The sequence below is a fragment of the Bubalus bubalis genome, chromosome 3, assembly GCF_019923935.1.
Source record: "Bubalus bubalis isolate 160015118507 breed Murrah chromosome 3, NDDB_SH_1, whole genome shotgun sequence".
Taxonomy (NCBI): Eukaryota; Metazoa; Chordata; class Mammalia; order Artiodactyla; family Bovidae; genus Bubalus; species Bubalus bubalis.
This window is the reverse complement of record NC_059159.1, coordinates 30,092,433-30,163,787: the sequence shown is the minus strand read 5'-3', so window position 1 is coordinate 30,163,787 and position 71,355 is coordinate 30,092,433. Positions and strand designations below refer to the sequence as shown.

Here is a 71,355-nt window from a genome sequence, read left to right as displayed (position 1 = left end):
TCTGATACAGTTAAATAAGCTTTGTATCAGACCTAACTCACAGAAGGACAAGGAAGACGCAAAGACTTGGAGAGTGACATCATCAGTGGTCCTTTAGAGCACTGATTCTCAAACCACAGTGAGCACCAGCACCCCTGGACCATCTGTTGAACACAGACCTTCTCTGCCCATCCTCAGAGAATGGGGGTAGGATCCCAGACATACCTTTGCCCTGATGTCTCTAAGTCAGGTTGTAGGTGCACCCTGGCATTCCCCACCGGTGGGCTAGACAGCATGCGATTTAAGGTTTTTCTTTAAAGACCATGTTCTGTCTGTCTACCTGGAAGGGACTTTTCCTGATGTGGCTCAGAGAAACCAAGGCTCCAGGGAGAATTCTCCAGCATTGGTAACCATGACAGCCCACACAACCCCTGCAATGCTCAGGGGCTCATAAGAAAAAAAAAAAACAAAAAACTAGAATATGTTGTCCCAACTGTCAGTACCCAGCCCCCGAGAGGGAAGTGATCTATGTCACTAAAATCGGAAACTGCTGGGAGCATTCCCTCTCTGCTGCATATTGATTATTAGATAAACATTATAGATGATAGACAGACATGGGGCTTCCCAGGTGGCGCTAGTAGTAAAGAATCTGCCTGCCAATGCAGGAGATGCAAGAGTCACAGGTTCGATCCCTGGGTCAGGAAGATTCCCTGGAGTAGCAAACGACAACCCACTCCAGTATTCTTGCCTGGAAAATTCCTTGGAGAGAGGAGCCTAGCAGGCTGTAGTCCTGTGCTGTGCTGTGCTTATCACTCAGTTGTGTCTGACTCTTTGCAATCCCATGGACTGTAGCCCACCAGTTTCCGCTATCCATGGGATTCTCCAGGCAAGAATACTGCCATTTCTTTCTCCAGGGGATCTTCCTAACCCAGGGATCAAATCCAGGTTCTATTGCAGACAGATTCTTTACCATCTGAGCCACCAGCGAAGTCACAGAGCTAAAGTCCATGGGGTCACAAAGAGTCAGACACAACTGAGCACAAGCACAAGACAAGCCCTAGATAGATAAATAGATAGATAGATAGACGGATAGATAGGTGAATAGATGGATAGATGAACAGATAGATAGGTGAATAGATGGATAGATAGATAGATGGATAGATAGATAGGTGAGTAGATGGATAGATAGATAGATGGATAGATGAACAGATAGATAGGTGAATAGATGGATAGACAGATAGATGGATAGATAGGTGAATAGATGGATAGATGAACAGATAAATAGGTGAATAGATGGATAGACAGATAGATGGATAGATGAATAGATAGATTGTACCACACTCTTTGTTGCAGTGGCTTGTCCTGTTGGCGGAGCTCAGGCTCTAGAGCACCCGGGCTCAGTAGTTGCAGTACCTGGACTCTAGAGCACAGGCTCAATGGTTGTGGCTCACTGGCTTAGTTCTCCATGGCATGTGGGATCCTTCCTGACCAGGGATTGAACCTGTGTCCCCTGCACGGGCAGTCAGATTCTTTACCACTGAGCCATCAGGGAAGCCTGAGATAGTTTTATTAATGCAACATAGTTCAGATTTGGAAATAGTGTCACACTCTGTCTTATCACCTCCTAAAGCATCCATGTGTGTCAAGCAAACCACCGTTACCACCATAACCAAACCTAACTGCACCAAAGGAAGGCACTCCACTGAATCAAGGGGGAGCCAGCACACCCACTCCCCTCTCAGGTGGCCAAAGGGAAGGAAGTAAGCAGGCAGCAGGCGGTCTGGACAAGTGCCTGGCCATCCCCGGGCTCTCGTTTCTTCCTCTGCAAAGTGAGGGTGCTGACCTGCACTAGCTCCGGAGCCCTGGCGGCTCTGGCTGCCGTGAACACAGTAGACTTCTGTTCCTTCTCATGCCACCATAGGCCCCCTTTACTCTGTGCTATGCCCGGAACTTGCTCTGTCATCAGATTTGAGTTGGGGGTGTTGGATGCTCAGATACATCCCCTAGGAAACCAAGGCCGACTTCAGGCTGTACGAGCAGACTGAAATGGTAAGGAGCTCAGACAATGTTACATTGTGGAGTTTAAAAACACGCATTTTTAAGAGCCTGGGCTTACTGAGTCAGCGATCTGGAACATTCTCAAGATGCTAAAAATATCCCAAGAGTGGACTGAATTTTAAATTGGGCTTTAAGAAACATTCTATGTGAAAACAATCAGGCATTTCTTCTTTAAAACAGTTATGCATTTTCTTTATTTAGATTTTTCACTACTGGAAATAATAAGAAATAGGGTGTTCAAGCCTCCGATGGGGGACCGAACATCAAGGCCCAAAAGGTCATCCAGTCCTAAGAGTCTATCCAAACAGTCAAGATTCTACCCAGAGGACCTTGACGTATAATCTTCAATCTCTCAATTTACATTTTCAAAGTAAAAAAGGGTGAAAGGCTTCTCTCCCTTTTGACTAATAGTTTGATGACTCACAGGTCCTGGCCTTAGAGAGCTCCCAGCTGTAGGAGTTTTGACCCCCCCCCCCAGGGACCCCATCACTGTACGGGGGCACCCTTTACCCAGCTTCAGGGGGCTTTTTGCTTTCAACAGCTCACAAATGCAAGTCTTTTTGGAACAGCTGCCTTTGGGCTACTGGAAGCAATCAGAAATGGTGGGGTGAACCCCTTCCTCACTGGTGGGGGGGGGCATGGCCAGTGACTGATGGGAAGGAGCCAAGAGAACCCAGCCCCCCATCCTTTGCTCATGGGCACTTACAAACCCCTTGTTTACAAACCCCTGCAGAAACGGGCTAAAGTCACTTCCTCGGAACTTAGTCTGAAGTCACACCCTCTCCCACCCAGCTTCTCCTGCCTCTCCGGGAACCAGGAATATGGGGCTTGCAGAACTGTCATCTCAGTGTCCCTCCTGGGGGACCTGACCCAGGAAGACCAGCTGGGTGAAGGGGGCCTGGAGCCAGGCTCCATGGAGGACTTGCCACCCAGCCTTGCAGCGTCTCTCCACCCAGGAGGCCTCCTCAGGGCCTGAGCAGTGAGATGCCAGCTATGTGGAATGTGACTTATTTATTTTTAATTGGAAGATAATTGCTCCACAGGGCTTCCCTGATGGCTCAGATGGTAAAGAGTCCGCCTGCGGTACGGAGGACCAGGGTTCGATCTCTGGGTCAGGAAGATCCCCTGGAGAAGGAAATGGCAACCCACTCCAGTATTCTTGCCTGGAAAATCCCATGGTTGGAGGACCCTAGCAGGCTACAGTCCATGGGGTCACAAAGAGTCGGACACGACTGAGTGACTTCACTTCACTTTTGCTCTACAATATTGTGTTGGTCTCTGCCATACATTAATATATGTACACATGTGTCCCCCTCCCCCTTGAATTTCCCTCCCTAGATGTGACTTTCATGACGAAATGTTACCAGGGTCACTTGGATTCAGAGGAGAGAAAGAATGGGATTTTTTTTTCACACTCGTTTTTGTTTGTGGAGAAGCAGAATCCAGAAAGGCCAGGTCATAAAGACACGAGCCTCTGAACACCACTCCAACGGGTCGAGACCACAATTATCCTAAAATCCATCTTTCTTCAGCCTCTCCCTTGCTCTGGGGTCTCCAGGCACACGGAGGCTCAGGGACACCCACAGCAGGTCATCAGTGCAGAGGCAACAGCAAGAAGAGAGAAGATGGAGAAGGGCATGGCAACCCACTCCAGTATCCTTGCCTGGAGAACCCCATGGACAGAGGAGCCTGGCGGGCTGCAGTCCATGGACTCACAAAGAGTCAGACACGAATGAGCAACTGAGCACATCTAATAATCTACCCGTGGAGATTTCTGTAAGGACACTGAGTTTGCCAGTCATTTCCGTAGGACCCTTCTTTCCTGCTGTTTGAGTTTCTCTCCCCAATCTCATCACCCCACATCAATTACAAGCTTTCTATGACCCCAAAACCATATGCCACTCAACTTCATGTCCCCATTCATTCATTCCCAAATATAACTTATTAATATTTGTATTTCCCCAGCACCTAACACAGATGCTGGCACAAAGCTGGTGGCCAATGAATACGAGTTGCTGGCCATGCTGTGGCGAAGGGGACTGGTCTCCATGGGGAGAACAGCAGCTGAGAGTGCAGGCCGGAGGTCAGAATGCTCGGGTCTCTAGCAGGGACCAGCTGCGTGACCCTGACCAGAACCAACCGCTCTGAGCTCCCCTCACCTTATCAAGTTAGGATGATACTTATAGAACCTCACGGCATGAGCAATGTCATGAATGTTAACTGAATTAGTCTAGCAGTAGTAGTAGTTTGGTCGCTAAGTTGTGTCCAACTCTTGCAATCCCATGGACTATAGCCCACCAGGCTCCTCTGTCCACGGGATTCTCCAGGCAAGAATACTGGAGTGGGTTGCAATTTCCTTTTTCAGGGGATCTTCCTGACCCAGGAGTCAAACCCAGGTCTCCTGCATTGCAGGCCGATTAGCTATGAGGGAAGACACCTCACAGTGCTGCTGCTGCTGCTGCTGAGTCACTTCAGTCATGTCCGACTCTGTGCGACCCCAGAGACGGCAGCCCACCAGGCTCCCCAGTCCCTGGGATTCTCACAGTAAACAGTACGTCAGTGCTGCTCATTTATTCATTTATTCGGCTGTGGCAGGTCTTCAGTGCGGCACTAGAGGTCCAAAGGTAAGTTGCCCCACGGCAGGTGGGATCTTAGTTCCCTAACTAGGGATGGAACCTGCATCCCCTGTATTGCAAGGCAGATTCTTAACCACTGGACCACCAGGCAAGTCACAGTGCTGATTATTTTTAATATAGACTATGTGCTTGACATATTACCTACTTTGTCTCGTTAAATCTCCAAACAACTTCCTGAGTTGATGTCACCAACCCCTCCTTAAAGATTCATGTTATGGTTTGACAGAAAACAACAAAATTCTGCAAAGCAATTATCCTTCAATTAAAAAAATAAGTAAATTAAAAAAAAAAAAAAAACAGAGGTGGAAGCTGGACTGCTTGGCTGGTAAGCGGCAGAGACAGAACATGAGTCCAGAGCCAGGTCTCACACCCAGTCTCTTTCTGTTCCGTCTGCAAATTAGGCCGAGATAATCCTCAGCCGAGAAGAACAACTGCAGGTGCTCACAGAGGACCCCTCAGGCACTAAGAGTCCAAAGCAGGGGCCAACATCACATCAGGCTCCACCCCCAAAACAAGGGGTTCAGAGCTGTGATCAAGTCCCAACTTCCACCCGCCGTGGTTGCAACCCTGGACACTGTCAGCAACCCAGCCAAGCTCAAAAGCCTCTTCATTCCATCAGCCCCAAGGCATCCCAAGCCTTCAGTCCCCCTAGAATGTCTCCCCCCAACCCGGCTCTCAGCCAGACCGCCAGCATGCCAGCCATGCCCACGTACTGGAAAGCAGACGACAGCTGGCAGAAAACTTAGACCATGTCCGGGACAGGATGTTACTGTGCCTTTCTGAATCCTAAGCATTCCTTCAGGCCCAGGACGCCAAACAGTTAAACACTGTCAGCACTAATGCTAGTGAATTGGAAGCAACCATCTATTAATATAACCTATTAATAGAACCCTGGCTACAACCAAGCTCAGTGGGGAAGTGCTCCAGGCTTGACTAGTGATGTCTGTCAGGGCCCAGGAAGGTGGGCAGCACATAGGTGCACATTTGCCAGCCCTTCTTCAGGCCAAGGGTCTACGCGTGAGGACAGTCAGATATTGAGAAGACACGTGGTACACACGGGGTTTGTCATGGGGGATGGGAGGAGACGCGTGACAGTGGTCTCTGCCTCCAACAAGGAATGCACAGAGGTGAGAAATCAAATAAAAATATAAGTGCCAATGACGTGTAGGGGAAACTGCTCTGTTCCTTTGTACTTGAATTTTTTACCGTGTGGGTTTTTCAGAGACTTTTTTCTAGTTTTCTCAATATGCGCTTTTTTTTCTCTTGGTTGCATCGGGTCTTAGTTGCAGCATGTGGGATAGAGAGCTCAGGTTCCAGAGCATGCAGGCTTAGCTGCCCTGAAGCATGTGGGATCTTGGTCCCCCTACCAGGGATGGAAACTGTCCCCTGCATTAAAAGGTGGATTCTTAACCACTGGACTACCAGGAAAGTCTGGGAGGGATTGCCTGCCTCTCTCTGGGTTCCTCCTCCCCATCTCAGCATCAGAAACTGCCTGCAGGTGGAAATCCAAGGCAACTAAAAGGCTCACTTCATTTTTATCCCTTTTCTCAGGCACCACCATTGTGCACCACTGTGGTACAATGCCAAAGTAGCGGAGGAAGTTACTTTATGTATCCTGTTCAGCTTTCCCATTGTTTACAATGGGAGGTTCAGTCCAATCCTTGCTACCACATCACAGAAGTTCCCCACAACATGTATTTGTAGTTCAGTCTGTGTTTAGATCAGCACAGTCAATCCTAAAGGAAACCAACCAACCCTGAATATTAACTGAAAGGACTGATGCTTAAGCTCTAGTACTTTGGCCACCTGATGCAAAGAACTGACTAATTGGAAAAGACCCTGATGCTGGCAAAGAGTGGGCAGGAGAAGGGGGTGACAGAAGATGAGATGGTTGGATGGCATCACCAACTCAATGGACATGAGTCTGAGCAAACTCTGGGAGATAGTGAAGGACAGGGAAGCCTGATGTGCTGCATGCAGTCCATGGGGTCACGGGCAGTCAGACACAACTTAGCAACTGAACTACAAAACAACACTAGTTATTTCTGAGCATTTTTAGAGATTCATCCAGTTGAGAGTCCCACCAGTGATGTGTGAGAATGCCTGGTCCAGGAGCATGTCTAAATCAATCCTATGTATGACCGGTTGCTGGCACATAAGTTATCATTTAATTCCCACAATTCTGTGAGGTGGGTTTTATTATCCAAGTTTTTCAGACAAGGAAACCAGGCTTGAAAGGATTGTTGTTGTTGTTTAGTCACAAAGTTGTGTCCGCCTCTTTGCAAACCCAGAGACTGTATAGCCTACCAGGCTCCTCTGCCAATGGGTTTCTCAGGCAAGAATACTGGAGTGTATTGCCATTTCCTTCTCCAGGGGATCTTCCCGACCCAGGAATCAAGCCCACGTCTCCTGCATTGGCAGGTGGATTCTTTACCACTAAGCCACCTGGGAAGCCCTTGAAGGGATTAGCAAGGTTAAAAGTGATGGAGATATAAAAAGGGGAAATAATTAACTTATTGTTCATGACTTTTTAAAAATAAAGTGAATTTCAACAACAAAAAGTGATGAGGCCCCACACCACAAGGTAGGAATTTGGACACTGAGAGGGTGGGACCCAATTAGATGCAGAAAGAGCTTCTATTTTGTTCCTAGAGCTGGAAAAGCCTTCATGAAAATTAGTGTTTCCTTCCTTTATGCTTGTCTGGCTCATTTCACATCCTCTATGAGACAAGCTTTAAAATACTACAGTTCATTCCGGTTAGGACTGTAGCAGTCAGCTTGGGCTGCCGTAACAAAACAGCATAGACAAGGTGGCTTAAGCTAACAGAAGTTCACCTCTCACAGTTCCGGGAGGATGGAAGTCCAAGATCAGAGTGCCAATGGATTCAGCTTCTGAGAGCAGCTCTCTTCTGGACCTGCAGACAGCCACTTTCCCTGTGTCCTCACATGGCCTTTCCTTGGTGTGGGCACAGAGAGTGATCTCTCTTCCTGTTATTATAAGGCCACCTATAAGGACCCATCCTGCCTCATTTAACCTTAGTTACCTCCTAAAAGCTCTGCCTCCAAACAGTCATAGTGGTTAGGTCTTCAGCATAGAATGTGTGTGTGAGCTTAGTCACTCAAGTCATTTCTGACTCTTTGTGACCCCAAAGACAGTAGCCCACCAAGCTCCTCTGTCCATGGGATTCTCCAGGCAAGAATACAGGAGTGGGTTGCCATCTCCTCCTCCAGGGGATCTTCCCAACCCAGAGATGGAAACTGCGTCTCTTATCTCTTCTGCATTGGCAGACAGGTTCTTTACCACTAGTGCCACCTGGGAAGCTCACGTTTATATCTCCTACTGGTCTGTTTCTCTGACTGATACAAGGAGATGCACACATACACAAGGAATTACCAGGCAGTGTCCTATGCACTATGATTGGGGAAGCATCATACACGGTACCTGGCAGTGTAAGTTAAGCCTCAGTCAGACTTGCCAGATCCGAGTCTTGGCACCATCATGTACCAGATGCACCATGAACTTGGGTGAATTCCTACATTCTGCAGGCCTCAGTTTCCTTATCTGTAAAATGGTGAGAGTATCTCCCTCTGGAGGTTATTGCAAGGGGTCAAAGAGGTTCTTACCTTGCTTGAGAACACACCACCAGTAAGGACAAAACCAGTCTTAACACTCAGGACTGTCTGCCTCCAGTGCGTGTTCCCTTAGCCCTCTGCTGAATCACCTTCTCCTTGGGAATTACACTTCAGCTGTTCTTTCTTTTCATATTTATTTATCCGGCTGTGTCAGGTCTTAGTTGTGACACACGGGGTCTTCACTGCAGTGTGCAGGCTTCTCTCTAGCTGTGGCTTCAAGGCTCCAGAGTGCGTGGGCTCAGTACCTGAAGCTCTGGGCTTATTTGCCCCACATGTGGAATCTCAGTTCCCTGACCAGGGATCAAACCCGCATCCCCTGCATTGGAAGGCAGATTCTTAGCCACCCAATGGCCAGGAAGTCCCACAGCTGTTTGTCCTTCAACAGGCACGTTTGCCAAAGGCAGCCCATACATTGTTATGGCTTCAACTCTGCTCTGCAGAGAGGCCTCATAAATTCATAGCTTTTGCCCAGTCCTAATGGAAATCCATCATTCCATTGCATTCTGGTACCTGGATATAAACACTGGCTTCAAACCAAACATATCTTAGATTCAAACTCATCACCTTCCCCTGACACTGACCAGTCCTGGCTTCACCTGTCTCTAGTTGTATGACCCAGGGAAAGCTGCTGACCTTTTAATCCTCAGAGTTCCATTGTTCAACTGGGGGAAAGGGGATTGGTGATGTGAGGAAAGCAGACATATATCATGTATGTAGTACCTAACTCGGTGTCTGGTACACTGTAAGTACTAAATAATTGTACTTATTCATTCAGCATCTACTCATTCATAGGCACTGGTTTTAATTAATTTCACAACAGGAAACATGGATTTAGTCCTAACTCACTACTTGCAGGCTAATTTTCCAGGAAAACTATTATTTCCCACCAAACCAAGTAAACAAGATGCTCCAGTCTGGCTCTTTTCTTTGCATTTTACGTTGATGTACTGCCATCTAGTGGACCCTGCAAAAGTTACAAGCAAAAGAGGAAAAGAGCGTGAAGAGAAAGGCAATACCCTAAAAGAAATGTTCACCATGAACACGGTCCATAGCATTGCTGGATTTCAATGACTATCTGAAAAACATAAATAATAAGATGTGTTCTAAATATAAGGTGTAAATAAACACTATAGTAAGTTACCAGCTTATCTTACAATCTCTAACTTGGTCTAAGCAAAATGAAAAATAGAAGAATCAGCCTGCAAAAGAATCTTTCCTTGAAAGCTTGTTTGAAGGTTCTCACAGGGAAGCGCAGCCACTCATACACCCTTGACCGAAGACCAGTCCTCCTCTATGGGGGACGGTCATCCTCTTCGACCAAGTGCACAGCTTCGGGAGGGACGCACATGGAGCGGTGAGGGAGAAAGGGTACACCCGCCTAGCCAGCCAGATCAGCCAAATCAACCCTGGCGATCAATGGGGTGACAGATGTCACAACCAAGTCGCCCTCACATTCAAAACACTCTAACACCATACACAAAAATAAACTTAAAATGGATTAAAGATCTAAATATAAGACCGGAAACCATAAAACTCCTAGAGGAAAACATAGGCAAAACATTCTCTGACACAAATCATAGCAGGATTCTCTATGACCCACCTCCCAGAGTAATGGAAATAAAAGCAAAAATAAACAAATGGGACCTAATTAAACTTAAAAGCTTTTGGACAACGAAGGAAACTATAAGCAAGGTGAAAAGACAGCCTTCAGATGGGAGAAAATAATAGCAAATGAAGCAACTGACAAAGAATTAATCTCAAAAAATATACAAGCAACTCCTACAGCTCAATTCCAGAAAAATAAGTGACCCAATCAAAAAATGGGCCAAAGAACTAAACAGACATTTCTCAAAAAAAGACATATAAATGGCTAACAAACACATGAAAAGATGCTCAACAACACTCATTATCAGAGAAATGCAAATCAAAACCACAATGAGGTACCATCTCACGCCAGTCAGAATGGCTGCGATCCAAAAGTCTACAAGCAATAAATATTGGAGAAGGTGTGGAGAAAAAGGAACCCTCTTACACTGTTGGTGGGAATGCAAACTAGTACAGCCATTATGGAGAACAGTGTGGAGATTCCTTTAAAAGCTGGAAATAGAACTGCCATATGACCCAGCAATCCCACTGCTGGGCATACACACCAAGGAAACCAGAATTGAAAGAGACACATGTACCCCGATGTTCATCGCAGCACTGTTTATAATAGCCAGGACATGGAAGCAACCTAGATGTCCATCGGCAGACAAATGGATAAGAAAGCTGTGGTACATATACACAATGGAGTATTACTCAGCCATTAAAAAGAATACATTTGAATCAGTTCTAATGAGGTGGATGAAACTGGAGCCTATTATACAGAGTGAAGTAAGCCAGAAAGAAAAACACCAATACAGTATACTAATGCATATATACGGAATTTAGAAAGATGGTAACGATGACCCTATATGCGAGACAGTGAAAGAGACACAGATGTAAGGAACAAACCGTTGGACTCTGTGGGAGAAGGTGAAGGTGGGATGATTTGAGAGAATAGCATTGAAACTTGTATATTATCATGTATATTATATGTAAAATAGATCGCCAGTCCATGTTCGATGCATGAGGCAGGGTGCTCAGGGCTGATGCACTGGGGTGACCCTGAGGGATGGGATGGGGAGGGAGGTGGGAGAGAGGGTCAGGATGGGAAACACATGTACACCATGGCTGATTCATATGAATGTATGGCAAAAACCACCACAATACTGTAAAGTAATTAGCCTCCAATTAAAATTTTTTTTAAAAATTTGGATATATACAGTACAGTTCTAGTACAATATCTTCCCTATAATATGGAATCATGTATCAATAGTATAATAAATTACAGAATATAGAAAAAAAAAGAATCTTCCCTGCAACTGATGGCTTTTCTCCATTTGAATTCACCATGCTGCATCCTGAATGGGAATCCAAACCATATAGAAGTCACTCAACTAGGGGTTAGGCCTCCTGACTGCTCTACTTTCAACTAGCTAAGCAACTCTGTTTTCCTTTCTGAGTCTCCATTATGGAGAGCTGACTGAATATTTGGGACTATGCTGAATATTTTACATGGATCATCTCACTTGATCATTAAATTATTAATAGTGAATCATCAGTAATAATGATTATTGAGTTTTCTATTCCTCCCTTCAATCCTCTCAGCTTTCGCTTCATGCATTTTGGAGCTCTGATACCAACTGCATATATGTTCATAATTGTCACGTCTTTCTGATGGATTGACCCTTTTTTTTCAATATGTAATGTCCTTGTCTCTTGTAGCAATTCATTTTGTCTTAAAGTCTGTTTTGAAAGTGTCATCTGACCTCATGGTTTTAATAAGAAGCAAGCTTTTAAGTTCATTGAGCATCCTTCACATGTGGTGTATTGTTTTCCCTTGCTGCTTTTAATATTCTCTGGCATTGGCTTTTGACAATTCAACTCTGAATATATTTAGATGTAGGCCTCTTTAAATTTATCCTACTTAGAATTCATGGCACTTCTTGGAAGTACAGATTAATGTGGATTGGTTTTTTTTTTTCCAAAATCTTTCATGAAATTTGAGAAGTTTGCAGCCATTAATTCCTCAAATAGTCACCTTTCTCCTGGAACTCCCCTAGGGTGTATGTTTGAGGTCCACAGGCTGTGTTCACTGTTCTTCACTCTTCTTTCTGCTCCTCTAACTTCAATATTTCAATTGTCCTGTTTTCAATTGTTCTTTCATCTGTTTAACTTCTCCACTGAATTTCTCATGTCAGTTACCATACTTTCAGTTCCAGAAGTTTCTGTTTGGTTCCTTTTTATAATTTTTATCTTTACTGATACTTGCATTTTGTTCATAGATCATTTCCCTAATTTCTTTCAGTCCTTTGCCCACAGCCTCTTTTAGCTCTTTGAACATACACGACAGCTGATTTCAAGTCTGGACAAGGTGTCTGTTGAATTTTTTTCCTGTGTATGAGCCATACTGTCTTTGTTTCTTTGTGTGTCTTACCATTTTTTTTGTTGTTGAAAACTGGACAATTTCAGCAATATAAGGAGACAACTCTGGAAATCAAATTTGTTGCCTCTTTCCTTTAATGCTTGTTGTGGTGGAGGTTGCAGGTTCTTTCAGTGACTTTTCAGAACTAACTCTGAACATGTGTAGTATTCTTTGTCATGTGTAGTCACTGAAATCTCTACTCAGCTAGGTTCATCTTCAGCTAATAATCAGAGATTTCCTTAAGCATCTGAAGTAAGCCTTTTGCTGAAGGGCTCATGTGTACGGGGGCACGCAACACTAGTAATTTACAACTCTACCTAAGCTCTTATTTCCTGTTTGTGTAGAACCTCACGACAGTCTAGAGGCGCGAGATTAGCGCCTTTTCAGGTCTTTCCTGGACATGCAGACCCTGCACATGCATGTGGCACAGTCAGGTGCTTGCAAATACACATGTAATTCCTGTGAATGTGGCCACAACAAAGCAGACTAATGCTGCGGCAGTGACTCTAACTTGCAATTCAAAAGGTTGTTTCTATGCTCCAACACAATTACACAGGGTCCACATTTTTGTCTTGCTCTCTTAGGGCCACAGAATGACCCTGTCAAATGTCAGCATCATAGAGGACTACCTATGTTCAAGGAGAACCCCAGAGCCTAGTGGTCAGGGCCAGGTCAGCCTCCAACTGACAGCTGTCAGGGGTTGCTTTTCCCTTCTTTTTAAAGGAGGACTTGCATGTACATAATTTTCCTGGGACATATGGAAGCTAGAGAGATGTCAGACAACTTGGGGTTGTACAGAACTGTTCTCTATCCATGAAATAACCCATCATTGTGCAAACCAATGGTTAATGTATTTACAAAAACACCCTCCCCTGGGGATGGCACCACCTGGAGAGAACTCTTGAGGAAGTAGGCTCTGAATCCAACCCCCAAATCACACTGAAGTAAGAATACGTATGTAAGAGCACACCAGCCTACGCCCTCACAGACCTCACCAAGTTGTGCTTCAATAGCTTTGCAGCAAAAGCTGGCATTTAAAAAGCTGTCCAGATTCAACGGAGCAACATGCCCACCTACTTATCTATTGTAGAAGCAATGCTGACAGCAGAAGTGTCCCCTACATAAAGCCCCCATGAGAAGTGTGAGGTGGGCACTGCCAGTTCCCTACCCAATGTCCCTTTCTCCTTTGAAAGTGTTAGTCGCTCAATCGTGTCCAATTCTTTGCAACCCCATGGACTGTAGCCCACCAGGTTCCTCTGTCCATGGACTTCTCCAGGCAAGAATACTGGAGTGGGTCTCCATTTCCTTCTCCAGGGGAATATTCCTGACCCAGGAATTGAACCTGAGTCTCCTGCATTGCAAGCAGATTCTTTACTGTCTGAGCCACCAGGAAAGCCCTTACTTTTACTCAAGGCAGCAATGTCCACCTACCTACCTGCTTTTCCAGACTTCACACACCTGAGTGACACCACTCTGGGCAATGAGATGTAAGCAGAGGCAAAACCCTACTGTGATTGCTGAGAAAGCTTTTGATTTTCTGATAGAAGAGGACAGACAGGACCGGAACCTCCCTTCTCCTTCCTTGCTCATAAACAGATGAGTCATCTTCAGCTGTGACAGCCGTCTTGTGACCCTGAGACAATGAGCATGGGGACAAAAACCAGCTTTCTGAGAACTGTTTAGTAAGTGCATCAACACCACCATGTGCCCACTTTTAAACCTCTTTTGTAGAAAGCCATACACTTTTTTTTTTAGCCACTATTATTTATAATATATAAATATTTACTTATAATAAGCCACTATTATTTCTGTTATTTGCAGTTGAACAAATTACTAACAAAGAGAGAAAACTAACTTTACCTTCGGACAACTGAAGGAGTTAACAAATGGAGGTTTACGTTAAGCCTGTGATTTTATAAACAACTGGGGGAAAAGTGCTCCAACTATGAGGGGGAGGTGCAGACTGTGTGCTAAGTCACTTGAGTAGCGTCTGACTCTGTGTGACCCTATGTCCACGGGATTCTCCAGGCAAGAATGCTGGAGTGGGCTGCCATGACCTCCTCCAGGGACTGTGGCAGGCAGGCTCTTTACCACTAGCACCACCTGAGGGGTTTGAGTTAAATCTTCATTTTTCATAGTAGGAAGCCAAAAGCTAATAGAGACAGTTGGTAAGTCAAGGAACACTGTAAAAACAATAAGCATTTTATTCAGTGTGGAGGTAAATACCCCCAAATACAAAAACTGCCACAGTTAAAGATGTCTACACTTGATAGCAGAACTGAGAGTGGGCAAGACTTGCATTTCTTTGTAGCCCTTCGGTACTATTTGATTTTCTGACCATAGTACTTTAATTATTATTTCTTCATGAATTAAAAGTGGGTAAAGGTTAGATTACCCTTTTCCTTGGTACATTTAACTTCTTCAGGAAACGATAGGCTTGCTCTTTTCCTTCTAGAATAACAATAAAAAGGATAGAAAGAATGCTTCCTGCTTCTCACAAGAACTTATTATTTTGACTTTGTTTTTAATTGAAAATGTATCTGACACATGATTTGAGAACGTGTTCCTCAAAACCACGCAGACTTTGGCTTCACGTTCCTAGCAGGGGTTTGCAAACAGTGGCTTGGGGGCTCCTCAGAAATCGGTGCTTAGGGCCGAGTGGGTGATGGCCGAACAGCTGTGCTCATTACAGACACTCAGCTTTGACTCAAGACTCAGAAGAGAGAGTCCCACTAGTGTGAATACGATCACACAACAGCAAAAGTTAGCACAGCCGAACTTGACCTGCAAACAAACTGTTTGGCTTCATGTGTTCTCTTTTTTCCTTTTAACATTTAATTTACAAGCATTAAAAGACTAGATTTGGACAAGCATCCAAATTTTCCATTTCTCTTGAAAAACTGAAAACCCTAGCCACACAGGGACCACACGCCTAAGGGGGCAAGCAATGCTGGAAATGAGGCGCTTCCGGTTCATTCAGATGCAGGTGGACTCTCCTGCTTGAGTTTTCACCTGGCTGACTTCACCTGTCTGCTATGACCAGAACTGGCAACCCTGCACCAAGGGACCAGAATCCAACAGCAAACTGGGACTTAAAAGTTTTCTGAGTATTACTTGTCAGTTGTGTACCTGTATTCATCAGAACAGGCTACTGTGTTGTGTTGTCATGGAAACAAATTCACCAGGAGATCAAGTGGCTCCACCAGGAGTTTACTCCTCACTCACACCATTCTTCTGATGGCAGCAGGTGGGAGAGTCTGCTCCACAAGCCCCCCAGGAACCTGGCTGGCCGAAGTACAACTTCGAGCACCCCTGGCTGCCTCGGAAGGGAAGAAGATTGGAGAAGCCCACATGCGCTGTACGTTCCTCACCCAGAAGTGACACAGGTCACACCTTCACTTGCATCACATGGGCCACAACTGACCTCCTGGCTTCTGTTAAATAGGGGGCTGCTGAGAAGCAGAGGAGAACAAAAGGAATAGCAGGGGAACATCGTTTGTCTCTACTACATGCAACTGTCAGTAACACGAGGTTTTCACGGTCTCACCTCCCTCTCGAGGTTACAGAGGGAGAATCAAATGAGGTTAACAGACATAAAAGAACTCTGAATGAGCTCTAAAGAGTTTTACTAATTTGATGGATGATAGTATTGACACCTCGGTGGACTTACTGTGCCATAAGCTCTGCACAACACACAGCTTTCAAAGGTGTGAGTCAGGGAACAGGTAAATGGGGGCTGGGGAATGCAACGGTGCTTTCATGTTAACTGCACCAGTCAGCCAATTCACCTGTGCTCAAGGTTGACCAAGCAAGACAAAAGGGAAAGTAATATTTGCACCCCATAGTCTCTTCCAACTAGCTTTCAGTCTTGAAACGATTAAAGTGTGTGTGGGGAGGGGGGGGCAGATTTTTACCTTCCAAAGATGGTTGCTATGTCCCCTCTCCATGAACATGGGGGGACTTTGTGGCTGCTTCAACCAGAGTGTGGCAGAAGAGACGCTACGTGAATCCCGAGGCTAGTCATAGAACGTCACGCACTTCTCTGGCTCCCTAGGGAAGCCTGTCTGAGACCCCAGCTACCAGGCTGTGGAGACGACTCCAGATGAGCCTCCATGGAAAGACAACCCAGAGGTTACAAATTTAGGTGTTCTAACCAGTAACCTGGCTGTGGTCCAGCTGACAGCCATCATCAGCTTCCAGACCCACAAAGACACCCATAGATGCTTCCTGCCTCCTGGAGAGCATGCAAACCCCGGCCTTCAAACCTCTCAGCTGAGCCTAGACTGTGCAGCAGAGAAAAGCTGTCTCTGACGGGCTTCACCCAGACCCCTGATCCCCAGCTTGTGTAAGTGCCATGAAATGATGCTCTGCAAGGCTTGGTTTCAGGGCAAATTTTTATGCAACAACAGCATCTGGAAGGGCTGGACTTGTTAGCTTAAATACCTCACAGTGGAAAGAGCAAACGTGTGTCTGCTGAACTCCTACATCTCAAATTCCACACTAACAGAAACTGTGGGGGAAGCTAAAAATACGGACTGATAAGAATTCAGTTAGGCTGCAGCAACAGGAAAACAGTAGTAACACTTAAAAAAGAGAGAAGTCTGTTTCTCGCTTAAAAATTCAGACGGGCACTTCAGGGCTACTGTCCCCACCAGAGGGAACTCACCCTCTACTTCTCCGCTGTTCACAAGACGAGGCTTCCACCCCACTGACCACAACAACTATTCAAGCACCATCTGTTCCATGTACGTTTCAGCTAACAGGGGTGGAAAGGAGAAGAGACAGGCATGACATCCTTCTAAGGACACTTCCTGGAAGTGCAGCCACACAATGGCAGAAAAATCTGGGAAACACTGTCCTTGTTGCCATGTTCTGGCTAATGGGAAATGAGTAGAAGGGAAAAGCTAATAGTGGGGGATAAACAGCAGCGAACAGCAGGTGCTGCCACATTCGCGTTCCCAAATTCGGTCTGGTTTAGGATCGCAGCCTCAAATAACAACAGCTGCCTCGAGAACGACACCACTGGGTCTCCTGCTAGACTCCCAGCTCAACAGACTGACGTCGGATCTTTCAGGTTCAATAAAAACATATCTCTACACAGCGTTCACTTTCCTCACCAGATGAGTGTAAATTAATGACTTAGTAAGTTAATGATTCATAAGAAAGGAAAGGACCTTTAGAGACAAAGATTTCCTCAAAAATCAGAGACGTGTCCTGATGGGTCTTCCTGCAATGAGTGGCTCCTTGGACAAGTCACTCAGTGACCTGAGGTCTCCCTCTGTCACCAATACACTGGTGTCACACAGAACAGGTTTACCATGAGGATCAAATGAGATCACAAACGTCACAGTGCTTTGTAAACAGTAGAGTTTTATACAAATATAAAGTTATGCACCTTCAAAGCTCTCACTCCAATAAAGACACGCATTCAATTAAACAAAACATCTTCAAAAAATTTTTAACAATGTATAAATAGTCACAAAATAATCCATTGATTAAAACAAAGTTTACAGTACCTACGACAGAATTCACAGATGCCTACAGTATTTTGCAGACTGTTACATATGTTGTTTTAAGAAATACCGTTAATACAAATGCATGATTTACAATATCCCCATTACAGCAAGACAAAAAAATAGATTCGTAAAATAAAACGTCTTTTAGGCATTTACAATGCCAAGTATCGAAATAATTATTCTCACTATTACATAAGAATAATACTCTTTTAGTGGAGAAAGACTTCATTAGGCCGAGGACCACTGAAGAGCTTCTGGGGGCTTCAAAGTAAAATCTGGCTATTCTCCCCCAAAAATAAATAGAAAAGCAGCAATCCCTAGGAATTCCATGAAAATACACTATGAATGTTCCTGTTATGTTAACTGGGTCTTAAGTACAAGACTCATCAATAAACCAAATTTTAGAAACTAGTTAACATCAACAGCCCAAGTGTGGTTTTTACCTGCCTGTGAATGCCTAGGATAAGAAGTTTCACCATGAAAGTATATATTAAGTGTAAAATTAACCATTATTTCTAACGTATACATTAGTCAAAGTGCTCACTCTTACCATGGAAGCAAAAACTTCTAAAGTAATCTACAGAAACAGTACGTAAGCACAGAGAGTTTTGAGATCGACTAAGAACATCCTTCTGTGTTCTATGGACCAAGATGCAAAGGTCTCCATTTACGTGGACGTGAACACAGACACTTTAACTTAACACACAGGGATCTCACAAGACTACGGACAGACACCTATGTATACCATAAACCAAATGCTGACAATGTTTCTAGCCATACCACACCTTCAAGGCCCAAGTGCTAGAAAGAAGACAATATGAAAACTACTTTTCCTTTTTCTTAAAGTAAATTTTTAAATGGAAAAACAAAGCCCACACTCCTCTTTGCAATAGCTTCTGAGTTCTGAAGGTTCAGTCAAGACCCCGCTGGGCGGTTCCCCTTGAAAAAAGCACGCAGGCTTTCACTCTCCTGAGGAGGTCTGAGTGTCGCCAGTGGTCTGCAAGAGAGAAACAATTCCTTAATGCCAAAAGTGATTTACAAAATAAAGAAAAGCTATTTTACATAAACCACCAGATTCAAAGCACTAGGAAAACATTTCGTATTTGTCAGCAGATGCAGTTACTACATGGCCCGATTATGTTAAAAATTACTGTCATGCTGGAGAAGTAAAGCAGTGAGTCCACCCAGATGTCCAGCAAGCAGTCTCACAGGACCACAGCGTCACTGGCTGCCATGTAAGTCTACTGACCCTGTCCATGTACGTCAGGCTCAAGGTTCAAAATCTGAAGGGAAAAACCTATTGAGCGCACACTTGAAAACTACCATAAGGTGGACTTCACCCAGCAAAAGTATACTAGGACTCTGCCAAAGCCCTCAAGATGAGTCATGGCCCTGCAAGAGTCCTTGCTTTCTCCACTTCTTAACTTTTCTACAAGAGAAACCATACAGGAAAGAGCAACGAATTTCAAGAGAGGAGAGCTGGGTTAAACCCTCACTTTGAACCACTTAGCCTCTCAGGGCCTAGGTCACAAAGGTAATCTCTGGACCAGCAACATCAGCACCACCTGGGAACCTGTAAACATGCAACTGGTGAGACTGGCCTCAGGTTATCAAGTAAGTAAGAAACTTCGGGGTGGGACCCTGAGACCTGTGTTCTAGCCCTCCAGGCTATCCTGATGCAGGGCCAAGGTTGAAAACTCGTTAACTGTCCCGTGCATCATTACCTGCCCAACCTACTGCACAAATGCAAATGTGAGGCGTCACTCACACAAAGACTTAATCAATTTCCTAAAGATTTTACCAGAAACTATTTTTACCTAAGAATACTACTGATCCCACTGAAAACTCTAACTGAAACCTTCACATCCAGAAACTACAGTAATAAAATAATCTTTAATGATACGGTCTTATGTTTCTAACCTGCTCTTACTATAAACCCTAAAACCATTTAAGATACATTCTTCAAGACTGCCACCAGAAGTAATGGAAAGCAACTGAACTTCAGCTAATTTTTCTAAAAAAAAATTATTGTCAATGAACATTTTAGTCCTCTGGTTTTAAAATAACTTCAGGACACCGACATTTTTGGAATGTTCTAAAAGCTTCCAAAGACAAAATAACTTGACCATCATCATTTCATACTTAAATATATCCCTTTAAAAACTTCAAGTATTTCACAGAAATTAAACTCTTAAAAGAGTTAGAAATCATCACTGCATTAGTCACTGACCACATCAAAATGATCCATAGAACACTTACTTGTCTTAAAAACTGCCTCCCAAGGTACGTGGTGGCCATGCTGGTTAGGTTCTTCCTGCTGCCCACTTTGCACCTGATGTAGCCATACAGGTTGGCTCCTTGCAGCACCACGCCCATGATAACCACCGCCTGGGGGAGGGCAACAATCAACAGTTATGGGCCTGACGGTGACTGACCATTCTCTCTGCCATCAATGAGACATGGAGCCCAGCTCGCAAAAGAGAAGGAGGAAGCTTTGTGAAAGGTGGCAGAGACTCCTCCCGTCTCCCTTCCAGAACAGACTCATCCACCATGAGCTCTGCACTGTCCAACAAGCAGCCATCAACATGCGTGCTCTGTGTCAGACCCCAGGGTGCAGTGGCAGGACCATTCCCTCCCTACTGTTTTCCATGGTTCTGTGAGTAGACATATAAAAGCAACTGAGACCCAGAAGGAGTGCAAATATCAATTATTTCCTTGAGAAATCCCAAAGAATGGTCAAGAGAAAGATCAACAAGACCCTAATCCCACATGACTGACGTCCTTATAAGCAGAGGAGATTAGGACACTGACAAGAACAGAGGGAAGACCACGTAAAGACACAAGGAGAAGATGGCCAATAATCCAGAGAGACAGAGACCATCAGGATTGGGAGAAAACACAGTTCTGCCGTGTCAGCCCCCGGTCTGTGGGACTTTGTCAGGGCAGCCGGAGCAGACAGGTACAGCTGCACCAGGTACCTCAGCATGTGAACTCCAGCACTCTCACCTTGAGCTGCGAGCCTCGAGTGCAGTCTTACTGCCACAAGGCCACCAGGCTGTGAGGAAGCCCCAACTACCGTGTGCAAAGTCCATGTGGGAGGCCATGGGACCTCATAGAGAGGGGCCATACCAGCCCCCAGCCACTGTCCGATCAAAAAAACAAAAGATCCCAAGCCAGAACTTCCCAGACAAGCCCCTTCCAACCTCCTGAACCGGAGAAACTGAGAGAGATGGTACAAGGACTGTTGCAGTAGATGACCAGGACAGGTCACCACCAGCATTTTCAGGAAGGACCACTGTTAGTTCCAAACGAAGCTAAGCATGTCTGGAGTATGCGGACCACCCACACCCGACAAGGTCATGGGATCAATGTGGTAATCACTGCACTGTGATTACCAATGTGGTAATCACTGCACTGTGATTACCAATGTGGTAATCACTGCACTGTGATTACCAATGTGGTAATCACTTAGATGGGCTAAGTCAACACACTGCTGGGCACCTGGAGAACTGGTGAGACGGGGTCTTTCACAGGACTCTGTTTTCTGGTGCTCAGAGGAAAGCCGAGTTGAGAACCCAAACTCGGGACATACAGGATGAAGCTGCCTGTTTGAGACGGGACCCTAATGTTATTGATAAGACTGGTGGTCACCTATTGCGATTACCCACTGGCCACCTGGGTGGGTCACCGACACTCACCAACCACTTTACTCTGAAAGAGAAGAGGGCACTGAAGGCAAAGACCACCCACAGCACGGGACAGGCAACGAGTCCCAACCAGAAGATCCTTGATTCAGCCTCGGAGACGGTTTTACCCTCTTGAGCAGAGGCCTACAAAACAACACAGATTTAATAACCGAGGTTCTGTGCTATTTATTGGCAAAAAGTTAAAACATTTTTAGTGAAAAACTCCTTACCCTTAAATTTAAATAAATTAATACAGACAACCCAAGTCCCAACTTTGAACCCCTACTCCCTGCCCCGTTCAAACAGCAGATGTACCATCACTGTGATTTTTAGAACTGGTCTTAACATGCTTTGTTTTAAATCAAGAATGTTTCATTTTCAAGGCAGAGTGGACAGTCATCATCCAACACAGTAAGGGTGGCCTCTGATAGGCTTCTAGTCATGCCTCTTGCACTTACACTGGTTATTCATAATCAGCCCCTGAACAACACCTTCATGGTAAGGATTCAGTAAATCAAGGCTATGGTCATCCTGGAGACTCAAAGGTCAAGTCAGGGTCCAGGGGTCAGGACCCTGAAAATGACCACCACGTCTTAGCAATACCCAGGAATGTAAAAGGTTGTGTGCTGTTTCCCAGGTGGGTTTTATAACATAAAGGTCTAGGGCTCACTGAGCACAACACTGCTTTCTGAGGAGCACTAGTCAGGGCCCTTCCAAGCAGAGGGCGAGAGATTTAACCCGTGCTGTCTCCAAGAATGTTGTCCTCTGCTGCCCAAGCTGATTCTACTACAGGGAAGCAGGCTAAAAACCCCAAACAGACCAGTGTCCCCCAGGGCTTCTGAAGGCAAAGCCTGAAGAGCAAACTGCTTCCATCAACTCAGATTTTCTATGCAGTTGCAATCCTCTTTCTTCCTTGCCCACGAACAGAGGAGGACCATGGGGGCAAGAGGGAGCCATTGGAGGCAGTTACCCCTGGCATAGCCCAGAGCCAAGCGGCTCAGAAGAGATCCTGCAGCAGCAGCCCCTAGGGGCCAGCCAGGCACATGGCATACACTCGGAGCCCAAGCCCTCTCTCATGATTCTTTCCTGGACACACCATTTTCAGCCTGAGCCGGCCAGAGAAAATGGGGCGTTCAGAAGGCCATCTAGTTTAGTGCTGCCCCGCCAAGTGATCCGGGGTAGTTCTTTATGAGTTGATTACGTCTGCATAGGTAATTTATCCTTAAATATTCAACTATTATCTACACAAAATGTATTAAATAACACGCAAGAAAACCAAAACACCAAAGGCTGTTTACCTTTCGGGACTCAAACACCCAATGGCTTTTTCCGTCTTCATCAATATGATTCCACCAGCGCAAGCCAACCATTAGTCTACCTGTGACATTCTGGTGAAGATTAACACATATACACACATTTTAAAAACAACACCGACACATCTACTTTAACATCCTATCTTAGTGTAATATTTCACAAACAACAAATCATCAGCTTTCCATCCATAACACCCAGTTAAGACCAGTACATATGAGGCCTGGACAAAAGAGTAACTACAATGGCCATGGCAGGCCCAGCAGGACAGAGGTGATAGGGTCGGCACATCCACAAACATCACCCTTCTTTCCCCTCGTGAGCGCTCGTCCTTTCTCTGGTTCCCTGTTTCTAAACCCGACTCTTTAGCCACTGGGACCTACTTTTGGACTGAATACTGAGTCCCCCCAAATTCATGTGCTGAAAGTCTAGCCCCACAGCATCGCCCAGTGATGGTGTCAGGAAAAAGCCTGAGGGAGGTGATGAGGGTGAGATGAGGTCAAGAGGGGGGAGCCTGTGCAGATGGGACTAGTGTCCCCCTTAGAGGCAAGAGAGTTTCTATCCTCTCTCTCTGCTCTCAGCTGTGTAAGAGGTGAGCAGTCTAGAATCCAGAGGAGGGCCCTCACCAGAAGCTGACCATGCTGGCACCCTGTACCTGGATTTCCAGCCTCCAGAATGTGGAAAATAAATCCCTGTTGTTTGCAAGCCACCCAGTCTCTGGTATTGTGTAAGCAGTCCATTTAATGGTTTCCCCATTCCTGACTTATTTTCATATCTCAATTATTTGTGTATCTGTAAGTAATCCTGCCACACACAAAGAGTGACTTTCTTTAAGCCTTTGTTTTAAAGAGTTCATCAGAAAATATATATTCTGGCCATATTTCTTAAAACTCTAAACCCACAAGGTTCTAATTATTTAATTTTTAGAAATTACCAGGAAGAACTGACTAAAAGTCAAAAGGTAGTGTTCTATCTGGCTAGGCAGAAATAACATGAACAACAAAAAGAAACATTCGTCAAAACAAAACTATGACCTGGATACAGTAAACACTTTAGGACATAAAGCAACAAAAGGAATTCAAAGAAATTCAAGCCAAAGAAGACTGTACAAAAGAAGTACCTACAGGAAACAGACCTTTGTAATCTTTATTCTCTACATTTTGTGGCCTACAGAAACTGGCCACCACCAAGCCAACCACTTCTGATTATCTGTAAGAATCTAAAGATCTAAAATGGCTGGGCTGGGGGGCATGAGTAGACTTTTAACACCTTATTAGTTTTTGAATCAGTAAACACATCTCTGAAATTGCAAAACTAGTTTTTGCATTTTTTCCCCCTGTATTCGAAATTTGAAAATTTCCAAATATACAAAAAAGTTTTACAGTGAATATGCATATGCCTAATCCTGGAGTCTACATTTCATATTGGACCACAGTGACTTCCTCACGCGCCCCTCTATCTATACAACTACCGCTCCACCACCATGGGCTCTGGGTCTATTTCTCATTAACCCCTACAAAATGGCTCCTCAGCCCCAGCACTATCTGCACTCGGGGCCAGATAATTCTCTGACGTGGGGGGCCGTCCCGGCTATGCACCTTAAGATGCCCAGCAGCATCCCTGGCCTCCACCGTGATGCCAACAGCACACTTCCCCACCCCGAGCTGTGACAACCAAAAATGTCTTCGGACAGTGACACACAACAAACACCTGCTGGGGTGGGGGGACTGGCCCTGGCTAAGAAACACTGCCCTGGAGCTCCCATGGGCGCCTTCGCAATGGTGGGGACTCCTTCAGTTATCTGTGGTCAAGCTATCCTGGGGTCTTATCTAGAAATCACACACGGCACAGCCAGAGGTGACCCCTGAAGCAAAACCAATGGTGTGGACCAGAAGCAGTATGTGTGCGGTCTGTAGCTGCTGGTCGCATTTTTGTTTGTTTCACTCTAAAGCTGGTGCAGGTTAACATAACACACAGACAAGTCAGTAGAGCGGTGACCTACTGTGGCATAACTGGCACTTTTACACAGATGAGGCCTAAGGTAACAAAAAGATAAATTAACCCCCATCGAAAATGCTAAGTGTCTTTTTTTTTTTTTTTACTGTTTATACATCATTCAATCTCATCATATTAAATGATTTTAAAATAAAAACAATCAAACCTACCTTGACTGCCCAAAAGTCACATGACAACAACAAGATAATTGTCACCATGCAGGCAATAAAGCTGCTGCTGAACAATTCACAGAGAAGATAGACTATAATTGCACTGACTCGAAAGAATAAATGGAAAAATGACGCCACTGGGTGTCTGAAAACCAAAACATAACAAAAGAAATGCAATTACATTTTACGACAGATACTGCAGATGTAGATGAAAATGTTTCAGCCACAGAACCATGCAGAGTCTTGTCAAAATAAAAGGTGACTTGAGGAAGAAGCAAACCGAGTAGCTCTCTTTTTTCCTAAGTCCCATTATTTGACTAGGCCCTGCTGTCACAGAAAATACCCTGTGTAAACATGACTTTACACCTCACTGACTATAAACTTTCACAAGATACATAACAAGAAACCTTACCAAGGTTGGAGAAATAAGGGACACTATGCTCTTAGGACCGACTCCCATTTTCACCTGTCTAAAAAGCACTCCCTCAGAATTCCCTTCAGGCATTAAGACAAAATACCCATCAGGCAGAGTTGGTGTTTCATTAACAGCATCATTGAGATATAACCACATGCCATACAATTCACCTGTTTAAAGGGTATAATTCAGTGATTTCTGGTATATTCAGAGAATTGTGCAACTATCACACAATCAGTTTTAGAACTTTTTCATGATCCCCCCCCGCCCCCTCCGCCTCCAAAAGAAATCCTTTACCTGTGGGCAGTCACGGCCCATTTACCCCAATCTCACCCCTCCTCCAGCCCTCGGTAACCACTAACGTACTTTCTGTCCCTATGGATTTGCCTGTTCTGGACATTCTGCATAAATGAAATCATATAAAATGTGGTCTTCTGCACTGGGATCTCTCACTTAGTGTAATGTTTTCAAGGTTCAGGTAGAGTTTGATTTCATTAAGTGAATTTCTTTAGAGAGTACTAAGTTTGGAACTAAAATTTGGCTTGATGTTTTCATATTAACTGATACAAAAGATACAGTACTGAAATTTTCACAATAAACTCAAATGTAATGTATTTTTAGAAACTATCTAAAAAAATGGTGTGTCCTTGGTACAAGAGTCAGAATTAAAAGCACCAGTGTTCGAATAATTGGCTTTGAAGATTTGAAAACTCAGTACTGAGTAAAATTCCATATGTCCATTATTCCCATAGAAAACGTGAGATGTCATCTCATCTCAGACTGAAAAGCACAACCACTCTGCCCGGAATCCCAGTGCTGGCACCAGTCAACAGACGAAACAGCCCCAGACGCTTAACCCATCCCTTGCAACTTGTCCTCATACCTGATTCTGGATTTTTTCGGTCTGTTAGTTGTCTCCTCTTCCGCGTCAAACAGTGAAACATCTTCAGTGTCGTCATTACTGTCCTGATAGGAAAAGCAAACATTCATGAGGCAAAACGAAATTCCGTCTTCCACTACTCAACACGGAAGACAACGGAAAGACACGGTCACAGCCACCTAGAACTCACAGCCCAGGGCTCACCCTGGCTTTGTTATCACTCCGTGAAAACACCTTTCGTCTTGTAACTTATCCTGTCTCCGCGCCCCGGCCCTGGACCAGCCCTCACCCCCGCGCAGTACATTTCACCCTCCCATTCAGGGCAGGTAGCATTTCGCGTTGTTCGCAGCTCTTTCCCAGGGCCTAGGACGGTGGCCTCGACCACAGTAACCCCTCAACACGAAAACACCACCTACGATAATCTGAGTAAAAGTGTAATTTTTCCAAAAACAGGAAGATATAAACGTAAGGGCTGTAATTCGCCCTGAGGGCAGATGTGGTCACGGGAGTGGACCAAGCGCCCATCACCTCCAACGCTGCTTCGACGGCATAAACTTCACCGCTAGGCCCGGGAGGGCAACTCCTCTAATCGCATGTCCAGGGCGGCGGCCCCCTCCCCTCGCCCGTCCACACTCGGCGTCTTCGCTACTGCCCCCTTCAAACCCGGCAGGCCGGGCCCCTCCAGGCCCTCACCCAGCAGGCCCAGCCGCCGCCGCCGTCTCCCGGCGCCCACAGCCCCTTACCTGCTGCAACATGACGGCTAGGCGCCAGCCCCACTTCCGGGAGCCACGTCAGCGCCGCAGCCTCGGGGAGGGACCGACCAGACGCGGAAAGCACTCCACCAGCCAAGAGGAGCCGAAGTAACAGCGGAAACCCGGCCCCACTTCCGCATCCGGGCTCTCGGGGGAGGAGCGAGTGGGGTGAGGCGAGCGTGAGGACTGGGCGACTCGGGGTGGGGCGGGGCCGGCTCGGGGTGGGGCGGGGCTAGCGAGTGGGCGGGGACTCGCGGACTGGTCCCAAGCAGGAGCTGAAATTAACCATGCAGCATAACGGGGAGAAAGTGAAGAGGAACTAAAAAGCCTCTTGATGAAGGTGAAAGAGGAGAGTGAAAAAGTTGGCTTAAAACTCAACATTCAGAAAACGAAGATCATGGCACCTGGGCCCATCACTTCATGGGAAATAGATGGGAAAACAGTGGAAACAGTGTCAGACTTTATTTTGGGGGGCTCCAAAATCACTGCAGATGGTGACTGCAGCCATGAAATTAAAAGATGCTTACTCCTTGGAAGGAAAGTTATGACCAACCTAGACAGCATATTGAAAAGCAGAGACATTACTTTGCCAACAAAGGTCTGTCTAGTCAAGGCTATGGTTTTTCCAGTGGTCATGTATGGATGTGAGAGTTGGACTGTGAAGAAAGCCGAGCGCCAAAGAATTGATGCTTTTGAACTGTGGTGCTGGAGAAGATTCTTGAGAGTCCCTTGGACTGCAAGGAGATCCAACCAGTCCATTCTGAAGGAGATCAGCCCTGGGATTTCTTTGGCAGGAATGATGCTAAAGCTGAAACTCCAGTACTTTGGCCACCTCATGCAAAGAGTTGACTCATTGGAAAAGACTCTGATGCCGGGAGGGATTGGGGGCAGGAGGAGAAGGGGACGACAGAGGATGAGATGGCTGGATGACATCACTGACTCGATGGACGTGAGTCTGAGTGAACTCCAGGAGTTGGTGATGGACAGGGAGGCCTGGCATGCTGCGATTCATGGGGTGGCAAAGAGTCGGACACGACTGAGCGACTGAACTGAACTGAACTGAACTGATAACGGGGAAAGCTTCATGGTTTATCACGTGGAGATGTTGCTTGTACCTACAGGGTGTCCTTCCCATCAGTGTGGATGGCCTCAGGGCAGGTTTGGGGACGGGGTGTTCCATAGTTTTCGTTTGAGTGTTCTACAATGATGTGTAATCCTGTACAGCATTGCTTTTGTACTTTAAATGGTGGAAACAATTGAAAAAATAAATCTGCACTTACCAATTATCTAACTGACCCCTGTGTTCCTTCCCTTCCTTGAGAAGGTGATGAAAGGGTGTCCCTGCAGGGTGGGTACCTACTCAATAGGACATGTTATTCTTATTATGGTTTTAAGTTTAGCGGCTAAGGATGTGCTCTTGCCCCTTGAAGGAGCTGAGTTCAGGGACTTGGGGTCTTCTCTGAAACTGGGATTGTAACAGTGTTCTATCTGCTAGGCAGGCCTATGTGAAACTGCTCTTGGAAGACTCATGGAATAATGAGTAGAAGCACGTTTCCTTAATTGAGGGGATTCTTTCCATACAAATCACAATTTTGTATGGCTATTGGCCAATGCTACTTTACACCTGATGTCTTAATAATGGAGAAAAAAAAATAATGGAGAAAAAAATTCTCCAAGGAGAGAAAGGCTGTCAAACATTAGTATTCATGCACTTGGAGGTAAAGCAGAGGCTGGGAGCAGGTATCCCGTGCATCTAGTCTGTCATGCCAGGATTTTGGTGGCCCACCCACTGTGTGGATTGTGGGATTGGTGTTTTGTTGTTTTGTTCTGCTACTGTTTGAATGGTTTCCATCCCGTGGCCATGCTGGGCTAGTGGAGAGCACCCCCTTCGGATGGGGCTTGAGCTCTCTGATGGGCCACAGGCCCTGTGCTGGGCTGCATGCTTCTAAATTACCTGCCTGACCCCTCAGCAGGTTTAAGTAGCAACATCGACACACACTATCAGTGTAGAAAGGGTCAGTTCAGTTCAGTTCATTTGCTCAGTTGTGCTGGACTCTTTGTGACCCCATGGACTGCAGCTTGCCAGGCCTCCCTGTCCATCACCAACTCCCAGAGTTTACTCAAACTCATGTCCATTGAGTCGGTGATGACATTACTTTGTCAACAAAGGTCCGTCCAGTCAAGGCTATGGTTTATCCAGTGGTCATGTATGGATGTGAGAGTTGGACTATAAAGAAAGCTGAGTGCAGAAGAATTGATGCTTTTGAACTGTGGTGTTGGAGAAGACTCTTGAGAGTCCCTTGGACTACAAGGAGATCCAACCAGTCCATCCTAAAGGAGATCAGTCCTGGGTGTTCATTGGAAGGACTGATGTTGAAGCTGAAACTCCAATACTTTGGCCACCTGATGCAAAGAGCTGACTCATTTGAAAAGACCCTGATGCTGGGAAAGATTGAGGGCAGGAGGAGAAGGGGATGACAGAGGATGAGATCGTTGGATGGCATCACTGACTCAAGGGACATGGGTTTGGGTGGACTCCCGGAGTTGGTGATGGACAGGGAGGCCTGGTGTGCTATGGTTCATGGGGTCTCAAAAAGTCAGACATGACTGAGCGAGTGAACTGAACTGAACTCTGCGTATAAGCTAAACAAGCAGGGTCACAATATACAGCCTTGACATTCTCCTTTCCAGATTTGGAACCAGTTTGTTGTTCCATGTCCAGTTCTAACTGTTGCTTCTTGACCTGCATACAGATTTCTCAGGAGACAGGTCAGGTAGTCTGTTATCTCTTTAAGAAGTTTCCAGTTTGTTGAGATCCACACAGTCAAAGGCTTTGGTGTAGTCAATAAAGCATAAGTGGATGTTTTTATGGAACTCTCTTGCTTTTTTGATAATCCAACAGATGTTGGCAATTTGATCTCTGGTTCCTCTGCCTTTTCTAAATCCAACTTGAACATCTGGAAGTTCATGGTTCACATACTGTTGAAGCCTGGCTTGGAGAATTTTGAGCGTTACTTTGCTAGTGTGTGAGATGAGCGCAATTGTGCAGTAGTTTGAGCATTCTTTGGCGTTACCTTTCTTTGGGATTAAAATGAAAACACCTATTCCAGTCCTGTGGCCACTGCTGAGTTTTCCAAATTTGCTGGCATATTAATTCTTCTCCCTAGGAGTTAGCCCTGAGAAGGAAACACAATTTAAGGGCTCCTTTTTGATACTTAATTGAACTTACTGCACTTCATCAGGCTTCTGCACGAAAACACCAGGGGACTCCAGTGCACAATTCAGATATAATCCCTTTGGTCCGTTTGCTAGAAGAAATGACACAGGAAATTGGTAGCGATAAGTGGTATTAAACTTCCAAAAACCACTTCTCCATCCCCCATCAATGAAACAGGGTTTCCATGCATCTCATTGAATGGTTTTCAGTGGGAATACAGATACCAATCTCTCTTAGTCTCTGTTTTCTTACTTTGATAAGTATCAGTTCTTCGACTTACAGGAAAATAATGAAGAGTCCTCATGGTAATTGCCAAGGAACAGTTGAAAACAAACAAACAAACAAAATAAAAGAGGCCAAATATCAACATCTACTTGGTTTCCTGTTTATTATAAGACATAGTAATTTCCCAAGGCTGGTTCAAATAAACACATTTTGTCCAAGTTCGGGGGCCGCGGTTTTCCCCTGCTTCATGAAGTTGTCGATGGGCAGACCTTTGATCTTCCTGATCCATGCAGCTCTGCTGGCCTTTTCTGGATCGACCACTCCAACTGGCTTTATGGCCTGAAACTCTTTCATCTTGGCCTCCCTATATTCTTTCTGCTCCTTCACAGTCAGCAGCATGAACTCTGTGTTCACTCGTAAGGGGTCAAGGGCAGAGTAGTAGCGGGGCCGTTCTTTCTTGGCAGCCTGGGCTGCCGTGCCTGTGGGCGGAGCCAGCATGCGGTTTGGCTTGATGACTTGCGTGCTGGTTAAGGGGCTGAAGTTGCGCACTCCGTCAGTTGAACTGGTGGCCCGGTCTTCACTCTTCGAGCCACCACGGAACCTGGGGCAGATAAGCACCGGCTGGGGGATGGTGGAATGCACTCGGGGACCATGTACAGACTTCTTCATGTTGGGCTGAAGCTTCTGGATTTTGAGGGGAATACTGGTCTGCTTCACTTCTATGGGAAGAGTGCTGAATCTCAGTTGGTCAACTGCTTGTTGGACCGCTTGGCCCTTCAAACTCAGGACCTTCCTTGGGTATGGAATGGAAGGTCCCCAGACATCGATGATCTGGGCCTGGGGCCTCCGGGGATAGGCAAACTCCCCAGAATTATGGGCTTTCTGCAGGGCGTTCACGGTCAGGAGGAACTGGTCAGGCGACATGGGAATGCACCAGGACTTCTTTGAGCGATAGATCAAGTCTCCCGAAATTCCCAGATACCTTTGTTTTGGTAATTTCTCCATATCATCTGCTTTTTCCAAAAACAAAAGAAAAGCAAATCAGTGTTCCATGAAAACCATTAAATACTCATGCATGAAAATTAAATCCATTCTAACTATTATGCAGACTAAGGTCGCTGTTGCCCAAAGGACACGCCACCATCATGTGAGCAAAAATTCTCTCTGAGACAAGCAATCACAACATATTTAACATGAGCTTCTAACAGATATGCTAGTATTTGTGTCCAAGGGTGCATTAATATCTAGATATGCATATTTTGGAAGGAACATCTCTATGTTCCACACATTCTTGAAATTCCCCTGTGGGAATGAACTTCACACCCCATTTATGGGCCTTATAAATTTTTAGTGAAGTGTTAGTTGCTCAGTCATGTCCAACTCTTTGCAATCCTATGAACAGTAGTCCACCAGGCCCCTCTGTCCATGCAATTTTCCAGGCAAGAATAGTGGAATGGGTTGCCATGCCCTCCTCCAGGGGATCTTCCTGACCCAGGGAACAAACTCTCATCTCTTACATCTCCTGCACTGGCAGTCAGGTTCTTTACCACTAGTACCACCTGGAAAGCCCATAAATTTTTAGTAACATAGATTTTTAAATAAAACTTGTATAGCAAAGCTTGATCTCCACTTTATTATAATCAAATTTGATTCCAAAAGATCTTTGGATGTTTCTTAGAATCAAAACTGCCTTCAAAAAATATGTCTCCACTGCAAAATGGAAATTATCACATGGCCAAAAAGCAACTCCTGAACAGGAGATCCCAAAATGTTTTGAATGATAACAGGTCCAAAAGCCACTGATAAGGACAAGAGATTCATTCTAGCACACTGGTGGCTCAGTGGTAAAGAATCTGACTGCCAGTGCAGGAGACGCAGGTTCGCTCCCTGAGTGGGGAAGAGCCCCTGAAGAATGAAATGGCAACACACTCCAGTATTCTTGCCGGGAAATCACATGGACAGAGGAGCCTGGCGGGCTACATCCATGGGGTGGCAAAGAATCTGACACAACTGAGTGACTAAACACTTTCACACTTTTCTGTGTGGCCTTAAGTTAGTAGGGGACGATTAGGGGAAATCAGTCACTAAACCAACACCACACTCATTCGTAGGAGAAGCTGGGCATTTTATCTGTTCTGAATCAAAGATAAGCAAAATTATTGGCCTGGTGAAAAACTGGACTGAACAGAGAGAGAAAGAGGGTTGAATCCTGTCACACTGATTCAGAATAAAGGATCACCCGTCTTCTGATCTCCGGCGACAACAGGTTTTGCTTCCAAATTCTCCTGCTCGGCACCCATGCCATTTGCTTCCTGAGAACCCAGTCTCTTCCTGCCATCTTTCCGGGGTGACTTTGGCTTTCCTGGACTTGGAGGTGTCTCCATTAACACGCCTAAATTAAGATTGAGGAGGAAACTGTAGTAATTCTGTGATTCAATCAAGGATGACTACTGGGGGCACAGCTGATAATTCAACTGATCTTCACCCAAATGATCACTTTATTGTTTGATGTTTCTTATTCCTTGGAAGCTAGGCAGTCACCTGGAACCGAAGGTCCATGTAGGTCACCTGCTGAACGCCCCGCCCCCCCAACCTGATTTCCTACTGATTATGAAGATTTAAGTGTTATCTGAAATTTCTGGTGCTCTGTCCTAGCTGATCATTTGTGTAAAATATGCTTGGAGGTGATCTATTGATCTAGTATTTTCCAGGTACGCATGTTATCAACCAGAGGTCTAGAGAGAAGAGTGCGATATAGCTCGTCTCTGTCCTAAGGAAATAATCATGTACTATATGTTTGGAAAGTGGCTTCCCAGATGGCTCAGTGGTAAAGAATCCACCTGCCAAGCAGCAGACACTAGAGATACAGGGTCAATCCCTGGATTGGGAAGATCCCCTGGAGAAGGGAATGCCAATCCACTCCAGTATTCTTGCCTGGGGAATCCCATGGACAGAGGAGCCTGGCAGTCTACAGTCCATGGGGTCGGACATGACAGAGCAACTAACACAACGGCAACATATGTTTGGATCAAGGGCATGGAGGAGGGTGTTGGTAGCTTGTTTCTTGTTTTAATGGCAAGTATGAAGGGCTCAATGGACATGAGTTTGAGTAAACTCCATGAGCTGGTGATGGACAGGGAGGCCTGGCATGCTGCAGTTCATGGGGTTGCAAAGAGTTGGACACGACTGAGCGACTGAACTGAACTGGACTGATGAAGGGCTAGCGTCACCTCCTGTAGAAAGAGTCTAATACATTTGGAAATTAGGCCTTGAAAATAAGCAGTTTCCCTTGAGCTGCCTATTAGATTGTCATGTCAAAGAGAACGGTTCCCACCTGCCCTAAAGAACTGGGATGTACATCATTAAGAAACCACTGCCCAAAACATCCTACAAAGAAGCTGGTCCTAGCAGCCCCTTGCCTGCTCCAATGGATACCATAGAGGCTGCCTGGGTTCAGCTGTCTCACCTGTAGGTAATCTGGATGCCCTCGGGAAGATGCGGGACCTGCGAGGTTTGCTTAACAGGGACTCCTGGGCTGTCTGCTTGCTGGACACAGAATCCCTTGGGCTGTAGACCTGGGTACTAGACTTGGAGAGGACTTCTGCAAAGCTGTTTTCTTCCCTGTCCTCCTCTCTGTCCTTCTTCTTTTGTTTGGCCCGTTCCACTGAGTACTGCCACTTGATATTCTCAAACTGAAACAGGAGGACGTTGCTCTCCGTGTTGATCACCATCCTGGAACCAAAGCAACATGACTGCCCACAAAAGGGGACTTCCCTGGTAATCCAGTGGTTAAGACTACACCTCCCAGTGAGGGGGAGCAGGTTCAATCCCTGGTCGGGGAGCTAAGATCCCACATACCCTTAAAAGGAACGTGGAGGCTGCCATTGCCCCAGCTTCCAAATATGCATTAGGACTACTGTCCCACTGGATCCTGAGCCAAGAGATCAGTGCTGGGGAAATGACCACACAAACAGGGTGGTGTAGGTTGTTGCAGGGTCTAGAGCAGAGAAAGGTAGCAGGCCGCGCAGCAGAACTCATTAGCTCTGTAGCTATTTTCTTTAAAAATGAGTTGTGAGCAAAGCACACGTGTCCTGATTACTTCACTTCTCGAGTTAAAACATTTTTAAGTGAATTTCTGTTCCTGGAGTAAGTGCTAAGGACCTAGGTACCCAAGGCAGAAAGCTTAGCTACTCTGCACACAAATATCTGGAAGTTCACTCCTTTCTTAAGCACAGCATCCAAATGCCACATGTCTATTGTCATGATGGGATGAGAAAGCTCGCTAATGGGGGAAGTCTTCAAGCCCTCACTGACTTTCTACCCCGATCTTCACTCCATCACTTCCAGGATCTCTGTGCACACTCTATGTCCAGACAGGACATTTGTATTTGGAAAGCAGGAGGGTTTCCATCTTCCCTAATCCCCCCTGAACCCAAGACCCCAAATATTACCTCCCACCCACTGTTCCTGGGGTTCACAGCATTCACAGGGCGCTGCTCCCCAACCCTGGTTCCTAGGTCGCCTATAACTATAAACAAGAGATGGAAATGCTGTGTGCAGGCTCCTTTCTGCTCCAAAAGGCTGTAATTTTAAGGCTGTCAACAGTCAGCATAAACTCTCCATAAAAGTGACTGATTATGGTAGGATACGGTGGAATGGAATTAAAGAACCATCCCAGTTAGAAATCTTTCAGACTCATTTTTACTCAAGCTGACATCTCTCTTTGGATGTCACAAATGAGAAAAAGGTCAGAGGTGATCTCTCTTTATGGCTTTCTGACTTCATGACTGAAAGAGTATTCATTTATTGAGCCTTGTTACGCAGAAGGAAGGCAAAGTAGTTCGGGGTGACTAGGTGATGTCTCAAGTGAGCCTATGCTAGAATTTAAAAGTCTAGTTGGGTATTTTTACATAATACCACGTGAACCTAGCGTATAACAACACAGTGCTATATTCACTTAGTGCCACCATGGTTCTGTTTCATAAACTCCTCTGCTCCCTGGAGAAGGGAAGAGCCACCTACTCCAGTATTCTTGCCAGAGGAGCCTGGCGGGCTACAGTTCATGGGGTCACAAAGAATAAGACTTGACTAAGTGATTGAGCACACACACCTCTGCACAGTTCTGCCCCACTGGACATGGGGCCACCTACCAATGCCACCCCAACTTTCCTGCAAGTCTATTTGCATCAGAAACGAGACACAGGGACCTGAGGAGCACTCAGGCTGGACAGAGAATCAGGGGGCAGGTGGAGGCTGCCTGTTGGCAGAACGGGCTCCCTGCGGCAGAGCTGTATCATGCCCATCATGTGATCAGATCTGAGCCTGGGAACAAATGAGCCCCTGAGCCTATCATCCACCACAACCCAAACCGCAGGTGAGCACAACCTGTGCTCTCCTGCTGCCTGCAAATCCGGGGCCAGTGTCCCAGAGGAGGGAAAAAGAAACCATCTACACAGACTCACTCAGGACCCTGACCTCCACACCGACCACCCACCTGTTGCCCTGAATAAAGAAGGACAGCACAGGATCACCTCTGCCATTGACTTTCATCACCTTCAGACAGTTCCCGTTGAGGAAATTGTAAATGCGGATCTTGCCATCGGCACAAGCACTGATGACCCGGAGGAAGAGAAGGGCCACGTGGAGAACCTCCCTGGAAGGGAACAGAGCGACGGGCAGTACCCACCTTCCGGCGAACCACTAGGATGTGTCTGCAGTCGGGGACTTTGGTGTGTGGTCGGAAGTGGGTGGGGGCTCATGACTGTCCTTGAAGCAATGTTTGCCATCATTTTGTGATTCTGGATGTAAACCATTAACCCTCAAGACGCAGCTGTGCTCTCTCCCCTCACTCTGCAGTTACTGTTCCTACAACTTGGTCACAGTGCCACAAGGCGGAAAAACAAAAGGGCTTACGTCAAGATTTTTTTTTTTGGTCAGATATATAGATGACTGTGCTTCTCTCTTACAATTTGATTTCTAGCTATCAGACTTCTACAAATGTCATGCTCAGAATCATTTGACGTTTTGAATCTTTTTAAAAGTAGAATTATTATATAAATTTAAAAAACAGATGGGGAAATGGTTATCTTTATAAGAAGCAAAAACCTGGTATTTGAGCAGGTTCTCTTGGTCCTTAAATTAGTGGCTCTCATTCTTTCAGTGAAACACCCCATAGGAAAACTGTATCCACCAGCTGAGATTTTTGAGCTCTCTTTTGTGATTACCAGCAGGAGAAGAGAGGTGGGGGATCGGAAGAAGATTTAGATAAATGCCTCTAACAAAATCCCCCTGACAACAGTTGGGTCCCAGCTGGGCTCCAGATAAGTGGAGTATTCAGATCCGAGAAGTGCCATTACCATACTGCTATTAATGCTACTGAAAAATGGAACTTGATGTCACCAATTTTTTAGACCTTGTGTGCAAAGCAGGTCCATCGACCTCTGCCACCTCCACCCATCCAAGTCCATCCATGGCCACATTCATATGTTACTTTCTCCATAAAGCCATCTCTCATCTCCACTTCTCCTCTCACCCCACTCATATACATAGACTTCTGGTATATTGTCAGATCCTCTTGGGTACAGCACTTGTCTTATCCACCTTTGCACACCCAGCACCCAGCACATGGCCCAGTCCCGCAGCAGGTCCTCAATAAATATTTATCACAAAAGTGAATGTTGGCTCACATTTCAGTGTATGATCATTGCTAAGGTATGTTAAAACAATGACATCCAACATAGGGAGTTGGGATGGGCAAGTACACACTGCTCTATTTAAAACGGATAACCAACAAGTACCTACCATATAGCACAGGGAGCTTTGCTCAACGTTATGTGGCAATCTGGGTGGGAGGGGAGTCTGGGGGGAGAACACATGTATATGCGTTCTGTGTATATGGCTGAGTTGCTCTGTTGTGCACCTGAAACCATCTCAACATTGCTAATCAGCTGTGTTTTTGTTGTTGTTTAGTTGCTAAGTCATGTCTGACTCTTATCCTTCAATATAAAATAAAAAGTTAAAAAATAAATAAAAAAATAAATAAAAGCATGACATCCACCACATATCATCTGGACTTTGGTCAGATTCCAAGGTGACCAAGGTACCAGAGTCATACTGAGACTTTTCAAGGCTCCAACAACTAGCAAAACAAAAATAACAAAGACTTTGAAACACAGAAGACATTCTAAGAACAGCAAAGAAGTCCATGTGGCTTGATGTATCACGAGATGAACACATGGATGGATGGACAGATGGATAGATAGATAATAAATGTAAGGTATAAAATACATGTAGGAAAGTTCAACAAAATTCTCATTTTTTCCCAAGATATAAATGCAATAACTTTATTGGTGCCCTAAGTGGCGAATCCACACTGGGAGAGATGCCTCGTGACTGAAGGGTTTGCCTCCTTGTGTGTCTCTTTGGATCTTGCTGAGCGGAGCCTACGCTTCTCCTGGGTTCCTGTGACATTTGGTGGTTCAGCCTATATACCATTATAGCCTGGTGATTTAAAGCACAGACTTTAGGATCAGAAAATCTGGGATCAAAACCTGATCATACCTCTTACTGACTGTATAAACTTGAGAAAATAACCTCTCAGTCTTCAGTTTTCTCTTCCATGAGAAGGGGAACTGCTTCAGAGGATTCCTGTCATGATTAAATCAATCGAGGTATTTTAAAAACTAAGCCCATACCTCACACAACAGTGGTTTTCATGGTTCTGGCATAATCCAGTCTCCTTTCATATTTTATCTCTGCCCTAGAAATGTCACTTGTCTCTTTCTTTGTCCCTCCTTGATCAAAAAAAAAAAAAAAAAAAACACTGCAGAAGGTGACATCAGTGAAAATGGTGGCGTTCAAAGGAACTCCAAAATTCTATCCTTTCATAAAAGCAATGAAAAAACTGGCAAAAACTGTCAGAATCAACTATTTGGAACTCTGGAAAATAACCAAAGGCTTGCAGCAATCCATGGGAAACCACTAATAAAGTAATTCAAAAATATATAGTAAAAACATGATGAGAGAATTAAAATGGTATACTATTAATATCTAAATATCCATTCAACACCCAAAAAGACCACAAGAGAAAACTTGAGAAATGAAACAAACTATATATATATATATATATGACTATAGAAAAACAAAGAGCCAAATGGTAGAGTTAAGTTTGTTTTACACTTAATGTAAATAGATTAAATTCTTCCATTAAAAGGCAGACATTGAGAGAAACGATTAAAAACATGATCCAACTAAATGCTGCCTACAGGAGGCTCACTGTAGATTCAAAGACACAAATATGTTGAAAGTGAAAGAGTGGGAAAAAAAGATACTCCTTGCCAAAGGAGCACCAGAGTGTCTATACAAATACCACACAAAATAGACTTTTAGACAAAACTGTTAATAGAGACAAAAAAAGAACATTACATAATAATGATAAAAGAATGAATTTACCAAGGAGATATAACAATTATAAAATTTTTGCTAGCCTGCCCCCAAAAATAAGAGATAAAACTCAAATTACTAAAATCAGAAATGAAACAGAGGACATTACTACTGACTGATGGAAATATTGTATAATTAGATAGTGGGAATCGCCACATAACATTATGGATATACTAAAAAACATTCAATTGTACATCATGAAACGGTGAATTTTGTGTCATGTGAATTATCTTAATTTTTAAGTTGTAAATATATATATTCAATTTACTTAATATATATTAAAATGTTATATAATATATAAATATATATTTAATGTATTAAATATATTATATAATATATATAAATATACAGTGTATACATTAAATGGAATGAAGGTGTTCAGTGTACTTGATAGTCATATTTCTTGCAGTAAATTAATAATTTGGCTTCTTTGTACAAATCAATAGCATGAATTTGCTTTCTCAACACTTCACTATGTCCAGCTAAACTACCCACCAAGGAGATCAAAGTGCCCAGCAAGATCAAACCAGTCAATCCCAAAAGAAATCAACCCTGAATATTCATTGGAAGGACTGATGCTGAAACTGAAGGTCCAATCCTTTGGCCACCTGATGCAAAGAACTGAGTCACTGGAAAAGACCCTAGAGCTGGGAAAGGTTGAGGGCAGGAGGAGAAGGGGACAACAGAGGACGAGATGACTGGATGGCATCACCGACTCAATGGACATGAGTTTGAGCAAACTCTGAGAGATGGTGAAGGACAGGGAAGGCTGACTTGCTGCAGTCCACGGGATCACAAAGAGTGAAACACAACTTAACAACTAAACAACAATCAAGCACTTATATATACACAGTACTGCTTCAGATGAGTGGGAGAAAGGGCCCTACAAATGAGAACACTGCCCATGTCCTCCAAATGTACTATAACTGTCTATGGATTTGCTGTACGTGTGCAAGGCATCAAGAGCCAATGTGGATGGTGTGTTGGGCTGTCATTCAGTGGAAGTGGGAATGGTTTAAGAAGGTCTCATAGCTGAGGTATTAATAGAATGGGTTTGATGAAATGGTGAACACACTGCTGAGTTTGCTGGAAACAATTATCTTCCAATAACTAAATTAAATCCTACTGAATCATGCTTGGAAGGTTTTAAAAACATAGCATTACCATTTTAATGTGATAGCACAAAGTTTGAGTCCCTCCTTGAGGTCAAGTTTGGACAAGCCAGATGATCAATGCTGTAAGGTTTATCGATAATCACCCAAGGGTTGACTAAATCACTGAACACTGGCCCTTGCTGAAACTACCCACCTATCAACAATGCAGTTATACATCCCAGATAGAGAACATACACATATAGGCCCATATCCCCCTCTACTTCCCACAGAGCCAGTCTGCCTGCTCAAGAAGTTCCTGTGGATAACCAAAAAGGGCCTATTGTATTACATAGCACAAGGAACTCTGCTCAATGTTATGTGGTAGCCTGGATGGGAAGGGAGTTTGGGGGAGAGTGGGTACATATATATGTACAGCTGAGTCCCTTTTCTGTTCACCTGAAACTATCACAACATTGTTACCCAACTATACTCCAATATAAAACCTTTTTTAAAAATTTAAAAATTAATTAAAAAAAAAGAGGTTCCTGTGAGGGTACAAGGAAATCTAGGACCATATTTCATTAAATAACTCTCCTTGACAGATCCTCCTGGAAGACCCTCTCTCAATGAATTAGGATAGCACTTAGCTTCCTGGCGTCTCTTATAATGCACTCAGGGGAAGAAGCCATATTCGTGCAGTACAAGAGTGGCATAGAGCAGTCTGTAAAACCCACAATTATGGCAGAACCATTAACTGACCACAATGCCCTTTACAAATAAGCTTAGATAACCTCAGAGTACTTCTTAATTGGATCCAAGCACGCACCATCACTAAACTGGGATTGGAAATGCAAAATGAAATCCATTTGCTGTCCCGGAATAGAATTGAGCCCCCAGGCTTTAAGGGAGCGCCTTCTTTAAGCCCTTCGTTATTTTTAAACCTTTGGCACCTGGGTCATTTTAAGCTTTCACAACCACAAAATTCCAAGAACTTAAGTTTACTGAAACTGGCATCACTGAGGGACAGTTCCGCCAATATTCCTAAGTTTGGTAGGTAACAGATAAAATTTATCACATGCGCCGTAAGTGTAAACTTTCAGTAACTTCTCAAAATCTCCACATAGTATTGTTGTTTCCTAAGAGAGACAAGGGAGGGCAGGAGAGGGGGTGACTATATTGGGCAACAGGTGGAAGAAGAGGAAAGTGGAAATGGGTGAGGAGCAGAGGCGAGAGGGCCAGCAGAGAGCAGTACGGACAGTGAAGTCCCTACTTGGTGAAGACTTAGTGAAGACTTCACTAAAGAGTGAAGTCTAGGTTCTGATGGGAAAATTGGGGTCGGGGGCAGGGACCTGGCCAGGGTGTCCTGAGCACCTACTTTGGATGCTTGAAGGCCATGAGGCACCGCTCGTACTTCCCCACCATGCTCCAGGCCATGACCAGGCCATCAGTGCTTCCCGACAGGAGATGCCACTGGTCGAAGTATAGACACTTCACGGCCCCCTCGTGGCCATTGAGCGTCTGCAAGAAAAGATGCCTCTGTTCTCAGCCCATCTTCAGCCCGAATCATGACTCCTCAAGGAGCAGAGCTGGAGGCTTTTTGAGATGGATCCCAAAGCCACGCTCCACCAATCTGTGGCTACCACACTGGGAGTCTGCCTGAGCCCACTGCATGTCTGCTCTAAGAAGGTTGGTGAGGTTCAGGCAACCTGCTCTCCAGAGCTCCCTCCCCAGTTAAGGAGGAAGGAGATCGGGGGAGGCCTTGTACCCACTCAGTCTGTGACCAGGCAGGCCCTGCCTTCCTGGAGTGCCTGAGAGGGACACAGTCTTCCTTCCTCCGCTGCCAGAAAGGCAAGGCTCATGTGTCAGCTCCCTGCCAGGACTAGAGGCAGCCTGATATCCAGTAACTGCTGCTTAGACCACGGTAACATCACTGGTGAGAAAAGCCCACCAGCCAGGCAGCTGCTTCTCGCTGTTATCCTGTGTTCTCAGCACAAAAGATATCTCAGCACCACCCACCAGGGACAGGGGCTGCCCATCCACCAAGAACACTTCTTGTGTGTGAACATTCGATCACTTTCTAGACAGCCAACATTCTCTTCTCAGAAGAGAGGCAAGAGGAGATCACTGTGGTTTGTCCATTCCCAGACCCCGTGCCAGAATCAGGGTCGAATGTTCCAGAAGAAAAGGTACTTTACCTGTGCTGCTGTGAAAAGACCCCGCCGAATCCATGTGTCTTGTGGAGTCAAAACGTAGCCTCCTCCACCTCCACCCATGACAACATGGCTCATGTCGGCCTTGACCTTCAACTGACTCAGAATGGCCCCTTCTTAGGGGGTCTTCCCCTTCCCTTTCTCAGGACCACCCTCTTTTGGTGACTGCCTCTCAACCACCCTAGGGTGGTCTGGGGAGCTACCTGTCTGTCAGTGTCTGTCAGTGTCCTCCAGCCTCTCACTCGCAGCACTCCGCTCCCCAGTCCCCATCCCTAGCCCCTCCCCCTAGTCCCTTCCCCCCAGTCCCCACCCCTCACCTTTACCAGCTGGGCCGTGACCATGTGCCACACTTTGACCATGCCTTTCTCACAGCTGCTCACGATGTACGTGTCATTGATCCTGGTATCCAGAATGGGGTCTTTGTGTTTGAAAGTCTTTAGGCACTTCCCTGTCTCTATATCCCACTCTGAAAGGGAAGGGGAGAGAGAAAAGAGGGTGCATGGAGAGGGTGCCAAAGGGGCTCCAATACCCCATCGCAGAAGCTGAGACCAGCCGAGCCCATCATGTCAGACTCCAGAAGGCTTCACCTGGTCCAGCACCCCCATTGGCTCACCCATAGTCCGTGCACCTGCAACCCAGGGCTCCCCTCTCATAGCCCTTTGGGAGATCCAGCAATGCATAGACCTTGGCTCTGACCCTGAAACTTAGCCTCCTGGTCTAAGAGGTGGACACCTCATCTCCAGTAAGCCTCCTCCTCAAGCCTGAAAGATGCTAGAGTAGATTTCAGGAAAATCATGGCAGGTGTTCAGGGCATGATTCCTCCCAGATGCTGTCTCCTGACCCTCACCTCCTACCCACCTCCAAAGAAGAGAAAGCTGTCTATCTCCACTTACATTTTAAAGTATTTCTGAATCTGACTTTTGGATTTTACTTCTAAGAGATTGTCACAGCTGAGGGCGAATCTACTGCTGCTTCTACACAGATGGTGCTGGAGCCCCCACCCCTCATATCATAAATGTTGGGTGGATATGAGAGTCCATGGGTGGTAGGAGAACTGAGCTTGAAGGAAGAGACTAAAAGTGGGCATCACAAATTCAGTGATGAGAACATTAAAGCCCCCCATAGAACCTACTTCCTCAGGCAATGCAATGAGTATCACAGGACCAAATACTAACTACAGTGCACACCCACCCCACACTAGCCATGAGCCGGGCACCAATCAAAGTGCTTGCCATGCATTAACTCATCTTCACAGGACAAGCTATTATTACTCCTTCCTGTACAGGTGGGGAAACTGAGACCCAGAGAGGTTCAGTAACCTGCTCAAGATCACAGGGGTGGTGAGCAGATTGAACTGGGATTTGAACCCAGGGAGTCTGGGTCCAGAGACCATGTTTCTAACCATTAACCCAAACTATGTGAGTAAGCTTTTCTACACTGATTTTTTGCCTTCACCTGGGAGTCTTCGGGAACTCCGCACTCAATGCATTAGCTTCCCATTGCTGCTGTAACAGATTACTATCAACTTAGAGCCTGAAAATGACAAACGGATTATCTTACAGAATCACTGCACAACCTCACAAGGCTAAAATCAAGGTGTCAGCAGGGCTGTGCTCCTTTAGGGAGTCTCAGGGGGGTGGAGGGAGGAATCCATGTCCTCGCCTTTTCCACCTTCGAGGGTCCCTGACACACACCTTGTCTCACACCCCCTTTCTCCATCTTCAAGGCCAGCAACGTTCCATCTCTCTGACCATTCATCCACAGTCACGTCTCCTTTTGGTCACACATAAGAAAATGTCTGTTTTTATGGATCCAGGTGATGACCCATGGGCCCACGCCAATAACCCTGGGTCATCTCCCCATTTTAAGGTCCCTGACTTCACTACATCTTTAAAGTCCTTCTTGCCATGCAAGATGACACAGTCACTGGTTTCCGGGATTAGGATGGGACCATCTTTGGCTGGCTGTTCTCTTGCCTGCCACACTCAACGTGTCCAAAATACAAGCCATCATCTTCTCCTCCATCCCTCCCCTACCCTGCTCTTCCTCCAAGGTCCCATTTCCATCAGTGGTACTTCTGTGTACCCAATGGCCTGAGTTATAAAGTCTGGCCTCACCCTTCGCCTTTCTTTCTTGTTTCTCATCTCCTGTTGGTGCTGAAGTCCTGCCAGTTCTCATTCTGGAAATCTCACCCCCCCACCCCGTCGTCTGTATGTACCATCTCCTTACAGGTGCATACAGATCCATCCAATAACTTCACACTTGCCTATTCTCAGATATTCTGAAGACATCCTGTCCCCACAGAGTTGCCATCTTTCCAAATCTTTCTTCCACAATATCACTAGAGCAGTCTTTCTCAAATACATATCTCATCATATCACTTCTCAGCTTAGAACGCATTTACAGCCTCCTACATCTTACAGAATAAAGTTCAATTTTCAACACAGAAGGCCCTTTATAATCTGGCCCCAAACAAACATACCTGCCTGATCACCAACACCACACACAACAGCTCAGCCAACTGAGCAGAGGGAAAGTTCCTCAATTCTTCATTTTCTTTCATATTCTGTGATTTGCCTGAGCTGTTCCTTCTGCTTAAAATGCCCTACACTTTCCCTCTGCTTGTAGAACTACTCATCCTCAGGACCAGACTCAAACAGTACCCTGCCTGCAGTGCTTTCCCTTTGACTCTTATTTCTATGGTGGCTTAGCCCTCCACAAACTCGCTGGAGTACACGTTTTAGAACCAGACAGCCCTGGGTTCAAATCCCCACCCAACCACTTAGCAGTTTTGACTCACAGCTAATTGTTTTTCTCTTTGAGTCATGGATCCCTTATCTGCATCCACCCCATAGAATGCTTATGAGACTGAAATAAGATAATGTAAAGCACCCATCGCAGTCCCAAAGTTAGTACTCAATAAAAGGCAACTGTTGTCATTCACATATTTACTCTTCCCTCCATAATATATTTATGTATCTGTCTCCATTAGGAGACCACGAGGCTCTTGAGGAAATAGAAAGCCACGTCAAAAGGGCCATGGCATATGCCGCTTTCCTTACACTTAGCACAGCTCCTAGCATTCAACCAATAGCCATAGATGGATCATAGACAGATGGATGAAGGGATAAGCTACTGCCTGTAGAAATGAGCAAAACAAGTCTTCTGGCAACCCATGGGCTTAGGGAAACATCTTAGAGAGTCTGAGGCATTTCTTTCTCACCTTTTACCTGGCAATCTTTTGCTCCAGAGGCGAGCTTGTTCTTATACACATCCATGCAGGTGATGGTCCCCTGGTGGCCATTGAAGATGCGTATACAAGCCCCACTTTTCAGATCCCAGTACCTGCAGGAATCAGACCACAAAAAAGAGATGTTTTTGAGACTTTCTGAGGGCCCAAGGGTTCAACAGCATAGAGTTCCTTTAGGTTGATAGGTAGTTGGAAGGCATCAGAGTTTCATGATTAAGCTCAGAGTCCAAGGCTTGGATATGAATCCCACTTGCAGCATCTCTTAGGTGTAACTTTAAGAAAGCTACTGAACTTCAGTGAAAACTTCATTTCCTCCTTGATGCAATGGAAATGATAATAAAAATAATTATCTCACAGGTTTATGAAGAATTGAATACAGTAATGCAGAAATTGTCAACTAGGGGTGACATCCACTCCCAGGGGACATGTGACAATGTCTGGAGACATGTTTGGTTGTCACAAGCTGGGCTTCCCTGGTGGCTCAAATGGTAAAGAATCTGCCTGCAATGTGGGAGACCCAGGTTTGATCCCTGGGTCAGGAAGATCCCCTGGAGAAGGGAATGGCTTAATTCCATGGACAGAGGAGCCTGGCGGGCTACAGTCCATGGGATTGCAAAGAGTCAGACGCAACTGAGTGACTAACACTTTCACTTTTCATCAGATGGAAGGGTCCCTAGAACAATCACCAGGCTCAGAATTCACAACACTGATTCAGTGGTAGAGCTGATCTTCAAACAAGAACAACAGAACAATTGACACGTGCCACTTGGATTCAGACTATTTTATGTGCATTTCTAAAGCATATCTAGGGCTTCCCAGGTGACTCTGTGGTAAAGAATCCACCTGCCATGCAGGAGACCTGGGTTCCATCCCTGGGCTGAGAAGAAATGGCAACCCACTCCAGTATTCTTGCCTGGAGAATCCCATGGACAGAGGAACCTGGTGGGCTACAGTCCATGGGGTCACAAAGAGTCAGACATGACCTAGCAACTAAACACACACACACACAAAGCATATCTAAGAGATATATGGGAAACATGTATGAGTCACACTATTTTTTAATATACAAACCTGCCTCACATCTCTCAACCATCATTCATACTGACTTTGTGAAAGGACAAAGTATAATGTCAAGAGACTGGGCTCTGGAGCCAGGCTGCCTGAGGTCCACTCCCATATGCATCACTCACTGGCTGTGTGATCTCAAATAAGTTACTGAATCACCTGCTATCTCAGTTTCCTCATTTGTAAATTGGGGATAATAATGGTACTTATCCCATAGAGTTCTTAGGAGACTTGGCACATAATAAACAATAAGTAAATGTTTCTTTTGATTGGGGGGGGGCGTTGTCAGACTTTTCCTTCTAATATTCCTAAAGGTCCCATGGCCTTTATCTGTTCATCAAAGCCTCCTATGCATACATAGTTGACTTTAACAAGGTCCCAGTGGTCTGAAAAAAAAGCATGTTTTGAATTTCTACTTCCTAGCAGCATGGTTGACCATATGCCCAGGTTGTTTTCATAATTTATGCAGGAAAGGTATTTGATAAACACTTTTAGAAAAATAGGAATGGGGACTTCCCTAGTGGTCCAGTGGCTAAGACTCCATGCTCCCAATACAGGGGGATTGGGTTCAATCCCTAGTCAGGGAACTAGATTCCACATGCTGTAACTAAAGATCCTACATGCAGCAATGAAGATTCTGCATGCTGCAACTAAGACCCATTGTAGCCAACTAAATAAACAAATATTTTTTAAAACTTGTAAATGAATGTTTATAGCCACTTACTCATAACAGACAAAATGTAGAAGCAACCAAGATGTCCTGCAGTAGATGAAGGAATAAATAAACTGTGGTCCATCTGGACAGTGGAATATTATTCAATGTAAGTGAAAAATGAGCTATCCAGACATGAAAAGACATGGAGGAGCCTTAAATGCATATGACTAAGTGAAAGAAGATCTGAAAAAGCTACACACTATATGATTTCAACTACATGACATTCTGGAAAAGGCAAAACTACAGAGCCAATAAAAAGATTAATGGTTGTCAGGGAATGGGAGAAGCATGAATAGGTAAAGAACAGAGGATTTTTAGGGCAGTGAAAATACTTTGTATGATACTATAATGATGGATATGTGTCATTATATATTTGTCCAAATGCATACACTGTACACCACCACGTGTGAACCCTAAGTTAAACTGTCGACTTTAGGTAATTGCATGCATGCTCAGTCACTCAGTTGTGTCCAACTCTTTGTGACCCCACAGACTGTAGCCCACCAGGCTCCTCTGACCAAGGGATTCTCCAGGCAAGAATACTGGAGTGGGTTGTCATTTCCTCCTCCAGGTGATCTTTCCAAGCCAGGGATCGAACTCCCATCTCCTGTATCTCCTGCACTGCAGGAGGATTCTTTACCCACTGAGCCATCAGGAAAGCACAGATTATGATGTGTCAAAGCAGGGTCATCGGTTGTAACACATGTACCACTCTGATGGGGAATCTTGAGGACAAGAGAATATATTCGTGTGCAGGTGCAGAGGGTATATTGGAAAACTTTGTGTCTTCTGTCAATTTTGCTGTGAATCTGAAACTGCTCTATAAAAATTGTCTTTTTTAAAAAGGTAGTTTTGATGCAAGAATAGAAAAGCAAGCCAACAACACTGTGTTTTATTTTTGAAAGTTGCTGAGAGTAGATCTTGAAAGTTCTCATCACAAGAAAAAAAAAGTCACTATGTGCAGTGATGGATATAACTAAATTCACTGGGGTAATCATTTTGCAATATATGCATATATCAAGTCATTATATTATACACCTAATATATTGTATGTCAATTCTACCTCAATAAAAAATTTTTTAAACTTTGTATGTCAATTATACCTCAACAAAAAAATTTTTTTAATTCATACACATGGGTACCAGGAAACACATACAGGAATGTCTATGGTGGTAATCTTTGAAAGAATAAAGAGCTAACAACAATGCAAATATCCACCAACAGAAGAGTAAATAAATGAGTTATGATGATGTATTCATCCAATAAAATACTATATCTAAGTGAAAATAAGTTAATTACTGCTATCTATATCATAAAGATGAATCTCAAAATTAGTGCAAGAATCAAGTACACGTGAATTTTTAAAATATAACTACATTTATGTTGAGTTCAAGAAAGGACAAAGGTAGTGAATATATCTGGAGATACATAAATAGGTAGCAAAACTATAAAGAAATTTAAGTATAAAATTTATACTGATTGGGAGGAAGAAAGAAAAAATAAGAGAAAGGCACACAGTGAGATTTGGGGAAAGGAGTGCATCAAGGCTGTATATTGTCACCCTGCTTATTTAACTTATATGCAGAGTACCTCATGAGAAACGCTGGGCTGGAAGAAGCACAAGCTGGAATCAAGATTGCTGGGAGAAATATCAATAACCTCAGATATGCAGATGACACCATCCTTATGGCAGAAAGTGAAGAGGAACTAAAAAGCCTCTTCATGAAAGTGAAAGAGGAGAGTGAAAAAGTTGGCTTAAAGCTCAACATTCAGAAAACGAAGATCATGGCATCTGGTCCCATCACTTCATGGGAAATAGATGGGGAAACAGTGGAAACAGTGTCAGACTTTATTTTTGGGGGCTCCAAAATTACTGCAGATGGTGACTGCAGCCATGAAATTAAAAGACGCTTATTCCTTGGAAGGAAAGTTATGACCAACCTAGATAGCATATTCAAAAGCAGAGACATTACTTTGACAACAAAGGTCCGTCCAGTCAAGGCTATGGTTTTACCAGTAGTCATGTATGGATGCGAGAGTTGGACTGTGAAGAAAGCTGAGTGCCAAAGAATTGATGCTTTTGAACTGTGGTGTTGGAGAAGACTCTTGAGAGTCCCTTGGACTGCAAGGAAATCCAACCAGTCCATTCTAAAGGAGATCAGTCCTGGGTGTTCTTTGGAAGGACTGATGCTAAAGCTGAAACTCCAATACTTTGGCCACCTCATGCGAAGAGTTGACTCATTGGAAAAGACTCTGAGGCTGGGAGGAATCGGGGGCAGGAGGAGAAGGGGACGACAGAGGATGAGATGGCTGGATGGCATCACTGACTCGATGGACGTGAGTCTCAGTGAACTCCGGGAGTTGGTGATGGACAGGGAGGCCTGGCGTGCTGCAATTCATGGGGTTGCAAAGAGTCGGACACGACTGAGTGACTGAACTGAACTGAACTGAATGCCCTACTTCTTGACCTGAGTAATGAGCACATGAGTGTTTATTATATTGTTTAAAAATATTTGTATATATACACTTTTATCACTATTTAGCTTCCATACCAGGTTTCACACCCACAGAAAAAACTACTTTCCCTGAAGGAATCTGTAAAAAGAAATATAAATTATGCTTTCATCTAAGAATACTAAAGAAAATACTTTCCGATTCGTAGCCTTCAGCTAGAAAATAAATCTAATAATTACTATAAATCTATCTCACTCAAAGTTTAAACAATATACAAATTTTTGGTTTTTATCTTGCCAAAAAAAATTATGGGTTATTCTAGAAGTCAGCATCATTTAGAATAACTTTTGCATAAAATGCGAAAAAACGTAAAAGCACACATGCTTTTTCCACAAGCTGTGTTTAAGCCTGGGCAAGGTGAGGACCACAACTTTCTTGGACCACTTACCTGATACTCAGGTCATAACTCCCACTCAGGAGAAAGTTTTCTTCTTCACACAAGAAGAGGGCCCGGACACTCCCAGCATGGCCTCGAAACCTGATGGGTATCTCCTTTACACGTATGATGTCCAGAAGCTGGATCTTTCGATTGGATGACACGGCTAACAAATCTCCCCCAGAGTAGTGGATGATTCTGTTTCTGTCCCACCTGAGTTGCCAGGAAAAAGATGCACCAGGAGAGAAGAGAACCATGGAACTACTTAGTACAGTGCCTTTCGCCTATAGCAATGCCATCATGGAAGATCCATCCAGCAAGGGATGTAGCAAAAGGCAAGGCCTAGTGTTAATAAGCCCTGATGGATCCCTTCCTCACACTGTAACAAAAATGCATTTCAACTAGATTTAAAACCTAAACATAAAAGGCACAACTATTTTAACAATTTCTGCTAATGTATAATAAATCCCCAGGACAGAGAACAGAGTGTGCAGCATTTTCTGCTTTATCTGACCACGGAAACCTTTTTTTACAGAAAACCTCAGAAGAACACAGCTGGGAAGCCCTATACCCACTGCATATCCCCCTGCTGTCATTGTTTCCCTTAACCAATATCCAGTGAGCATACTACATTAGGGGCAAAGTCTTGTGCTAATAGGTGCTCATGGGAAATACAAAGACGAGTAAGATATGGATGGACCCTGCCCTCAATCAGTATGAAATCCAACAAAATAGGGTGAGTTGAATTAATTTTCCAATCATAAGGATGACCAAAAATTTTATTGTCCAAACTGAGATTTTTTTATCATGAAAGGGGACACTATTATTAATTATTTGAGGACCACAGAGTAAAGCAGCGCTGTTTGGGATGGATAGTCACTCTAAATATGAGGAGCAATTCCTGACATTTTTGCCCTCATTCTATTTGTCATATCTAGAGTTCAACCTGTCATTCTCTCTGCTAAAGAGCACGTATCACCATACTACTCATAAACACTCAGCTCTGCCTTTTCCCATCTGTTCTGTCCACCCCCTATTTGACTGGTCAAGATGCAGTTTGTTAGTAAGGTTCATAGCCAAAAATAGAATAAAAGATGTCCTTCACAAAACTTTTTGAATAAAGAGTGAAGTCCTAGATCTAAAATATGTCAGGAAGTTGACATTATGAAAGGATCTTCTTCTGGCATATTCAAATGATGTCACGCTCCATAGTTACCATAAATACCATTTTCATATTTAACATGAAAAGACACAGTACTTTGCTAGAGTGGGTTACCAAAATATATATAGCATAGCTCCATTTCTATTTAAAATATGTATTTATACATGCCAAGAAAAAATTCTACGATAGACATCAATATTAATGGTAGTTATCTCTATGTGACGAGATTATAGAAGAGATTTCTTTTTCTCTATACATTTTCTGGCATTTAGTGGATATTTTTTCCAATGAGGATATATTACTTCTAAAATAAGAATTAAACAGTAAAGATAGTTTAAAAAGATTTCAGGCATGTGAATTGTGCAAAAGGTTGCTGGTCAGTGTACCCAAAATTTGTAAGGGCAGAGTGTCCTCCACCCACAACTGTTTGTCGTTTAGTTGCTAAGTCATGTCCAACTCTTTTGCAACCCCATGGACTGTAGCCTGCCAGGCTCCTCTGTCCATGGAATTTCCTAGGCATGGATGCTGGAGTGGGTTGCCAGTTCCTCCCCCAAGGGGTGTTTTCCACCCAGGGATCGAAACCATGTCCCCTGGATTGACAGGCAGATTCTTTTACCACTTAGCCACCAGGGAAGCCCACCCTCTACTGAGAATGGTGCAAAAATCAAGCACCAAGTCTCCAGATGGGTTTGGGACTGGAGTTTCAGGTGAAGAAGGATTGCTTTTCCAGTGAGTGAGGGTCATGGGAATCCTCAGATGCTTGCATGGGTAGTCCAGGGGCCCTGGGCCCTAGATTCTGAGCCTAGTACCTACGTGTCAGAGAGGATGCGGATGTTGTAAGAGCCACAGAAGACATTCCTCTCCTCCATCTGCACCTGCTGAGTCTCCTGGTTCTGGTATGCAGTCCACAGGTTGTAGTCATTCTAACAAGGGAACACCCGCAGTCAAAGGACAGCGGCAACCTGACCCAGAGCCCCAGGCATGCACCTTGGGATTCCCCCTGGCAAGGGTGCAGGGGTCCGTGGCCTTCTCCTCTTCAGGCCGTGGCAACCGCTACGTGGTGATGGGGAGGGGGCCAACCAGTGAGAAAAGGAAACCCTGAGTGCGAAAATACTGAGTCAAGGGTCCTGATTCTTCTTCCACCTCTGATTCTGTGAACGTCCGGTGCTGCTGATAACACAACTTTTTTAAACTGAGCTCAGGACCAAGATGCATGCAAAATAAAGTCACTGGTGCCCTTTGACTGACCATTTCATGGAACCCAGGGATTTATGTTCATGTTGTGTACATGTGACAGTACAGAGCACACTTGTGGGAACTCGAGGCACAAGTGAAATCACTGCTGCACGCTCTGGGCCTTGTGTGTCCAGGTCTTCACACATCAGCAACCCTCATCTCCTCACAGCTGTATCACACAGCATGTCACCTGCCCTACCAAGTATTCTCATCATGTCACAGATGAGACAGCTGAGCCTCAGAGAGGGTAGCCTCAGAGAGGCCCTGCCCCCACATCCTTCCCCATCCCCAGCCACAGACTTCTGCAGCCATGAAATGCAGGGACAGCCCAGTGGTGGGGACACCCAGTGATCCTGACTTTGCTGCTGGCTCTGAGTTGCCCACTAGATGCTTGGTGTCAGGGACATAGGACCTAATGTGGGAGACGCAGTCAGGAAGAACTTTAAGAAGACACCCAAATGAGCCCTCACTTAACAGATGAGGAAGATAAGGCTTAAGGAGAGGAAATCACTTGCTTACAGACACACAGCACAAGACCCTGGCCTCCTTCTTAGGGTATGTCACCTCCCATACCCCACATCCATATTCTCCATCCCATATCCTTCATACCCCACATCCATATGCTCTATCCCATATCCTCCATAACCCACATCCATATGCTCTATCCCATATCCTCCATACCCCACATCCATAATATGCTCTATCCTGTACCCTCTGATGTCTGACATCCTTACGTGAGGTCCGAGCCTGGACTTCGGCCTTCCGTGGCCAGTAAGAAAGGACGCCCTACAGTCACTTACCCCAGATGCCATCAGAACCCACCTTCGTTCTCAGTTTCCACTTCTGATTTTTCACACGTAGGCGCTTCCCATCATCCGTCATTTTCGGAATTGGGATAATAACCTTGTTGGCGTAATTAGGGTCTATTCCCCTGGTGTAGGACCCCTGGGGGAAATAACAGAAAAGTTATTCTTTGTCCTTACACTCCAAGAGAAAACTAAAAACTAGTGCTTGGTAGGGTCTGAAAGACGGACAAGCGCTGGCCCAGGAAGGCCTGGGCCTGGAGAGTTGGGCCAGTGGTATGGGCAGACTGGCTCGAGGAGGGTAATGACATCAAACATCCAGGGAGGACCAGCAAGAACGGTGGGTGGCATGGCTGATTCATGTCAATGTGCAGGAAAAACCACTACAATATTGTAAAGTAATTAGCCTCCAATTAAAATAAATTAATTAATAAAAAAAAAGAACGGTGGGTGGTCCCCAGCCTCCAGCATGTGGCCTGTCTCAGGGCCTCCTCATCTGTCTCCTGTCCCCTCCCTCTGCTGGGAAAAAACCAAACTACCAGGAACCCCTGATTTAGGGTCAGGCTTCAAGCAAGAGACAGAACTGTAAATGCCAGAGGTGGTTACTATCCAGGGAATAGTGCATCATAACCTAAAAATACACTTTGTGGCCTTGTAAATATCTGTGTACGTGAGGCTCTCTTATGGCACAAGCTCTGGTAAGGCTCCCTGGGGAAAGCTCACAGCTCCGCGGGGCGTGGGGAAGGCTCTGCCTCTCTCTGCCTGCGGGGCTTCTAGACGGGGAGCTTCCCTCTAGAGAGTCAGTGGTGATTGGGAGTCTGGACATGAGGGCAGTGAGGAAGCAGCCCACGTGGAGCTGGAGGCCAGCTCGGGGGCCACCACAGACGGGAAGGCTTGGCAGAAAGGAGGCTGGTCTGACCTGTCCCTCCCAGACAGGCCGTACCTGCAGGAAGGTGATCTGGTGCTGGATGAAGGAGTGCATGGACAGGTCGGCCTTGACCTGCTGTGCTAGCGCCGCCCAGTGCTGGCTCACAAAGCTACACCTGTTCAAGGTGCTCCTATCCAGCAAACCTGGAGAAACAAGAGGTGGGCCTGGGAACCTCCCACCTGGGCCACGAGGAGGGAGAGGGGGTGCTTGAGAAACCCCCCAACAGGCCCCGCATACTTAGAATATACTTGGAGAGATGGATGGGCAGCTGGCGGATGAAGTCGCGGTACCTGCTGACCCCGGAGGACAGTTCTCTGACGGTGTCCAGCTCCAGCAGCACATCAGTGGCCGGGGCCAAGCCTGATTTGGACACACTGGCTTTTTCAGAAAATAGCCTGTTCATCTCGGAAATACACTGGAGCGAACTCTTCCACTGTACTTCTAGAGGGAAACCAGGGAAGGGGGCACAACTGGGGCATCTTTAGGATGAGTCCAAGCCCACCCAGGGACATGTGCTTTCTCCGAGCACTTTTGGGCTTCCCTGGTGGCTCAGCCAGTAGAGAATCTGCCTGCAATGTAGGAGATCCATGTTCAGTCCCTTGGCCAGGAAGATCCCCTGAAGAAGAAAATGTCAACCCACTCTGGTACTCTTGCCTGGGAAATCCAATGGACAGAGGAGTCTGGTGGGCTACAGCTCATGCATGTATGTGCTTGGTCGTTCAATAGGGTCCGACTCTATGCGGGGCTGCAAAAAAGTCAGACATGACTTGGCAACTAAACTACCACCACCACCAGGCCCAGAGCAAGTCCTTGCCAAAAGCTCCCCCACCAAAACAGAGCTCATCAGAGTCTACCCTGAGGCCACTGAGCTTTGGTCATTTCTTCTGCCAAAGTGCAAATACAATTTCCCCTAACCAAGCACACAAGCAGTTTTCAGCATTCCCAGCTCAAGGTGACATCTGCAGCATGAAAACTGCCCTGCTGGTGAAAGGCATGGTGTCCAGAGTTCCCTTTAAAGGATCCCAACAAGAAAAGGTCTCAGACAATTTCAGAAGAGAGGGGTGGATGAAATGAGATGGACAAGATGGTGACGATTATTGAGCCTGGAAGACAGTTACACGGGTGACGATTACACTGTTCTACCTCCTTGGAACAGACTCTGATGCCAGGAAAGATGGAAGGCAGGAGGAGAAGGGGGAAACAGGATGAGATGGTTGGATGGCATCATCGACTCGATGGACAGGAGTTTGAGCAAGCTCCAGGAACAGGGGAGGAGACAGGAAGGAGCACTGCAGTCCATGAGGACACAAAGAATCAGACACGACTTAGTAACTGAACAACAAAAACAAACCTATTTTTTGAAACTTCAAAATTTCCATATAAAAAGCATTTTAGAAACTATGCTTTGTGTTTCCTATATTTCCATGTATGTGTCTTGATTCAAAAACCAACTGAGGACAGGCTTAAGGTCAGAGCCCAATTCCCCACTGCTCTTATTTCCACCTCAAGACTGAATCCAGGGACAGCCCTGGTGGCCCAGTGGTAAAGATCGCACTCCCAGTCCAGGAGCCTGGGTTCAATCCCTGGTCAGGGAACTAGGTCCCTCATGCCACAACTAAAGATCCTACATGCCACAACTAAGACCTCGAAGAGTCAAACAAATAAATAAAGACTGAATCCAGTGCTGCAAAAATAGCTCCTGGTGGGTTGGATCCTGGAGGTGCCCCTCCCCTTCCCTGTACCAGAGGTCGGGGGGCTAGACCAAGGGATACAACCTGGTGCAGAGGGAGACTTAGGATCACACTGATTTTCATCCTTGTTTCTCACCTCACCAGTGAACATGTGCATGCTCGGTCGCTCACTTGTGCCTGATTCTGTGACCCCATGGATTAGCCCACCAGGCCCCTCTGTCCATGGGATTCTCCTGGCAAGAAGACTGTAGTGGGTTGCCATTTTCCTCCTCCAGGGGATCTTTCCGACTCAGAGATCAAACCTGCATCACCTGTGTCTCCTGCATTGTAGCCGGATTCTTTACCAGCTGAGCCATTGGAGAAGCCCACTTACCAGACATGGGATTAAATGAGGGAATAAACACCAGAGTGCCAGCCCACTTTGTAGACAACAAATGAGTGTGAGTTGCCCACATCTGTCCTCCTCAGATTCCATCACCTGCCAGCCCCTCCAGGTCCACAGGGACCCCTCCCCTTGGGCTTTCCTGCCACCAGCGGACTTACCAGCAGTGGCTGCTCCCCGCTGCACAAGGTCATGCAAGCTTGCTTTTCCTGTAGCTTTGGACAATGGGAAGGTTGTGTGCCTGGTTCTGGCTGCCCAGCAGACTTGTGAGGTGTCACACGAGTGTGTGTGGCCTTTCTCAGGGATGAAAAACATGTTGGTAAATTCTGGGTCAGTCCCTGAAGAACAAAAGACCAAGACGAGTGGCCCTTGAAACAGGTGCATGGAGAGGAAGTGCTGAAGAAAAGTGGCTTTTGGTCTATCGGTTTCTTTTAAATCTACACAAAACAGCGGAAAAGGCCCTGGCACCCCACTCCAGTACTCTTGCCTGGAGAGTCCCATGGACAGAGGAGCCTGGTGGGCTGCAGTCCATGGGGTCGCTAAGAGTCGGACACGACTGAGCGACTTCACTTTCACTTTTCACTTTCATGCATTGGAGAAGGAAATGGCAACCCACTGCAGTATTCTTGCCTGGAGAATCCCTGGGACGGCGGAGCCTGGCAGGCTGCCGTCTATGGGGTCGCACAGAGTCGGACACGACTGAAGCGACTTAGCAGCAGTAGCAGCAGCACACAAAACAGACCAGGCCAGTCATGTCTGTTTTTATTTAGGGGCCTCTGAGTTTCTACACAAAAGTCATAGAAAGCCTCTGTTAGCCTTTGCCACCCTGCCTCCACTGCAAACCTCATCAGTTCTCTATATATGCAAGGATAGATAGAGACTGAGAGAGAAGGAAGGAGGAAAAGAGAGAGAAAGAGGCAGGAGTTGAAAGAGGGATTGCTTTTTTGAAGCACTTACTTAATTTTCTTCAGTGATATGAATACATGCCCTTGAGTCAAATTAGAAAATTTCATTTTTAATAGAGAAGCTCCCCTAGGAGAGGGAGACCTGTAAATACAAGATGATTCCTACGGTGGAGGAGGACCTCAGAGCAGGGCACGTGTGTGGGCAGATTTGCTTCCCTGTCTGAAGGGCAGCCTTGCCCATGGGAGATGCTTAGGATGGGAGGCCTGGTTTTTACCCCCCAACCGGATGACCACAACCAAGTCACTCAGATTCGCTGAACTTCAACATCATTACCCACAAAATAAAGGTGCTGGACTGGTCAATCTCTAACCTAACTGATAGGATTCTCTACCTTTCTCCACCACTTCTTCATTCCATATAATTATTCTTTTACTTCCTGGACACACCAAAGAAAGCAAGTGCCTTTATCAGGTTCTAATAGCCCTCTGCGTGCATGCTCAGCCTCTTCAGCCGCGACTCTTCGCAACCCCAGGGACTATAGCCCGCATCTGTTCATGGGATTCTCCAGGCAAGAATACTGGAAGAGGTTGCTATTTCCTCCCCAGGGGATCTTCCCAACCCAGGAATTTTTACCCACTGAGCCACCTGGGAAGCCCCTAATAGTCCCCTGCTGCTGCTGCTAAGTCGCTTCAGTCGTGTCCGACTGTGCAACCCCATAGACAGCAGCCGACAAGGCTCCCCTGTCCCTGGGATTCTCCAGGGAAAAACACTGGAGCTAGTTGCCATTTCCTTCTCCGACGCGTGAAAGTGAAGTTGCTCAGTCGTGTCCGACTCCTAGCGACCCTATGGACTGCAGCCTACCAGGTTCCTCCGCCCATGAGATTTTCCAGGCAGGAGTACTGGAGTGGGGTGCCATTGCCTTCTCCGTCTTGAAATTCTATGAGTCTGCAAACAGGACCACACTCCAGGTCTCATGGACAGCAGGAATCCCCCACTCTCAAGAGTTCAACCTCTGAATCTCTCCATCTCTTGCCCCCTTCCAACCTTCTCCCATGCCACTAAACCTCTGCTTGCCTTTCTAGACAGCCCCCTGAAACCCCAGTCCCTTGCCTCCTTTCTGGCTGCTTTTGCTGCCCTAGTCCAGCTGGCCAACACCTTCTCACCAACAGACTGGACCACTGGCTCCCAAAATGAGGTTCACGGACCAATATCAGCATCTCCTAGCAACATGTTAGCAATGCAGACTCATAACCCACATCATACCTGCTGGGTCAGGAGCTCTGGGGAAGGACCACAGCCACCTGGGTGTCAATAAGCCTTCCAAGTGATTCTGATACCAATAATGGAGAACTCCTATCCCAGCCTTATTCAGTCCTTTCATGCCTCCAGAAGACTCTTGAGAAGTTCCTTGGACAGCCAGATCAAACCAGTCAATCCTAGAGGAAGTCAACCCTGAATATTCATTGGAAGGACTGATGCTCCTTGAAGCTGAAGCTCCAATATTTTGGCCACCTAATGTGAAGATCAGATCCACTAGAAAAGACCCTGTTGCTGGGAAAGACTGAAGGCAAGGGGCTGGGAGTGGCAGAGGATGAGATGGTTAGATAGCACCATTGGCTCAAGGGATATGAATTTGAGCCAACTCTGGGAGATAGTCGGAGAAGGCAATGGCACCCCACTCCAGTACTCTTGCTTGGAAAATCCCATGGATGGAGGAGCCTATTAGGCCACAATCCATGGGGTTGCTAAGAGTCGGACACGACTGAGAGACTTCACTTTCACTTTCACTTTTCACTTTCTTGCTTTGGGGAAGGAAATGGCAACCCACTCCAGTGTTCTTGCCTGGAGAATCCCAGGAACGGGGGAGCCTGGTGGGCTGCCGTCTATGGGGTCGCACAGAGTCAGACACGACTGAAGTGCCTTAGCATAGCATAGCTGGGAGATAGTGGAGGACAGAGGAGCCTGGCATACTACAGTCCATGGGGTCGCAAAGAGTCAGACACAACTTAGAGACTAAACAATAACATCTGACCCAGCTTTGGATAAACTCCACATCCAGGTTCAATTTCATGTCCAAGCAAGGAATACAGTGGAATGAATGGAAATAGGGCTTCCCTGGTGGCTCAGGCGGTAAAGAATATGCCTGCAATGCAGGAGACCCAGGTTCGATCCTTCAGTCAAGAAGATCCCCTGGATAAGGGAATGGCAACCGACTTCAGTATTCTCGCCTGGAGCATCCTATGGACAGAGGAGCCTGGTGGGCTACAGTCCATGGGGTCACAAAGAGTAGGACACGACTGAGTGACTAACACTTTGACTTTGACTGAATGGAGAAAAGTCCTAGGTTTGGACCTCTTGGCCTGGTTTCCGTGCAGTGCAAACTGAAGGGCAAAACAAGTCAGCAGTAACCTTAACCCCCTCCCAAACCCACTTCAATCCTGAATGCACTGAGGCGAGAACCGGCCCGGCACTAATGAGCAGAGACAGCAGGACCAGCCACTTCTGGGCTTCAGGGATGAAGAAGTCCCTGAGCCACACTTGACAGCTGAAAGTTCCTTCTGCATGTGTCATTTCATCATTTTCCAGAAGGAAGTCACATTTCAGCAGCTTCTCCTTCAGTCAACAGGACCAGGCACCAGGATGGTGGCTCAGTCAGTAAAGAATCTGCCTGCAATGCAGGTGAGACCTGAGTTGTATCCTGGGAAGTTCCTGTGGAGAAGGAAATGGCAACCCACTTCAGAATCCTTGCCTGGAGAGTCCCATGGACAGAGGATCCTGGCAGGCTACAGTCTATGAGGTCACCAAGAGTCGGACACAACTGAGCAACTAGCCCACCACCACCTGCCATCTGGAAATGCCCGTCAACCTGAGCTCGTCCACACCTCCCATCCCTTCACAGGCTCCTTGTCTCCAGGGACCCCCGGTCTCTCTACCTATGGCCTCACTTACCTGAGGCGTCACCCCACTCTCTCAGAAACAGGACTCTGATGACGTCAGTGGCGGTGAGCAGCAAGCTGGGGTCACACATCTGCAGCAGCAGGAGCGTGTAGTTGGCCTTCATCCGCTGGCTGCTGTTCTGGAGCCAATGTAGAGCCTCCCGCATCTTCTGCTCCACCGTTTCATCCAGCTTTTGGTTCCAGGAGGACTGGATCATCTTGCCCTCCTTCCTGCTCAGGTCGACCCGGGTCCTGTGGTAGACCAGATCCTTGCCCTGCGTGGTCTGCAGGAGGGTTAGGAAGTAGTGTAACAAGTACAGGCTGTCCAGTTGCTGCAGGACACTCACCAGGAACCTCCTCTGGAACCCAGCACCCACCCTCCAGAACCACTCTCGCGTGGAGAAGATCTTCCAGGCCAGGACGCACGTTTCACACTTCTGGCACACAGGGACAGAATCATTTCCCTTCTCACAGCGAAAGTACGGGGCATTCTTAAGCCTGGACTCCAGGTTTTCCATGGCCCCGAGAGGACTGGCTCATTTTATCCTTGCCCACGGCCAAACCCCAGACGGACAGGAGACGCTGATGAGTATCCCAGTTGAGCCTTTTCCAATATGAGCATCTCCTGAAGAAAAGGTACACTGCTGCAATAGGGTGGAGAAGTTCTCTCTCCCAGAAACTGCCGGTTGAGTCTGGCTTTCAGTACTGACCTCCTAGGAAACATGCCTTTACCGTAAATCTCCTAAGCCTGGTGCTGCTCAGAGGGAGGCAGTTGCTGTATATTCTGAAAGAGATGGTCATCTCATTTCTAGAACAGGAAGAGAGGTGGTCAAATCTAGACAGTGGATAGACCCCTTTTGAAGAGAAAAATATATGGTGGAGCCTGGTGTTGAGGCTTCCATTGTTGTTGTGAATGAATTTTAAATATTTATGAATATGAAATTAGATGGAGGCTTCTGTGGATGGCTGTTTAGTTAGAATGATCTTGCATACGTTTATAGCTATCTTCTTAACATCAAAGTGAAAACATAAATGCTTAATATATGTTTGCCTGGTAGGCTACAGTCAGACATGACTGAGTGACGAACATTTTTGCTTCAGTTTCACTTCACTTTTCAAGTTACTTAAGTGTTTCAGAATGCTAACCAAGGGACTTCCCTGGCTGTCTAGTGGTGAAGATGCTGCCCATAAAACCCAGAGGGTGTGAGTTCAATCCCTGGTCTGCAAACCACAATCCCACATGCCGAGGAACAACTAAGCCCATGAGCCACAACTACAGAGTCTGCACTGCGATGCCAGATCCCTGATAACACAAGGAAGATCCTAAGGCCTGCCACCAAGACCCAACCACAGCCAAGTAAATACAAATACTAAAGTAAATAAATAACAACCAAGACCCAACCACAGCCAAGTAAATACACATATTACAGTAAATAAATAATAAAAAAAAATAATCCTAAATGGAAATCTCTGCAGGTAAAACTCCTTAGTGAAAAAAATGTCATTGGGCCTGAGCATATATTTGGGGTCTCTTCAAGCTTCAATCACATGCCAACCCTGGTGTCTGGAGACACCACAGCTGAGCGGAGAAGAGTGGGTAGTCTGGGGTCAGACCCCGGGGTTTGGACCCCAGCCCAGCTGCTCACGAGGTCTGTGAACACAGGTGGATTACTTAACCCTTTATGCTTCAGTCTCCTCATCTGTAAAAGGGAGACAACTGTTCAGATCAGTTCAGTCGCTCAGTTGTGTCCAACTCTTTGTGACCCCATGAACCGCAGCACACCAAGCCTCCTTATCCATTACCAACTCCCGGAGTCTACCCAAACCCATGTCCATTGAGTCAGTGATGCCATCCAACGATCTCATCCTCTGTCATCCCCTTCTTCTCCTGCCCTCAATCTTTCCCAGCATCAGGGTCTTTTCAAATGAGTCAGCTCTTCACATCAGGTGGCCAAAGTATTGGAGTTTCAGCTTCAACATCAGTCCTACCAATGAACACCCAGGACTGATCTCCTTTAGGATGGACTGGTTGGATCTCCTTGCAGTCCAAGGGAATCTCAAGAGTCTTCTCCAAAACCACAGTTCAAAAGCATCAATTCTTCAGTGCTCAGCTTTCTTTATAGCCCAACTGTCACATCCATACATGACTACTGGATAAACCATAGCCTTGACTAGATGGACCTTTCTTGACAAAGTAATGTCTCTACTTTTTAATATGCTGTCTAGGTTGGTCATAACTTTCCTTCCAAGGAGTAAGCGTCTTTTAATTTCATGGCTGCAGTCACCATCTGCAGTGATTTTGGAGCCCAAAAAAGTAAAGTTAGCCACTGTTTCCACTGTTTCCCCATCTATTTGCTATGAAGTGATGGGACTGGATGCCATGATCTTCATTTTCTGAATGTTGAGCTTTAAGCCAACTTTTTCACTCTCCTCTTTCATTTTCATCAAGAGGCTCTTTAGTTCTTCTTCACTTTCTGCCATAAGGGTGGTGTCATCTGCATATCTGAGGTTATTGATATTTCTCCCAGCAATCTTGATTCCACCTTGTACTTCATCCAGCCCAGCGTTTCTCACGATGTACTCTGCATATAAGTTAAATAAGCAGGGTGACAATATACAGCCTTGACGTACTCCTTTTCCTATTTGGAACCAGTCTGTTGTTCCATGTCCAGTTCTAACTGTTGCTTCCTGACCTGAGTACAGGTTTCTCAAGAGGCAGGTCAGGTGGTCTGGTATTCCCATCTCCTTCAGAACTTTCCAGTTTATTGTGATCCACACAGTCAAAGGCTTTGGCATAGTCAATTAAGCAGAAATAGATGTTTTTCTGGAACTATCTTGCTTTTTCGATGATCCAGCGAAAGTTAGCAATTGGATCTCTGGTTCCTCTGTCTTTTCTAAGACCAGCTGGAACATCTGGAAGTTCACGGTTCATGCATTGCTGAAGCCTGGCTTGGAGAATTTTGAGCATTACTTTGCTATCGTATGAGATGAATGCAACTGTGCAGTAGTTTGAGCATTTTTTGGCATTGCCTTTCTTTGGGATTGAAATGAAAACTGACCTTTTCCAGTCCTGTGGCCACTGCTGAGTTTTCCAAATTTGCTGACATATTGAGGGCAGCACTTTCACAGCATCAACTTTTAGGATTTGAAATAGCTCAACTGGAATTCCATCACCTGCACTAGCTTTGTTCATAGTGATGCTTCCTAAGGCCTACTTGACTTCACATTCCAGGATGTGCAGCTCTAGGTGAGTGTGAGTGATCACACCATCATGATTATTGGGTCATGAAGATCTTTTTGTACAGTTCTTCTGTGTCTTGCCACCTCTTCTTAATATCTTCTGCTTCCATTAGCTCCATACCACTTCTGTTCTTTATTGAGCCCACCTTTGCATGAAATGTTCCCTTGGTAGCTCTAATTTTCTTGAAGAGATCTCTAGTGTTTCCCATTCTATTGTTTTCCTCTATTTCTTTGCACTGATCACTGAGGAAAGCTTTCTTATCTCTCCTTGCTATTCTTTGGAATTCTGCATTCAGATGGGTATACCTTTCTTTTCCCCTTTGCTTTTCATTTCTCTTCTTTTCACAGCTATTTATAAGGCCTCCCCAGATAGCCATTTTGCTTTTCTGCATTTCTTTTTCTTGGGGATGGCTTGATTCCTATCTCCTGTACAATGTCACGAACCTCCATCCATAGTTCATCAGGCACTCTATCAGATCTAGTCCCTTAAATCTATTTACCACTTCCACTGTATAGTCATAAGGGATTTGATTTAGGTCATACCTGAATGGTCTAGTGGTTTTCCCCACTTTTTTCAATTTAAGTCTGAATTTGGCAATAAGGAGCTCATGATCTGAACCACATTCAGTTCCCGGTCTTGTTTTTGCTGACTGTATAGAGCTTCTCCATCTTTGGCTGCAAAGAATACAATCAATCTGATTTCATGTTGACCATCTGGTGATGTCCATGTGTAGAGTCTTCTCTTGTGTTGTTGGAAGAGGGTCTTTGCTATGACCACTGCGTTCCCTTGGCAGAACTCTATTATCCTTTGCCCTGCTTCATTCTGTATTCCAAGGCCAAATTTGCCTGTTACTCCAGGTATCTCTTGCCTTCCTACTTTTGCATTCCAGTCCCCTACAATGAAAAGGACATCTTTTTGGGGTGTTAGTTCTAGAAGGTCTTGTAGGTCTTCATAGACCCATTCAACTCCAGCTTCTTCAGCGTTACTGGCTGGGGCATTGACTTGGATCACCATGATATTGAATGGTTTGCCTTGGAAACGAACAGAGATCCTTCTGTGTCGGTGTCACTTCACTGTCAGCGTGAGGATTAAATGAGGTATTACATGCAAAGCAGGGCTTCCCCACTGGCTCAGACAGTAAAGGATCCCCCTTCATCCTTTACTGGATGGAAGGATGATCCTCTGGAGAGGAAGGAAGATCCTCTGGAGAAGAGAATGGCAACCCACTCCAGTATTCTTGCCTGGAGAATCCCATGGACAGAGGAGCCTGGGGGGCTCCAGTCCATGGGGTCACAAAGAGTTAGACATTACTTAGCAACTATAACTCCATCAAAAGGCAGGCAATGGCATGAGCATTTCTAGCACCCACATTTGGAAACCAGCTACTGCCAGAGAAAGGCGGTGGGCGTCATGGCCAGACTGGTCTTATAAAAGGTTAGGGTGAAGACAGGAATCAGGCCCAGGAGATCAGTGCTAACAGCTCAAGCCTGCAGAAGAGGCAAGAGTGGATTAGCTTCTGGTCCACCAGGAAGGCCAGACAGAGCATAGAGGCCCAAAGCACCTGTATAGGGAGCACGTTACCTCCAGAAATGCTACAGACTGGAAGTAGCTTGTTCCTAAAGGCCTAAATAAATTAGGGTTTTAATCTGTGGGGCTGACATACACCAAAGAAGCAGTTTTACAATCCAATTCGGCCTTGACTTCATGCTTGAGGGCCCAACCTTGGGAGTTAGAGATGGGCTGGAATCCCCCACTGTTTTCTTATTGGAGCTGTGGCCTTGGGCAAGCCCTACAGCCCCTCTGGGCCCTGTTCTCATCATAGAAGACACGTGCTTACCACTGCCTGGTGGGGTGTCCTAGTGTGAGGCCTACATTCCGTCTGTGCTTAAGGAGCTGCCAGAGACAGTGGAGGCTCCTACATGACATACAGCTTGGAGATATATATACAAAGCTCGGAGAAAATGACAGAGAACATATCACTGCCCTTTGTTATCTTTTTATTTTTTATCTGTTTGTTTTAGGCAATTTTCAGTTTTGGACCAAGGAAAAGAAGATATGACTGTCACTTGAGGCAACGATAGAAAGAAACTAAATGCTCCTAACACCCAGTTTTGCTGTGATGATCAATCAATTTTGATCACAGCAAACCTGAGTGTTACTAACATTTAAGAAGGGGCTTCCCTGATAGCTCAGTTGGTAAAGAATCTGCCTGCAATGCAGGAGACCAGACCCCGGTTCGATTCCTGGATCAGGAAGATCCTCTGGAGAAGGGATAGGCTACCCACTCTAATATTCTTGGGATTCCCTTGTGGCTCAGCTGGTAAAGAATCCATCTGCAATGTAGGAGAACTGGGTTTGATCCCTGGGTTGGGAAGATCCCCTGGAGAAGGGAAAGGCTACCTACTCTAGTATTCTGGCCTAGAGAATTCCATTGTACAGTCCATGGGATCACAAAGAATTGCACGCAACTGAGCAACTTCTACTTTTTTACATCAAGAAAAAAGGTCTTCAAGCCAAAAGAAAGAAAAAGAAAGTGATAGTTGCTCAGTCGTGTCTGACTCTTTGCAACCCCATGGACTATAGCCTACCAGGCTTCTCTGTCCATGAGATTTTCCAGGCAAGAATACTGGAGTGAGTTATTTCCTCCTCCAGGGGATCTTCATGACCCCAGGATTGAACCTGCGTCTCCTGTGTCTCCTGCATTGCAGGCCGATTCTTCACCCCTGAACCACCAGGGAAGCCCTTAACGAGTGAACAGAAAGAGAAGCCAGTGTTGAAGACAGGTGAGGAGACACCCAGAGGGTTCCTTTTATGAGTCTGAGTGTGGCCTAAACAAATGACATCTCACAACACTGACACAATTTACCAATGTGACTGAAATCCAAGCAGTAAATTTTGAGAAACTAGGGAGAATGCTGGAGGATGGAGACAGATAAAATTGTCTAGATTTTTTACAATTAAAATAAGGTAGATTCTAGAAACAGCAGACTAGATGTGAATTTGTACCTGAATTCTAAAATGCTTTATCAAATAGTTTGTGGGCATTTAAGGAAGAAACATCAACAACCTACGGGGGTTTAAAAAAAACACGGTGGCCAAGCTGATCTCATTTTCTCCTTTCAGAGCACTGTTAGAAGTGCTAACATAGTGTATCTTGACCTTTGCCGTTGAAAAAGTCCTTCATGGTGTCCAGTGCACAAAGGTGCAGAGGTGGACTATGTTATCGAAGAGTTCTACTCATGCATAACTTAAAAAAAATTTTTTTTGACGTGGATTACTTTTTAAGTTTTTACTGAATGTTACAATATTGCTTCTGTTTAATGTCTTGGTTTTTTGGCCACAAGGCATGTGGGATCTTAGCTCTCCAACCAGCGATTGAACTCGCATCGGCTGCATTAGAAGGCGAAGTCTTAACCACTGGACTGCCAGGGAAGTCCCACACGGATGCATGACTTATTGAATAACTAAAACCAAAAGGTATTGACTGAGGACTGCAAGACTCTAACCAATTTATGTATCAACGAGAGTAAGATTTAAGAAAAGGTCACCAATTTCTGCAGGATAGGAAGGAGAGCTGTTATAACCCAGTAGGATCATGAAACAAATCTATCTCCACAAGCAGCAGTGATGTCATGAGTTTTGCAATTCAAATTTCTTAAAAGTCAATAAAATTCAAAAATTTAAAATTCAGTTTGGAAATTAAATTCCTACACTGTGTAAATCCTATGATTCAAATGTCTGACAGGGTCTCCAGAAACAAGTCAAGTGATGCTGAAATAATGTGCTCTTGAGACAGGACCACCAGACAGGGCAAAGAGGAAGAGGCTTGCCTTGACACAGGTCATGGAAAAGACCCAGAAGTTATATTTCCAGTGAATCCCAGAAGGGATTTCAGGTTATGTCCTCAGAACCCACTGAGATACAGTTTGTCATTTGCCTAAAGGCCTGATGTTAGTAAAGAACTGTCTGCCAATGCAGGAGACACAAGAGACGCGGATTTGATCCCCAAGTCAGGAAGATCCCCTGGAGAAAAAAATGGCAACCCACTCTGGTATTCTTGCCTGGGAAATCCCATGGACAGAGGAGCCTGGCAGGCTACAGTCCATAGGGTCACAGAGTAGGACACGATTGAGCAAGAATAAGGACTAAGGACACTTTTAATTTTAGGGAACAATCTGTTGAAAGGAAGAGAAAGTGATCAGAGGGGTAAAAGATCTGGAAACCACAAGGAAACTGGGAAACAGGATGTGAAAACACACATATTCCCGGGGGACCCGTGAGAGCTACTCCTAAGTGTGTAGACAACTGCCCTTTGGATAAGGAATTAGACACGTCCCCACCGTCCAGGTGGCTCCAGAAGAGAGGTGCTAGGGCCATCCGCTGAGGTCATAGGGACTAGGACGTGGACCCTATGAAGACAGTCCTGCAGTTCTCGCTGTGCCCAAGCCAGGAGAGCTGCCTGTGAGGTAGTGAGCTCTCCGTCACAGCACAGCTGCAAGGCCCATCAGACGTGGGCATGAAAAGCCACTGAGGCTGTCAGACTCTCCCTGCTCACAAATGCAGTTCAGCTTGTAGTTTATTCCCTTACACGCAACACCTGTGATCTAAGGAGGAGGGCAGTGTGGGGTAGTGGTTAGAAGTTCGATGTCAGGTTTGAATCCCAGCTCGGCCACTCACTCGCCACATGACCACAGTGACCCTGAGTGAGTTCACTAACCCCCTGGACCGCAGCCTGCCCGTCCACCAAGTGGGGGTGGTTGAGCACCTCCCCATGGGGCTGCCAAGAGGGTCATGAGGGCTGAGGCTCAGGAGGCGCTCAGAACAGGGGACGCGGGAGTAAGATAAGATTAGTGATTGGTTCTGATTCCTCTGCAGTCTTTCTGGTCGCTCTGAGGTTGCCTGATGACCACCTCTGGGTACAGCATGCGGTCCACCCAAGCAGACAGGGCGGGATCATAAGAATATGGTGAGGGGGACTTAGGGTTTGAGGATTACTGCAAACAAGGGGACCAGCACAGTGAGGAGCCCAGGGCGGCAACCAGAGACCCTTCCCCTCATCCTCACACGATTTCTAAAGCCAGCAGGCGCTGGCACAGACCCCCAGTCAGTCTTCCAGTGAAAACTGCCACCTGTGTGTCAGCACAGGTCTGAGACCTGGATCGGTGTCTAGGCAGCAGCCTCCACCGGGGCCGGCCCTGGCTTCTCGGGTTCCTCTCCCAGATCCGCAATCCGGATGGCACTGTCCTTCTTGGAAAGCCAGAAGGCTGGGTAGACGGGCTCCGAAAACTTACACTGGAACCTGTGCAGCAGTGTCAGGGTCTCAGGCTCGACGCTGTAGAAGGAGAGGCCCCCGCCGGGGAAGTCCACATAGACCCCCAGCCTCTGGCAAGCGTTGGCACTGAGCAGGGTCTCCGCATCGCTGTGCCATGCCCTGAACCCCTTCCCGTCCCAGTGGAGGCTCCAGGAGAAGTCGTTCCCGGAGATACAGCTGTTGCGCTCTTCGCCCTTGCGGTCAATGCCCTGGCACGTCAGGCCCACATAGACGCCTGCTCCCGAGAGCTCCACCTCGAAGTAGTACCTGTGCAGGTACAGGCTCTGCTGGGCCAGCACCTGCCGCCAGTGTGAGAACCTGCTGGGCAGGTCGGGGTATGGGTGCTCCCAGGGCGCCGTGTTGGTGACCTTGCGGTTGTCCTCCTGCAGCCGGAGGTATCTGTGTGCCGTGTCGGGGTCGAAGACAATGTCACAGGCATCTGGAGGGGGACATAGAAGGTCAGGGGCTGACAGCTGACTCACACCTAGCCAGCCTCCAAGGGATGAGAAGACATCCATCCCTCTGTTCCCTGTCTACCCAAGTTCCGTTCCCTCCCGGAGAAGAGGTGGGTGAAAACCAGGAAACAGAACATAAGCGGGACTCTGTGACTTACAGTAATTGTAGACTTGGTCTCTGCCCCTGGCTCCTAGCACAGAGTTCCCTGTAATTTCCTGAGTGGTAACAGCAGTAGCACCATCTTTTGTTCTAATGTTTGGTCTTTGACCGGCTTCCCAGGCAGTTCAGAGGTAAAGAACCTGCCTGCCAATGCAGGAGACGCAAGAGACTAAGTTTTGATCTCTGGGTCAGGAAGAGCCCCTGGAGCAGAAAACGGCAACCTACTCCAGTATTCTTGCCTAGAAAGAATCTGCCTCCAATGCAGGAGACACAGGTTCAATCTCTGAGTCAGGAAGATCCCCTTGGAAGAGGAAATGGCAACCCACTTCAGTATCCTTTCCTGGAAAATCCCATGCTGAGACCAGTTCCTGACACAGAGCTCCTGAAACCCTTGTAATTTCCTGGGTTAAAGAAATGTCTTTTTTTTTCTTAAGAGGTAGAGTTTGGGGGGTTTCGTTTTGCGTTTATTTATTTATTTGGCTACACCAGATCTCAGTTTTGGCATGTGGGATCTAGTTCCCTGACCAGGGATTAAACCTGGGCCCGGTGCCTTGGAGCTCAGAGTCTTAGCCACTGGATCATCAGGGAAGTCCCAGTGTCTTTTGTTCTAACAAGGTGACTCTGTGTGTGGAGATGGGGGGGTGGAGCTGGCTGGTCACCAGATGGACCAAGTCATGACCAACTTCTGCTTGGATCTTGCAGCCCTAATTCCTCTTCTCTTGGGAAGAGAGATGGGCTGGAAGTGGTTCATCACGCTTGTGGGATAAAGCCCCCATAAAATCCCAGTAGTATGGGGTTCTGAGCACTTCTAGGCTGACAAACATCCACACCAGGCAATTGACCCCACCTCCATGGGGACCCTCCCAGCCCTCGCTCTGAGCATCTCTCCCTTCCTCTGGCTGCTCATCTGTGTCCTTCATCACATCCTTTGATGAACTGGAGAACATAAGTGTCTCCCTGAATTCTGTGAGCTGTTCTAGCAAATGCTCAAATCCAAGGAGGGTCCTAGGAGCCTCGGATTGTAGCCAAGTCGGACAGAAGTTGTGGGTCCTCTGGGGGCCCCATAATTGTGACTGGCATCTGAAGCAGGGTCCGTCTGGTGGGCTCTGACACCATCTCCAGGCAGATAGCATCAGGACAGTTAAATCCTGGGATGCCCAGCCATGTCTGGGGGAATTGCTAGGTGGGGATGGGGGGAGGGGGCCTCACTCCCATACACGTGGTAAGTGGTCCCAGATACCTTTTAACAAGTCACCCCCACTTCCTTCCTTCCTTCTTGAAGCTCAAACTGCTTGCCATTTACTGTATTATTTGTTGAACTGAATCAAGAAATAAAATTTACTGATGGGCTCATGTTTTCATTCATTTGACAAACATGTCCTGAAATTCAGGTGCTTTTCTATGCAGTGTTGGCAAGGGTCATACACCCACATCTGATTCACTCATTTGTTCAAATATTTGACCACTATTTAGCAGGGGATGTCTCAAGCAGTCCCCCCACATGTACACAGATATTCTCTTCCTGGCCCCAGAGGACACCTCCACACATCCAAATGCTCAAGTCACACTCCAGGTTATTTTGACATTTCTCTTGGCCCCATCCTCCCTCATTTTGCCCCTCAACTCACACTGGAAGCCCCAAGTCCCACCTAGAGACCCCGTTCACCTCCATCCAAGCCACCTCTGAATCTCCCCCAACGCGTGCAGCTCCACGTCAGTTGGCTTCTTGTATCAACTATGTGTGCGCATGCTAAGTCACTTCAGTCATGTCCGACTCTTTGCAACCCCCACGGACTGTAGCCCACCAGACTCCTCTGTCCATGGCATTTTTCAGGCAAGAATACTGGAGTGGGTTGCCTTCCCCTTCTCCAGGGGATCTTCCTGACCCAAGGATCAAATTTGCATCTCTTATGTCTCCTGCATTGGCAGGAGGATTATTTTCCATCACTCCAGCTGGGAAGCCCCTATATTAACTGTATTATCTGTTTATAAAACATAG

The 71,355-nt window shown here is 45.9% G+C and overlaps 3 protein-coding genes across 8 annotated transcripts in view; all 3 read right to left on the bottom strand.

Annotated features, from left to right (window-relative positions):
* Positions 1-17,662: 17,662 nt before the first annotated feature.
* Positions 17,663-27,185, bottom strand: LOC102393384 (Golgi apparatus membrane protein TVP23 homolog B). Of its 4 annotated transcripts, none has more exons than XM_006079440.4 (7): positions 27,029-27,185; positions 26,289-26,371; positions 24,991-25,135; positions 22,813-22,902; positions 21,527-21,658; positions 20,088-20,216; positions 17,663-18,825 (listed from the first exon to the last, which is right to left on the bottom strand). In XM_006079440.4, exons 1-7 carry the CDS (start codon positions 27,038-27,040, stop codon positions 18,790-18,792), a joined length of 627 nt encoding a protein of 208 aa, XP_006079502.1. In that variant the 5' UTR covers positions 27,041-27,185; the 3' UTR covers positions 17,663-18,789. The 4 variants fall into 4 exon arrangements, with proteins under 4 accessions (XP_006079502.1, XP_025136303.1, XP_044795172.1 ...); XM_025280518.3 differs by lacking the exon at positions 27,029-27,185 and adding an exon at positions 26,814-26,942; XM_044939237.2 differs by lacking the exon at positions 24,991-25,135 and having other exon boundaries at positions 27,029-27,086.
* Positions 27,186-30,131: 2,946 nt separating this feature from the next.
* CDRT1 (CMT1A duplicated region transcript 1) lies at positions 30,132-61,961 on the bottom strand. Of its 2 annotated transcripts, none has more exons than XM_044939235.2 (14): positions 60,203-61,961; positions 56,509-56,685; positions 54,512-54,715; positions 54,290-54,417; positions 53,366-53,488; positions 52,121-52,230; positions 50,158-50,358; positions 45,449-45,570; positions 42,543-42,691; positions 41,391-41,533; positions 35,974-36,132; positions 33,946-34,211; positions 32,719-32,871; positions 30,132-31,492 (listed from the first exon to the last, which is right to left on the bottom strand). In XM_044939235.2, the coding sequence occupies exons 1-14, from the start codon at positions 60,705-60,707 to the stop codon at positions 30,675-30,677; spliced, it is 3,258 nt and encodes a 1,085-aa protein (XP_044795170.2). In that variant the 5' UTR covers positions 60,708-61,961; the 3' UTR covers positions 30,132-30,674. The 2 variants fall into 2 exon arrangements, with proteins under 2 accessions (XP_044795170.2, XP_044795171.2); XM_044939236.2 differs by having other exon boundaries at positions 30,132-31,489.
* Positions 61,962-67,569: 5,608 nt separating this feature from the next.
* The window catches only part of TRIM16 (tripartite motif containing 16), a 15,891-nt gene continuing 12,105 nt past the window's right edge, over positions 67,570-71,355 (bottom strand). For both annotated transcript variants that reach the window (XM_006079444.4, XM_045164825.1), the window contains one exon: positions 67,570-69,180. In XM_006079444.4, the coding sequence (XP_006079506.3) occupies positions 68,597-69,180 (584 nt within the window). In that variant the 3' untranslated portion in view covers positions 67,570-68,596. The remainder of the gene's footprint in view (positions 69,181-71,355) is intronic.

What these genes read in the sequence shown, in the direction of transcription:
- CDRT1 (XM_044939235.2), bottom strand. Translation starts at nt 60,707, where the DNA reads ATGGAAAACCTGGAGTCCAGGCTTAAGAATGCCCCGTACTTTCGCTGT. An exon ending in ATGGCCTTCAAGCATCCAAA is followed by an intron (nt 36,133 to 41,390) that starts GTAGGTGCTCAG and finishes GTTCCCTTCCAG; the next exon opens with GGAGGTTCTCCACGTGGCCC. An exon ending in GGCATCCAGATTACCTACAG is followed by an intron (nt 32,872 to 33,945) that starts GTGAGACAGCTG and finishes ATCTTAATTTAG; the next exon opens with GCGTGTTAATGGAGACACCT.
- LOC102393384 (XM_006079440.4), bottom strand. An exon ending in GTGACTTTTGGGCAGTCAAG is followed by an intron (nt 22,903 to 24,990) that starts GTAGGTTTGATT and finishes AATCTTCACCAG; the next exon opens with AATGTCACAGGTAGACTAAT. An exon ending in GGGTGTTTGAGTCCCGAAAG is followed by an intron (nt 21,659 to 22,812) that starts GTAAACAGCCTT and finishes GTTGTTTTGTAG; the next exon opens with GCCTCTGCTCAAGAGGGTAA.